Genomic DNA, 68,391 nt, shown 5'->3' on the forward strand with positions numbered 1-68,391 from the left:
GAACTCTTAGGTCTGGTACATTCTGATGTATGTGGACCCATGAGCTCAAGTGCAAGAGGTGGATTTTTCTACTTCATAACCTTCACAGACGACCTATCTAGGTATGGGTATGTCTATTTAATGAAGCATAAGTCGGAATCATTTGAAATGTTCAAACTATTCCGAAATGAGGTAGAAAAATAAACTGGGAAGTGTATTAAAACTCTTCGATCTGATCGAGGAGGTGAATACCTTTCCAATGAGTTTCTGACGTATCTAGGGAGAATGGGATTCTCTCTCAGTGGACTCCTCCTGGAACACCACAGCATAATGGTGTGTCTGAAAGGAGGAATCGGACCCTGTTAGACATGGTTCGATCCATGATGGGGTTTGCTGGTCTGCCGATCTCCCTCTGGGGATATGCGCTCGAATCGGCTTGTTACCTTCTAAATAGAGTTCCGAGTAAGTCTGTAGCCAAAACGCCATATGAGATATGGATAGGACGTAAGCCAGTACTCTCGCACCTTAGGGTTTGGGGGTGTCCGGCTTATGTTAAACGTTTAATTACAGACAAGCTTGGACCTAGGTCTGACAAGTGTAATTTTATAGGGTACCCAAAAGAGACCAAAGGGTATTATTTCTACCTTGCTGATGAGCAAAAGGTGTTTGTCAGCCTTAAGGCAATCTTTTTAGAAAAGGAGTTCCTTAGTGAAGGAACTGTTGTCTCTAAAGTCGAACTTGACGAAGTTCGACAGGTGGAAAAACCGACACATGTTACTGAACCTGAATCGGATTTGATTAGATCAGATCCGGAGCCCATTGATTATGCACCCTTAAGGCGGTCTGGTAGAGTACCACATCAACCGGACAGATATTATGGTTTCTTGGTCCGGGATGGTGATCCTATCGAACTTGATGAAAACGATGAGGATCCGATCACCTACATGGATGCAATGCAGAGACCTGACTCTGAGAAATGGCTAGAGGCCATGAAATCCGAAATGGAGTCCATGAAGGTCAACGATGTGTGGACATTGGTTGACCCACCCGAAGGAGTAAAACCCATAGGGTGTAAGTGGGTCTTCAAAAGGAAGAGGGGCGCAGACGGAAAGGTGGAGACCTATAAAGCCCGTCTGGTTGCCAAGGGATATCGTCAACGTTATGGTATAGACTATGACGAGACGTTTTCTCCTGTGGCAATGCTCAAATCCATTCGGATTATGCTTGCGATAGCTGCCCATCTGGACTATGAAATCTGGCAGATGGATGTGAAGACAGCTTTCCTAAACGGAGAGCTGGACGAAGAGATGTATATGATACAACCTGAAGGGTTCACATCCACAGATGAGTCTAAGGTGTGCAAGCTACAGAGGTCCATTTATGGACTTAAGCAGGCATCTCGGAGTTGGAACATACGTTTTGATAGGACGATCAAAACGTATGGCTTCGTTAAGAACGGAGAAGAACCCTGCATTTATAAGTGGGCTAATGGTCCAGCAGTAGTATTTTTGTATTGTATGTGGATGACATTCTCTTAATCGAGAATGATGTCCCTGCATTACAGGGAATAAAGATTTGGCTATCGTCACAGTTCTCCATGAAGGATCTGAGAGAAGCTTCCTACATCCTAGGGATGAGGATCTATAGGGATAGATCCAAAAAGTTGCTTGGCTTATCCCAGTCCACGTACATTGATACTATGCTGAAAAGGTTCAGCATGGAAAATTTCAAGAAAGGCTATCTACCGATAGGCCATGAAATTTCTCTCTCGAAGAGGGATTGTCCGACAACACCTCAAGAGAGAGAGCGTATGGGTAGGATTCCATATGCTTCGGCAGTGGGATCTATCATGTACGCCATGACATGTACACGACCAGATGTGGCATACTCACTAGGGTAGTGAGTAGATACCAATCTGATCCAGGAGAGAATCACTGGAAGTTGTTAAAACCATCTTGAAGTATTTGAGAAATACTAAGGACCAGTGGCTTATATATGGTGAATCGGACTTGAGACTTATAGGGTTTACAGACTCTAGTTTCCAGTCTGATCGAGATGATAGCAAGAGTGTGTCAGGATTTATTTTTACCCTTAATGGTGGGGCTGTCTGCTGGAAGAGTTCCAAGCAGCACACTGTGGCTGATTCAGTATGCGGGCGGAGTATATTGCTGCATCAGATGCTGCCAAAGAAGCGGTGTGGCTGAGAAATTCATCACCGAGCTCGGAGTAGCACCCTCCCTTGTTGGTCCAGTTCTGCTCTACTGCGACAGCTCTGGAGCCATTGCTCAGGCGAAGGAACCAAAGGCACACCAGCGGACGAAGCATATTCTGCGCCGCTACCATCTCATCCGGAGATCATGGATCGAGGTGACGTCGACCTTCAGAAGATCGACGGGAAGGAGAACCTGGCCAACCCATTCACTAAAGCCATTGCGGTGAAGGAGTTCAACGACTACAAGTCGAAGATGGGTATTAGATACTGCACCGATAGGCTTTAGGCCAAGTGGGAGATTGTTGGAATAGTGTCCCAAAGCCAATCGTCAGCCTGTTGACGGTTGTGCTCCTTTTGTATTAGTACATGAATTATAAATAAATAAAAGTTATTTTGATATTTTTTCATCACAAATGTTTCATCTTCTAATGAACTCCTGTGTTGTGGTGAAGTCCTTAGGACTATTTAGACTCGACAAAGGAGGATTTGTCGTTTAGTCCTTAAACATGTTCGCGACCAAATGATACGTTGTTACCAAGGACGACAACGTTTATCGAGCATAGGTCGTTGTGTGCCATATGGGTTGGTTGTCCTCATAACCAAAGAGTGTGGAGACACTGGTATGGCATACAGGTGAGATGTAATGGTACATCTGCACTGAACGTGACCAACTCCGGAGCTATTTCTGCTGTCAAGATTTGCTCCGATGGGATATGGGTATAAATGTCCCTCGATCTGAGACCGCCACGGTGACTTGCAAGCAACTCACTGCACTTAGGCACTGGACTACCTGAATTTTAATTCAGTGACGGAAGGTTGCTGGGTGTAGTCAAGTACTTGACTTGTCGGTGCGTGTGTCAAGATGGGATTGACCACTCCAGTTTAGGAGCTGTGTACAGTCGTGTTTCAATTTAGCAAAACCTTGGCCAGGGTAGTCCTAGTGAGGAGTCACAGGACTAATTGAGTTGAGCACGATTCGGATGATATCATCAGGGTTGACAGTTTAACCCTGAGTCGTCCTAAACACAGGGGTCAAAAGGGATGAATTATACGGTAACCATATTCACGTAGGTTCTGAATGTTGCGATTGCGATTATTCGACCTATCCGGTCGTCGGGTACCATTGCTAGATGGTCATTCGATTAGTACAGAATTGGTTCCTGTGCTACCGGTTTAGGTTCGAACCTGCGGGGTCACACACATTAGAGGTTCTTTCTGATCTGATGGCTGATTATGAGTCTTATCTATCTGGAACTCTATGATTGAGAATTAGGATTTTTAATCATGAGTTCCACACATTTTGGGTACCGGGTCAAAATTTTGAATTTCGAATTTTGAATTTGAAATTTGAACTCTTTGATCAGGGTTTCATATCGATGGTCTCTGATGCCTGATTGCCCATCGGATTTGGACTCAACATTTATGAGAGGTTTAATTAGTAATTTAATCACTAATTAACTCAATTTGATTGAGTAATTATTTTTGGATCAAGTCCAATTGAATTGGATTCAGTTTGGATTGACCCGATTAGGTTAAATGTTGACCTAATCGCTAAGGTGGTTTAGTCCCTGATTTGATCAGGGTTAGGTTTAGTTAATTCCTGATTTGATTAGGATTTTATTAGCCTAATTAAGCCTAATTATGTTAGGTTTAATTGGTCTAATTGTGCTCAACCTATTTTAAACTAGGTTGGCTCAATTTGAATCAAACCACCTTGTTTTAAATTCCCTGCGTCACCCAACTTCCTTGCACCCATTTGAATTCACGAGAAGAAACTTCTCGTAAATTTTTCTCACCAAAACCCTTCCCCACGCCTCATTTGTGCGCCATATGGATGGATAAAATAATTAGTTAGCCATTCAAATTCAAAGCATGTTTGAATTTGAATGGATAACTTATCACTTGCCCTTTCATCCTTATCCATTTTGTGCGCCACATTACTTACACGAGAAAAGGTTTCTCGTAAACTTTTTCATGCACAAAGAGCCACGCCCTTCTCTTCTCATCCCAAAAGGATAGGGATAAGTTGGTTTTCGTTTGAATCAAATTTGATTTGAATTCAAATGTGTAACCTCTTGTCTTTATCCTCTCACGCGGATAAGACACGTTCGACGTTGTTTTAAAAAGAGGAGAAAGGTGGGACGTGCGTAAAAAATTAGGAGAGAAACTTTGGGGCATGAGGAAGGCTTCTGCGCAAGGTGAAGGTCCAAAACTTCCGAGAGAAAAAGAAAGAAAAGAGAGAAAATTGGCGCAGGGTTTTTGGTGTGTACCCTAGGGTTTCTACCTAGGGTTCGGGAAGTGAGATTGGTGTGCCACGATGTCGTGAGTCCACCAAATTTCAGGAGAGATCCATCAGCCTCTCAAGTAATTGTGCAGACGATCCAGAGCATCCAAGAAGTCGGCACACATCGATCGAAGGAGTTCGATCAACATCTGCCATCAAAGGGTGAAATCACGAACTAGCATTCGTGAGGAGCTGATCAGACGGGAGCTTCGTGTGGATGATCCGCAGAGGCCAGACATTGGTGGCTGTGACTGACGATCAGAGCCCCCGACGGTGATCAGATTGTGGTGATCGACTACCCGCAAAAGGTGATGTGTTCTGAACACAGTACTGTAAACGTTTACTGATTCAAATTTGAATTTAAATTTAAATGCATGCTGTTGTATATATTTAGATCCTAGTGTAGGATTAATTAGTATTAATTAATGAGATTAATTAATAATTCCGCTGTAAAATAGTAATTTTGAAAAAGTTAAAATTACCATTTTGCCCCTGCACTAAATTTTCACTTCACATCCACATAGAGGGCCCAAAAGCGATCAGCGGGGTCGGCCTCTTTTCGGGGGAGTTCGGTTGGGATTTCAGTCGTCACCTTCGCTTTGTTCAAGTTCAGCCTCCTCTGGGATGGTACACTCTACTATGAAATCTGCCAGTATTTGGGCCCTCACTGCTGGCCTGGGTCGGTAATTGATGTCGAATTTCGTGAGCTCGATCGCCCATTTCGCCATCCTCCCGGAGGTGTCCGCCCGGTGCAAGACTACCTTGATTGGTTGGTCGGTGAGCAGTGTCACGGTGTGCCCTTGAAAGTAGGGTCGGAGTCTCCGAGCTGCAATCAACAAGGCATAAGTTAATTTCTCTAATTTGGTATACCTGGTCTCGACGTCCCTCAATGTGGCTAACGTAGTAGATCGGCCGCTGGACTTTCATCTCTTCTTTGACAAGGATGGCCGCGAGGGCCATGGGAGAGACCGCAGGTATAAAAACAGCTCCTCCCCAGGCTCAGGCTTTGCTAACAGCGGGGGTGATCCAAGGTAGCTCTTAATTCTTCGAACGCCTGTTGGCACTCAGGGGTCCAATAGAAGTTCTTCGACTGCTTGAGGGTTTGAAAGAAGGGCAAGCACCGTTCGGCCGACCTTGCGACGAAGCGATTAAGGGCCGCTATCCTCCCTGTGAGGCGCTGAACCTCTTTTATCGACTTTGGAGCGGCCATCTCCTGGATGGCGCGAACTTTCTCTGGATTGGCCTCGATTCCGCGTCTTGATACCATGAAGCCCAGGAACTTCCCTGAGGTTATGCCGAAAGTGCATTTAGTTGGGTTCAGCTTCATTCTATATTTTCGAAGGGCGTCGAAGGTCTCCTCGAGGTCGGCAACATGATCTCTGGAAGATTTGCTTTTTACGAGCATGTCGTCCACGTAGACCTCCATGTTACGTCCGATCTGCTCCTTGAAGATTTTGTTTACCAACCGTTGATAGGTTGCGCCCGCTTCTTGAGACCGAAAGGCAGACCTGTAACAGTAAAGGCCACGATTAGTGAGAAAGCTGTCTTTTCTTCGTCTTCCGGTGCCATTCTAATTTGATTATAGCCAGAGAACGCATCCATGAAGGTGAGGAGCTCATGGCCCGAGGTCGCGTCCACCAGTTGATCGATTCTGGAAGGGGGTAGCTGTCCTTCGGACAGGTCTTATTCAGCTTTTTGAAGTCTATGCACATCCTCACTTGCCGTTTGACTTTTTGACGAGGACAACGTTGGAAATCCAATCAGGATAATTGGCCTCCTTAATGAATCCGGCCTTAAGGAGCTTATCCACTTCTCGCTATCGCCTTCTGCCTCTTCGGAGCATGACTTCGGATTTTCTCTTTATCGGTCGATGTTTTGGATCGACGGCCAGATGATGCTCCATGACTTCCGTGTCAATCCCGGCATGTCTGCTGGAACCCAAGCGAAAACGTCCGCATTCTTTTGTAGAAAATCAATGAGACGCGCCCGCACCTCCTCCCCTAGGTTGGAGCCGATCATTGCTACATGCTCGAGTTCCCGTCGTTCAAAGGGATTGGTACCAGATCTTCGATGGGGGCACTCCTCTCTTCGGTGAGGTCATCGCGAGCATCCAGTCCATTGACGGGGCAGGAATTAGATTGACCGCCTCTTTGCAAGGCTATATTGTAACAGTGTTTGGCCAGGGCTTGATCTCCCCGGACCTCTCGATCTCCTGGTTGGTGGGGAACTTCAATTTCAAATGGTAGGTCGATACGACGGCTCGGAGAGCATTGAGGCCAGATCGGCCGAGGATTGCGTTGTAGGCGGACGGCGCCTTCACCACCAAAAAATTCACCAGAGCCCTGGATTGCCTTGGATATTGACCTGCGGCCACAGTCAAGGTTATTATCCCTTCGTCGAACGGCGTCACCGGTAAACCCTACCAAGGGGAGCTAATCGGCCTCAGATGACTGTCAAGAGTGGTCATTCTTGAAAAGGCGTCGTAGAACAAGATGTCGGCCGAACTTCCATTGTCGACAAGAATGCGACGGACGTCATAGTTTGCTATATTCAAGGAAACTACAACCGCATCGTTATGAGGGAATTGGACTCCTTGAGTATCTTTTTGATAAAAGTTATGGGCTCTTCAGTCTTTTGTCGCTTGGGGGATACAGCCGGTATGTTGGTCGTTTTCTGTCGGGATCCTCCCGAGATGGTGTTGGCAGAATCCGTCGGAGGCCGATTGTCCGGCCACTCCATGCTGGCGACCATAGCTGGAGGATGTGGGGCCTGGGAAACCAAAGGCGTGACCGGGGTCCGGGATATGGCTGCGAAGGCCGTGGGTATTTGTGTGGACCTTCGCGAGAAGGCATCAGGCGAGGATCCCGCGGGGAAACAAGGAGTGGGCGCCGGAGGAGGCAATCGGAGGGGTTCCGTTGAGCGCTCCTTTAAGAATAAGGGTACTGCAGAGGTTCGCGGCCCCTTCCTCTAGCGCCAATCTGTTGGTGCAAAAATTCGCTTGCGTCGGAGAAGCTGGAGTCGAGGGAGTCCGGTCGCCGTCGGGACCTGCAAAGGAAGTCTAAACCGGAGGTGGGGTTGCTCCGCAAGACCCTCCGACACTCAAATCAGTTCTCTGCCTCAACAAGAATGGAGTGCTCGAACGGAGAATTTAGCAGAGTTTTGAGGTAAAAAATAAGGCTTATCGAATAACGTATCTGGGGTTCCCTTTTTATAGATGGAGAGGGCAACAGATTGATAGCGACGCCTGTAACCGTCCGGTAGTGGGCCGCTAGAGTCAGGAGGATTTTATTGCGGAGGGTAGTGGAGTGGGATCGTGGCTATCCCGTGACTCGCCACGTGGAATCAGTTACGGGGAGTGGAGCGGCATCCGCTGTCATGACTCGTCAGGGGGTGGTGGAATCGCACGGGATCCACCGCAGGGAGTGGAGCAGAATCGTGGCCGTTAATACGGCCTGTCAAGGAATAATGGAGTTGCGTATGGTCCACCGCAGGGGTGGAACAGTGTTGTCCGTTACTGTGGCCTGCCAGGGGGTCCAGACTTGTCAGCCGAAGTTCGGTTGGAGTTGGTAGCGAGGTCCGGTACCCGTAGGAGTTTGGGCGAGGTCTTCTCGCAGTCGGAATGGAAGACGGAGTCTGGCTTCCGTAGGAGTCCGGACGAAGTCTACTTGCAGTCGGGGTCGTGGGCGGAGTCCGGCTCCCATAGGAGTCCGGGCGGAGTCTCCCTTGCGGTAGAAGTCGTGGACGGAGCTCGGCTCCCGTAGGAGTCCGGACGAAGTCTTCCTGCAATTAAAGTTAAAGGTGAAGTCCGGCTCCCGTAGGAGTCCGGACAAGGCTTACCAGCAGTTGAGGTTGAGGACGGAGCCCGGCTCCCGTAGGAGTCCGGGCGAAGTCTTCCTCGTGGCAGAAGTCGTGGACGGAGCTCGGCTCCCGTAGGAGTCCGGGCGAAGTCTACTTGCAGTCGGGGTCGTGGGCGGAGTCCGGCTCCCGTAGGAGTCCGAGCAGAGTCTCCCTTGCGGCAGAAGTCATGGACGGAGCTCGGCTCCCGTAGGAGTCGGACGAAGTCTTCCTGCAATTAAAGTTAAAGGTGAAGTCCGGCTCCCGTAGGAGTCCGGACAAGGCTTACCAGCAGTTGAGGTTGAGGATGGAGCCCGGCTCCCGTAGGAGTCCGAGCGGAGTCTACTTGCGTTTGAAGTCGTGGACGGAGCTCGGCTCCCGTAGGAGTCCGGGCGAAGTCTTCCTGCAATTAAAGTTAAAGGTGAAGTCCGGCTCCCGTAGGAGTCCGGACAAGGCTTACCGCAGTTGAGGTTGAGGACGGAGCCCGGCTCCCGTAGGAGTCCGGGCGGAGTCTACTTGCGGTTGAAGTCGCGGATGGAGCTCGGCTCCCGTAGGAGTCCGGGCGAAGTCTTCCTCGTGGCAGAAGTCGTGGATGGAGCTCGGCTCCCGTAGGAGTCCGGGCGAAGTCTTCCTGCAATTAAAGTTAAAGGTGAAGTCCGGCTCCCGTAGGAGTCCGGACAAGGCTTACCAGCAGTTGAAGTTGAGGACGGAGCCCGGCTCCCGTAGGAGTCCGGCGGAGTCTACTTGCGGTTGAAGTCGTGGACGGAGCCCGGCTCCCGTAGGAGTCCGGGCAAGCTTCCTCCGGCAGAAGTCGTGGACGGAGCTCGGCTCCCGTAGGAGTCCAGGCGAAGTCTACTTGCAGTCGGGGTCGTGGCGGAGTCGGCTCCCGTAGAGTCCGGGCGGAGTCTCCCTTGCGGCAGAAGTCGTGGACGGAGCTCGGCTCCCGTAGGAGTCCGGCGAAGTCTTCCTACAATTAAAGTTAAAGGTGAAGTTCGGCTTCGTAGGAGTCCGGACAAGGCTTACCAGCAGTTGAGGTTGAGGACGGAGCCCGGCTCCCGTAGGAGTCCGGGCGGAGTCTACTTGCGGTTGAAGTCATGGACGGAGCTCGGCTCCCGTAGGAGTCCGGGCGAAGTCTTCCTGCAATTAAAGTTAAAGGTGAATCCGACTCCCGTAGGAGTCCGGACAAGGCTTACCAGCAGTTGAGGTTGAGGACGGAGCCCGGCTTCCGTAGGAGTCCGGGCGGAGTCTACTTGCGGTTGAAGTCGCGGACGGAACCCGGCTCCCATAGGAGTCCGGGTGAAGTCTTCCTCGCGGCAGAAGTCATGGACGGAGCTCGGCTCCCGTAGGAGTCCGGGCGAAGTCTTCCTGCAATTAAAGTTAAAGGTGAAGTCCGGACAAGGCTTACCAGCAGTTGAGGTTGAGGACGGAGCCCGGCTCCCGTAGGAGTCCGGCGGAGTGACGGGGGTTCACCAACAGTTGTCGAAAGTCGGAAGAGACTCGCGAGGGTCGACCCTGCCAAGAACTTCGGCCGAGGCATTTTATGCCCAACATCTATTTTATTTTTTAAAATTAAAATTTTAAATTTGTTTGATAGTTTTTAAGTTATATTAGTGTCAATAATATATGATGGTAGTGTCAGCGATATAGCTGGAATAGCCAACGGTGATAAGATTAATAATAATGATAATGATAGAAATGATGATAATAGTCACATAAATTTTTTAAAAACTTAAATTTTCTAAATTTTTTCATAATTTTAGAAATAATGAATTTTTTTTAAAAAAAAACTAAAAACAAGACTAAATGGAAAGTATTGCGATCTTGATTTTTATATTTAAGAAATGAGTGGAGAGGAAGAAAGAAAATCTCAACCTTGTCTAAGAATGTTTTAGATATATAGATTTTTTATATTTTTCAAGTAAAATAATGGTATAATTATTCTATTTTATTTCCCAATGCTATCCTATACTGTAAATAGGATGATGAAATAGCATCACTTGCAATATACCAGCCTTCATAAGGCCATCCTACAATACATTAAGAGATGTGATTGTGAAATAAGACACTCTAATTTGCTTACAAACTGGAGGACAATATAACCAGGTTAAGGTTGGATAGGATCTATAAAAATCAAATTCATATCCTAATTGAGCCGGATTAGATTTGGTTCAAATAATTTTTGAGAAATTCTTTGTGCATCATGATGCATGAACATGTGCACCACAGACAGTGATTGGGTCACGTGCAGGCCCAATAAAAAAAAAAAAAATTCATATGCTGTCCAGGCCGTGCGTGAGTCAAATTACCATGCGCGTGGTGCACAAAAAAAATTTTATAATTTTTTTTGGCTCATGAACGATTACATGGTTCTTCTCTTGGACCCATGCATGGCCCACAAACATCCAGAATTTGTTGGTCTAATATTTCACACACACACACACACACACACATCAAAAAAAAAAAAAGAAAAAGAAAAAATCCATTTTGGCATCTAAGGGGAACCCACCCTCAAAGGGATTAACTTCTTGCCTGATAGGGGAGGAGGAATGGAATTGTCGGAAGACCATCAAAAAATCAGTTTCATCGAAGACCATCCAGGGTGAGAGACATGATTGTAAAACAAGACTCTGTAATTTGCTCCTGGAGGAGAATCTAACTCGGTTCAGGTTGTGGAGGAGAATCTAATTAACTCGGTTCAGGGTGGATAGGAGTCTTAAAAATCAAATCCATATCCTGATTGAGTCAAGTTAGATTCGGGTCGAATAATTTTTAGACTCATGAACAATTACATGGTTCTTCTCTTGGATCCATGCATGACCCACAAACAAACAGGTCTGGATCAGGTACAACCTTACAAATTTGCTGGTCTTACAAATCACACACACACATACAAATTTGGCGTCCATCTGGGATACACGTACCATATGCGTCGCATTACACAAAAGAAATTATAAATTGCATTTGAATCTGAAGAGAAGTTTTAGAATATAGGCTTTTGAAATAATTTTGGAGAAACTCCTCCAAATTTAAATTTGCTAACATACCAGGGTCCCTGTCCCCACATAAAAACATCACACCTTTCACTTCCCTCCAAAAGGAGCTGCCATCCAAAGTTTCCTCATGCTCATGCCAACATTTGGTCCATATTACAACAAACAATAATTCCATATACTTATATTTATAAATCTAGATTTACATCCAGACTGCGGTAAAACCAACAATGCATCCAGTTCCAGTCCAAACCATCCTTCCTACTTCCCATATCCCCACAACTCCATCTCACCACCAGGTTGGCCGGAAATCTGATTCATCTGCTGCACCGCCGCACCTCCGGCGCCTCCGAACCTCCCATCAATTCCGTCGAGCACCGCCCAATCATTCGAGCTCTGATCCCTTCCCTCACCCACCTGCTGCATCCCCTCGCAGGCGCCGACCTCGAGCCCTCCTTCATATGGCTTGACCATCGCCGACGACTCGGTCGGGAGCACCGAGAAGTCGTAGCCCGCCGGCCGATGGTTGGTTAGCAGATCCTGCACCTGGACAGGAGAGTAGGACTGTGGAGGCAATTGAGAGTAGTATAAGTTAGAGACTGGATGGTGGTGGTGGTGGTGGTGGTGGTGGAAGCCATGGTGTGGATGGATGTATTGAGAGCTCAGTGGCCTGGGCTGGTGGTCATGGCTCGCCGGGCCACCCATGTGGTTCTCCGAGGCTTGGCTCGTGCCGCCGCCGGTCCCGACCTTAAAGAAGCACTTCTTCTTGAACACCCGGCACACCACCCATCCATCCTCCTGTCGGAAGGCCATTAATCACATGAGCATGTTTACATCCATGGTGCATGTGGACATGCATGCAGTTAGAATCGGGGAGGAGGAGGAGCTTACAGCGCCGCTGCCGTTGGCGTCGTCGGAGTCTTCGAGGCGGTACTCGTGCATGATCCAGTCGGTCTTCTGGCCGTGGGGGGCGCGGCCGCGGTAGAAGACGAGGGTCTTCCGCATGCCGATCTTCTTGAAGGTGGTCCTGATGCACTTGTCCCGGCCGGTGGCCTTCCAGAAGCCGGCGTTGGTGGCACGGTTGGTCCTCGACCCGGTGGGGTACTTGCGGTCCTTGTGGCTGAAGAAGTACCATTCGTTTTGAGGTGTGGATCCTATTCTGCATCTCTCTGGAACCGAGAGCATGTCACAAATTGCAGTAAGAACACTAGATGGTCTATTATTTTTACACTTATACCAAAAAACTCTGTAACTCTGCGGTGTAACTCATCCCCACACGTGCGTGAGGGTTTGATACCCACGTGCACGAGTAAAGTTTATATCACTTTCGGCATGATGTGATCTAAAATTGTTACACTTTGTGACAGGATAACTGTTGGTAACTCATTTTGGCAGGTATACCTTAGCCTCCAATCAGAATAATAAATATTTTAAAGAGAATAACCATCAGGAGTTGGAAACGATGACGTTTTTTCCGGGCTTTATTGCGCTAAACCCAGAAAAAATTTACAAATAAATAGAACTGTTCGGAAGAAATATCCTGACTTCTATTTTTTCCTTTGGGAAAGCCATCCAAGTGGGGATTGGGGTGGGGAAGAATCCTCCTAGTCCATTACTCCAAGGAGTGAGTCATGCCACAAGAAGAAGCATAAAATTCAACTACAAACGAAATTGTTAAGATCTTATCCTAAAATCGGTCCTCCAAAGTTTCTATGATAAAAAGAATCGATGGACTCCGATACCATGTTAAGATCCTATCTAAAGACTTAGATATTTAGATAGATGGCCGAAGAGTATATAAGCATCATAAGAATTCTTAATCTATGAGATGTAGGACTATTATTTCTCAACAACAGCTATAAATATTTGTATGTCTTTTGCCCTTTATTTACTAATTCAAGTCAATTACATAAATTTAATGGCAGAAAATGATTCACCAAGGGATGATACATTCATAACCTAAATGACGAAGGCTCTCACTGCATGATAAACTATTCTACATTGTATTGAGTGGGAGATGACATCAAAAGCACAAAGTATTCCATAATTAAAGATTGCTTCTTTGTTGCACGTAAAGAGTACATAAAAAACATGATCTGCAATTTAAACCGTGAAGTAGAAACTACAGCAAAAAATGATGTGGAAGAGAATATTACGAGAAACAGTAGACTGGCAACATCATCTACAATCCTTATCATGGTTACAACATATTACATACTCCCTCAGAAAATAACATATTACATGTGCTTTTTGAAGGAAAAAAAATTCATATCTGAAAACAGAGAAACCATACCATGTTCCATATAAACCGAATTTTATGTCACCTACTAAAGCATATAGGGCTAGTTATGGTGGTGATTTACAATTATCATAATTTAACTTATTTAACCAAACACGGTTCAGATAATCAGAATTTAAATAATCTTAAACATCTGGGGAAAATTGTTTATTCTTCTAAACATTTTGTTGCAACTTGCATAAAACAGAATATCTGAAATATTTGAATAAAAAAAATGCCTCATAATTCATATAAAATATTACATGATGCAATTTAAACCATTGGAATATAAGCACAGAAATTCAGTGACTAAAAATTCACATCATCTTTTCTTTCAAAGAAAAGGAATTTTAAATCATTTCACCAGTGCAGCTAACAAGACATCAGTTACCAGTTTCAGGTCTTCGAAAAGGCATGGTTTAGAGGAGCTCCAAAATCACAATTCATTTATTACTACGTATATATATGATGCTTACATAAAGCGCTCTTTATAGATAAAGCTAGACTTCGAGTATATTACCTTGCAAGTCCCATGGCTCTACCTTGTTCAAATCAATCTCTCTGATCACCTCCATATCAAACTTCTCGAACGAGATCTTCTTCTTTAGATAGAAAAGGAGGAGCTCCTCATCGGTCGGGTGAAACCGAAACCCTGGTGGAACTCCAGAGTTTGATGAAGAAGATGACGCCATACTCTGTCCAAGCCCTCAAAAACCTTAGAACAAGATTTTAGAGGTGGGGTGGCGCCAGTGCAGTTATATATGTGATAGGTGTCAAAAAGTTGACGCCGGAAGCTACGCCGGTGGGTTGGGATAAAGCTAGTATCGTAGAAAAGAAGTCAAGAGCATGAGACTCGAGGGAATTTAAGGTTATTATACTAGCTGCTGATTATTCTAGTCTGTTAACGATCCCGAGGAATAGAATAGTAACTCAATTATGGGATTATTTGATTGTTCCCAAAGCAAGTGTGGTATAGACTTCAGAGCTATTATCCCTAGAGTTTAGCGTAGGAACGTTGAAAAATATGAAGGAGTAATGTGATTGGCTTGGGAGTTGAGAACAGGCGGACGGCTAGTGGAATAAGAATGAAATTATGAAATCTCTAATGCTCAACCCATGCATCGAAAAAAGCTCTACACTGGTGGCATGCCACATGGTGGAAGGAGGTTGTTATGATTCAAAGGTCAGTAGAATATACAGTGAGAATGTGGTATGAAGCACCAATTTTCTTGTAATATACATGGCAGTCTACTAAAGGAATATTTTTTTGATAGCAGATTTTTTTTTCAAGAGAGAGAGAGAGAAGTGGAGGAAAATCTATCGGTTATAATTACCAAGATTGCAATATTTTGGATCATAGTAGAAGTCTAAACTATAATTTCTCTTTTTCATAATAAAATTACAAGTGGCATTTGCCTTCCCTCAAATCAAAAAAAAAAAAAAAAAATAGAAGAAGATTGGATACTTCATTATGCACATCGAAGATTAGATTCAAAATCTCTGATTGCTAGGTAGAAGGTATAACTAATGGGGCAAGCCCCAAGTAATCTTTCATGTTTTAGCTGAATTGAGAGTATATTATTAGGATATTATGCTATCTTAGACAATTTGTGCATCTTATATAAAATTCTATATTCTAGTATTCTCACTTTGGCCATAAATTTTGTACAAATCCATAATATGTAAACTCGTATTTTCTATAAATTCCCTCAAAGCATACTTCATAATATAATTTCTCTCACCAAAATCAAACAGATAAAAATGTAAATCCCATGATCATCATCATGGTCATAACTATATCATTGTGATTGTCACTGTTTATCACTACAATCTAACTAAATGTTAAAGGAGCAAATGTCTGGTTGAGTTTGGATCCTCTCCAGCCAAAGACCCATCCTGTTCAATCAACCACTCTTGAATTTATGTGTGTCTCGGACTTACCTGCATTCAACCATAAAAATAGAAAGACCAAGAATCTCATATATTCTTCAAGCATTAATAAAGATAGCAGGCCGAGCAGCAGATTTCAATTTACTTCTGAAGTTGTGATAATTGGTGTGATTGATAATTACCAAAATTATACATACATACATACATACATATATATACATACATACACACACATAAACACGCACGGAGAGAGAGGGAGAAGTTATAGGCATGTTAAGATTGAACATCCTGCAATCCTTATAATTTGAGTCACTAATTTTAAATGTGTAGTTTAGATATGTTACATGATGGAATGCAAGTCCAACTGTCATTTATTCTGTGCCATTTCTTTTTGTTTTTCTGGAAGAATAATGATCTTGCTTCATAAGCCAAGGTATATTTAATGTGTAGAACGATGAATTGGACGGTGATCATTGGGCCATGCATGAATCCTTGAGTTTGTCATGTACTACTGCACTTTGGCAAAAGCGGCTAAAGATGAGATTGAAGAACTACAATCCAAGTAGAAATTGATTGCCGGCCCTGTAGGCATATCCTGAGATAGCATAATCATCCTTTTATGCATGCAAGGGCATCCCTCCTCACAACTTTTATCAGGTTTCATTGGATAAGTGTGAGAAACTAACCACATTGGCAAATTTTCCCTCAAATATTGGTTTAGCTTTTCTTGAGCCAACCAATTGCCTGTTAATATCCTCTCCAATGCATAGTTGTTTGGTAATTTCTGTAACCAATTCCTATCACTACAGACCACTCTTAGCTGCCATTACAGTTTACAGGTATGCAGATGGGAGTAGTGAGAACTGAGAACCAACTCATCATCACTCTTATCTGAATTGTCATCTGAACAAAGAGATACATACATTGGCCCAGGAATAGTCAGTGCCATCCTAATTAAGCAAGCAGTAGTTCTTATTATATGGTCTTATAGAGATGTTATCTTCCCTAAATAGTTTGAGATGAAGCCGCCATAGCTTGGGGTATGGCATGTGCAGTAGACTTCTGGGAAATTTATGGAGCACAGCCTGCTTGATTGAAATGCACTCTTCCAACGCTTCTGTGACGTCGATTTCTCGTTAAGCGAGTGCGTGCACACTTGTGCATGTCTGATTATATATTGGTTATTGATTCCGGGATCGGTGCAGATCGATGAAGGTTTGAGTGAAAACCATATGCAACAAATGATTAGAAGTGGAAATTTAGGTTTACCGCAACGAATCAGTGATTCCTACCTGATTCTCTCAGTCACTGGTGTCATTCCATGCAGCTTCTTGGGGTTATTCCAACACTGTAAGGCCGCTGAGCTGGAGTTCTTAGTTATAGTAAATGTCAATGCTTAAGGGATGAGATTGCAGGGGAATTGGGAATGAACACCTAAGCAATCACATTTTTCATGGGAAACTCGTTCTAGAAAACGGGATTGGCTTGGTTCATTCATTGAAAATTTGTTGAAAAAATCCTAATGAAATATATATGAAAACCCAAAGCCATTCACCAATGATTTTTTTTATTTTTTATTTTTTGCTTTTTTTTTTCAGTTATATATGGGTAGTTTTTCATGAGCCTACCATATCCAGTACAATAGCAGCTGTCTTAATGTCATGCTTGTGTGAGTTCATGCAGTCTGCTTAAAGGCAGAACTGCTGAGGCTTAATCTGTGGAAAAAATTTCTTACAAGTTGGGTATATGGTAAAATTTGACAGAAACAAAAAGCCCTAAGTGTTCTTTTTGACAAATAAATTTGCGTGAATTTTTTAAAAGGGACTAATGGTGCAAAGCCCCGAGAAAAAAAATAAAAACAGAAAATATTGAAACTACAAAGTAGACAAAATTAAGAAGAAAAGAAAAAGGATTTTACAGCCACCCTAATTCCTCAGATTTTTCATAACAGACATTAGCTCCTGCTTCTTTGCTAAGAGAGAGCAGCCTTTCAGCAAATTTTTAAAATCTTCCAACTGTTTTGAGCCCAGAGTGCTTCTCATCTCTGAATATACTTCCATTCCTTTCGGTCAAGCTCAACGTTATAACCAGCCTTAAAAATCTTTTCTTTTGCATTTATAACCAGTCTATAAGCTCAATGTTATGGAGCCAATGTACAGAACTTCACCACGTAGCTCACTTGTAGGAATTCCTTAACGATTAGAGTTATAAAGGATTTGCATTTGGTTTGCACTTTCTATCCAAGTATTGGAAAAATTAATGCCTAACATACATTAACTTTACAAATTTTGTAAAGCTGATATTATACTTCAAGGCTTGAAGTTGTAGAGCCAACAAAACTTTGTCGTACAACTCACATGTCGGAACTTTTGGCACGTAGTTTGCTCTTATTCCAACCAGGTATTGATGTAAATTTTGTAACATTGGCACCCCTCTTCTGGGCAAATAGGTCTTCGGCCCAACTGGTATGCTCACTGTCTTTTTTTTTTTAATTTTTTTTGGGTGAAAGAGAAGTAGAAGATCTGCCACCCGATTATTATTGATTGAATATATACAAAGATAAGAAGAGGTTCAAAGAGGACCACTGTAAGAAAATAACTAAGCTAACAAAAATTAGACACACAAACAGTCCAGATATAGTTTTAGAGAAATGAACAAAGATAATGTTGGCTCTTCAACTAACAAGTGATGTTAAAGGCTTCCGACCTCAAAGCTCGATCTCTCACAAATCCTATCTTTAACATCTTCAATCAAGAACCACTGAGGTGGGAGCCAGCCTTGATCCATTCCTCCATAAGGTGTCATGAGCTACGATGTCAACATTGGAGCACAGATTTCTCCACAGATGAAACTTAGATAAGATTCTTTGCAAGACTGAATAAACTGATGCCCTCTTATTGAGGAAGATTCTATTGTTCCTCTTTAACCACACCTCCCAATATAAGATAGCAGTCAATTAGTCAGCTAGCTTCCTTGACGATGCTGAGAATTTTTTTCCTCTCAATGTGATCTCATAGATCAGTATAAGTCGATGGCCATCCTTTAATTCTCAATTAGATCTTCAAGGCATTCCACAGCTTTTATATACGGGCACTTGATGAAAGATGAGAAATCATTTCTTTATTTGCTCCACGGAGTAAACAAACTTGACTAATCATCCAACCCTTCTTGGTGGATTACCCCCATGGCCCATGTGGATTTTATTTGTAATAGCCAACCACAAGAAAACCTTGACTTTTATTGGTATGGCAGCTTTCGAGATAATTTTTTGGTGTGGACAGAGTAATCCACTATGATTTAAGAAATTATAAATGGAGTCCACTGTGTAAGTATCAGTCTAAGACAGCTTTCAAGAAAAACCTTCTCCAACCCTCAAAGATCTGATGTTGCGAAAATAGCATTCAAAGCATCCTGATCTGATTGGTTCAAGATGAGAAGCCCTCCGAGATGGATTTTTCAAGAAAATGATCAAACTGACCTTTGGGATTTAACAGTGTAATCAAGAGAAGTCACCTTTGTGTGAAGGTCTTAGGACATAAAGAAAATTGATCCAGCACATTAGTCTTCCCAAACTGGTATGCTCACTGTCATTCCTGGTGAAACATTATATTGAAGTATGTGTCATGTAGTATTTAGCTTACCACAAATTTTTGTGCTGCCCAGCTACCACTTGATAACTTGCTGATAACTTGGTCTAGCAGTTAGGGTGGAAAGTGATCATTCATTGTCATCACTTTCTTAATTTGCAAGTTTCTTAGCCTGGCCTTGGTTGAAAAGTACCGAGACAATTATATAATAAGTCTCGGGAAAGTCAATCATGGAAAGGTCAAAGGGGAAAATATAATAGTGCTTCACCATGCTAAACCAACCTCTATTCCCTCCTCCGGAGCGGAGGGGGAACCCCACCAACAATAAAATATGGGAGGGAATGGAAATGAAAGAGAGAAAAGGAAGGGCCTGCGTCAAAAATATTGATTAGTTTTCACGAATACATTTCTATAATAAAGTTATAGACACACTACAGTGGTGACTAAGAGAAGGTAAGCTAATCTCATAACCTCAACCTCTAGTAAATTTAAATTTTGTTTTTCTTTTTTTTGAAAAAAAAATTCCTTGATGAGTTCCTCAACTTTAACTTCATGGCATTTTGACTCCCTTCTTTAGAAATTATCAACTAAAGCCATAGATTTCTAAATTGAATTAGTGTGAGTTTTGCCCTATTTCGCTTGATAAGTGACGCATCTAAGGACCTGTTTGGATGTCCGTAGAAGTATCTTGCAGGAATTGGACCTATTGACCTGCCAACCCATAGTCTTCCGGATGGATGGCCGGTGCAATGTTTGCATTGCTTTTGTTGGAAGAAAATCGAATGGAGAGGAAGAAACGGAATTGTATATAGATTAACAAAAAAAGGGATGGGGGAGGCAATTACAGTTTTGCGTTGCTTTCAAGCCTTGGATAAGTCAACGAGAGTTTGTTTATGACCAAAATAAATCCGAGTCTCCAATGTAGTATATGGGCTAAACCCAGCTCCAATACCATAAGCCCACTTGTGATTTGCCGAGCCTTAAGTTGGCTGTGGCCCATCGAAAGGCTAACAAGTGTGCTTCTACTCCTGAACAAGAGACGTGTCTCCAAGCCTCTATCGATCTGTTAGGTCTAGAAAAGGAAGAACCCCTCTCTCCTCTGCAATTGATGTCAATAAAACAGATTGAAGTTTACAAATATGTTTTGAACTAATCCATACTTGAATCAAACTTACACTCATTGAGAACTGATTGGGTCCAAAAGTAGGACCCATATGGTTGGAAATACAGATCGAAATCTGCAAAATGACAACTTCTGAAAATAAACTAAGGGCATGTTTGGTTGGGGATAATCTAGCATTGAAAAATAAATCCTATGTTACATTACTATATTTGGTATAAAACATAGAAGAGAGATGGTAAAATAATTAGTGGACTCTATGTTTATTTTGCGGAGAGAGAAGGCAAAACAAATACTATAGGAAGTTAATATTTAGTAAATTTTCGAATGGTAATAATTTATACTTGACAAAAATATCCTCAATAAAACTGCATGTGTAATCATTGAACTTGTTTTGATGATTTTTTAAATTTATTCAATAAAGAGTTTTTGCAAAAAAATTAAGATAGAGATGACATTATGTAAAGAACTATGTGATTATAGTTATTAATAAAAATTAATTGGAGATGATAATGCTATCCGAGTATTAAAAAATTATTTTATATTGAAAGATATATTTGTAACCTTGACCATATTCTTATATAGATTTATCTTTAATCAAATATAAAAATCTCTATTTAGTACCATTTTTTGAAATAATTTTTTCACCAACTAAACATAATAAAAATTATTTTCTTCTATAATCATTTTTTCAAACCAACGATTCTTAAAAATTATTAGATTATCTCATAATCTGATATATCCCAATTAAACGAGTCCTAAGTAAATTTAATAAAGCTCGATATCATAGATATTGATCAAGTAGTACCATGGAGCCCAACGAGGACCAGGAGCATGATATAAATCATCAAAATCCTTCCTTCTCATATGGCTTGCAAACTATGTATAGAGTTCTTCCGATAATGAGGTTGTGCTTCATAAAATTTCCAGGGAAGAACACTTGAGGGGCCGGGGGGCGGGGCGGGCCGGGTGATAAGGAAAATCATATTTCAGACTAAACCCCACCATGCATCACGCCGACACTGTAGGTTGCATCAACCTTGTTGTACCATATCGTATGACACAGTTTTCTTGGTACTGCGATTGGTCCCCTCACTGTTTCTCTTTCACAATGGCCAAGCCACCTCCCTTCTACTTCAACAAAAATGAAATAAAAAAAAATAAAAGAGGGAGAGAGACCAAACCCAAATAGAACCCATTTAATCCCATAGTTGGCACTAGATCCAAACCCATTAAATAACGACTGCGAGTACACCACCTAAATTAGATAAAACCCACGTGCACCTGCATTCAAGTCAATAAGACGTGGTAAACAAAGCTCAGCTACCCACATTCCATGACAACAAACCATGGCCTTGGAACAAATCAAACAAGCAAGATCAAAATCCATGGTTCGACTGGAGAGGATCAGTCCACCGATCACAATCATGTGATGACTAATGAGCTCTAATAATACATGATTCAGTACAGTGATCAGCTTCAGATGAATTCATACCACAGTATCTTATTACCCTCTAGTATATATCATCAATCGGATCCACTCTAATATTATTTATCATAATTTAAAATATTATCTAAAAAATTTAATAAAATATTATATTTATATTTTTTTATTTTATATAAATATTTAAATTTTATTTAGTACATAGCTAATGTGATGCTAAACATACTTAAGATCCTCACGGCATCCAAACTAAAGCATTTAATTCATTCAAAAAACTTAAATTAATTAACGGGTCTCTCTCTCTCTCTCTCTCTTTCCATACAAGGAGGTGCATTGAACGGTATGCCAACCCAAGCTTAAGGTGGGCCCCACCCACCTCCTTCCGCTCTAATCTCTACATCTTTCCTGGATTTCCATATCAGCTGAGCTCTTCTCTTCCGCCGCTTTCTTCTGTGCTTCCAACAGGATCCTAGAAAGCCATAGCGACCGGAGAGGCAATGGATGACAGGATCCCTCCCAGCAACACTTACTTCCACTACTTCCCCTCAGGGATCCCTCCCAACTCCTCTCCCCACCACCACCCCAACCGCCCTCCCCCTCCCCCAACCCCTCTAGATAGAGAAAGGTCTCCATGTCAGCTTCCTTTAGACTTGTGATCTTCTATTAAAATTGGTTTCGGTGTGCAAGTTCTTGTTGTCTTTGTGCTTGTATCAGCTTTTTTTTTTATTGGATTTTCTTATTGTTTTTGAGTGAATTTTGAGCTGTTCATGGAAACGTCTTGGCTAGATTTCTTCGGATGTTCATGTTTTCTTTAGTAATTTGTTGCTTTTATGGCATGGATGCTTGGATCGCTGGGGTTTCTGTTTTAGGCAATATCTTATATATACCCGCCTTTTCTGAGTCATCGCTGTCGTCTTTGCCAATGTTTCGCTGTTGTGATCGGGTTATGTTGGTTGATGTTTCTAAGGGACTGTGTTTGCTACAACTAATCATAGTTTCTTTGGTTCTCGATAATATTTGAACAGAAGAAAAGACAGAAAGTCCTTAATTCTCTATAGTCTATTTGATGTATGCACATGTTGTGTGTGTTTGAAGAGAAGCAAACATTTACTGTTTGATATCTTGTTGGATTTTTATTTTTTTTTTTTGGAATACGCACAGAATTTTGAAAGTATATTGATTGTTGATCGTCTGATCTCCCGTTAGAATGTTTAATCTTTGTTCTTTTTTTTTTTTCCATCAGTCCTTCATTGAGTACTATCTGTGATGAGAGAATTACTGTTGGTTTGGCAGGTATTTAGCTGAGCTGATAGCTGAGAGACAAAAATTGGGACCTTTCATGCAAGTTCTTCCATTTTGTAGCAGGCTTCTAAACCAAGGCATGTTGTAATTGTCTTTGGCTATCATGTGGTCAGCTTGTTCAATTTGACAAACCTTGAATTTGGGATCATACTTATATGCTTTTTGGGAATGCCTGATATACAGTCACTGAAGAGTTTAACACAACATCGCCTAATTGGTTGAGTTTAAATGTAATGGTAATATTTTGAGCATCTTACTATGTTCTATTTAAGCACTCTGATGGACATTTAGGATGCATATCAACTCCAGTTGCAGAAGCAGCATTAGCGTTTTGTACCATCAACCATATTAAAATCAGAGACTGAAAAAGAAAGAGCCAATAAGTTTGCTTCTTCATTAGGACCTATGCAATATAAGGCAAGTTTTTCATTGCATAGCCAAATAAATGTATGGCCGATTACATTATCAAATTCCTATAAAACAGCACATGGGCCATCTGATTCCCATTAGGTTTCAGTATCTTGAGGGGGAATAGGTTGTGAAGATGTCTCAGTACACCGCAGTAAGAAAATATCTCTACAACACCTTTGTTTTATCGGCCCAAACATGGCGAATAGACAAGAAATCATATGGACTCCAGCTTATTAGATATTGGATAACTGAAGAACACTTGAGAAGCCTACCTGCTTTGATATTTTGCATTTTATAGATTAGAAACCCACTGAAATTGTGCATATTACTTTTGTTAATCGAACACTTAGTTTACTTTATATGCATAGTTATACTGTGAGAAAAAATCTTTTTCTTCCTATTGTAACATCATTATTATTAATAGGCTGCAGGTCAAGAAGCCAAGATTACCCTGTATTCTGTAAAGTGATTTATATGGTCTACACTAGTATGAAACATGGGCTTTTGATTATTATCAGATTCTTTGTTTGTATGGCTATAGCCTCTAGTAATAAATTCTAGTCTTTGAGGTAAAATGTTCATTGTTCAAAATCATCCACTTGATTCTCCTTATTTATATCATACTGGAATACATTTTCCAGATTTATTGTGCTTACTAACATATCTTGATATTGGATGTAGACTCATCCATATTGTTTCTTCTGGTCTGTTAAATGTGGTTGTCGTTGCTGCATTGTTTCTCTTGCAATCACCGATTTCAATAATTAAGAACTGACTTTAAATAATATGATTAATCTTTGCTTTCATAAATGTTACTTGGATTAGCATCTAACTTTTGTTAATTGAAACTAACTGGCCCCACTCAAGTTTATGGCAATGACATTACATAGATTCATTCTTGTAACAAATATTGTGATAACCACATGCAATACAGAAATTTTAAGAGCATCAGTTTTGGCACCTAATCAAAACTTCATTCCTGAAAGAATGGAGCATGGCAGTCCACTGAGGTTAGCTGGCCACTCTACCAATGGTGGACCAATGGATCTGGAGGGATGGTCAGCAATGCAAGTAGAGGTAGTGTTGCTACCTATCACCCTTGTTTATATACTCAGATTGTTGATTTTCTCTGTGATTAGCTTTTTATAGACCTATATCTATTTTTTCAATTTTTTTATACATGGTTTTCATCCATGATTCCTTCTTCGGAAGCAGGTGGGATTTGATTCTTTGTGGTGTGGACTTATAGCTCTCTCACATTTTACATTGACATAATTTATGATTGAATGGTCCTTTGTGAGACGCTTTTTTTTTTTTTTTGCTTTATTAACATTCTAGCACTTCTGTGTTAGTGCAAAATAGGTCAGCTTATTATAATAAATTCTTACTCCTGGCTTACTTCTGTGTATAGTTTTTTTCCATAAATGTATTCCAGCTCCTCTGTATATGCTTTAGATCTGAGACACCTGGATTCGGATATGATTAATATAAATTCCAAATTTTGATTGCAAGAGCTGGACTTGCATGAATGATGACAGTTAGATATGATTTATCAATGCAAACTGAAAGTATAAATTTGAAAGTGAGGCACAATCTTGGGAATTTGATGCATAATTTTCATGATTACTTGCCTAGCTTTGGGTGGTGTGCTGTGGGAGATAATAGCTAATCTTTTATCCAAAATGTGAATAATCTTGGTGGGATATAACTGTTAATATTTAAACTCTTGGCTTTAAAACTTGTCCAAGTGCAGGCTTTAAAGTTATTTAAGCCTCAAGGCACACCAAGGAACCCGGGTCTCTTGGAGCCTGGGCGAGACCTTGGTGCAAGGTGCCAAGCGACAAATGTGTGCCTTCATGGAGTAAATGATCTTGGACAGAGTACAGAAACATCATCATATTTTCCACTTAGCATGATGAGTTCAGAGTACCTTGACACTTGCCTCGCTCAATGAGCACAATGAGGATATTTCTGGTTGCTGGATATATATAATTAGATCTTGTGGGTGGTATGGAGCACCTCGACATATATCTCTCCTCATAAGTCTAGATGTTTCCTGGCATTCCCATTTCTGACAGTGATATATTTCTGGTTTCCTGATATATGATTGGATCTTGTGGGGTGGCATGGATCCCCTTGATACCCATCCAACCCAACATCATGCTGCTTCAGGTAGGTACGCCCTGAACTGAGTGTCGGGGCAGTTCAGCGTACCTTACTTGGTTTTAAGTCTCCTGCATAGTCAAAGCTCTGCATCAAGAATTGCATAGCTAGTAGAAGTTCCATGAATGAAAAGCATTCATTATTAGATGTATCTGGTTCTTTTACCTATTGGCAACTTCTTTACGTACAATTAAATGGTGTTATGGATGTATCTTATCTGCTTTATTAATTTAGTTTCTTTACTTGATTGATAAATAATAAGGTATAATCCTCTAATTTTTAAAAGCTTGTGCTATCACTATCTCTTATTGCCACTCCCACCTGTAACATGATTTACAAAGTAAGCATACTTCCTGGTATTCTGTTTACAGGAAAATGGTTATCTTCAAAGAATGGGGGCCTTTCATGCACCAGCAGTGGGTTGGAATGGGGCTCCTGGAGTTGCTATCGGCCCTGTTGTAAAGAAAGTTGTGAGATTAGATGTTCCTGCTGACAAGTTTCCTAATGTATGCAAATTGTTCTAAAATGTTAGTTGACTCAAAAGGAAGTTCACATTTGATTTTATAGTGGCTGATCTATGGCATGTTTCAGTACAACTTTGTTGGCCGTTTGTTGGGACCACGTGGTAACTCTTTGAAAAGGGTTGAGGCTACAACACAATGCAGAGTTTACATAAGAGGTCAAGGTTCGGTCAAGGATTCTCTCAAGGTATTATGATATCTTGTGACTTACATTATTTGAAAATGTTTTGGCTCTTCACGTAGTGCCATTACTAATGTGCCCCTCATTCTACATGTTCAGTATTTTTCACTGTCCAAGGATTCAACTATTAAACACTAATCAGGGAATACAATTTCAGAGGCCCTCAGGTCTGGCTTGATCTCTATAGCAAAGACAACAGGCACTCATCAAAATTACATAATGGTTGTGAGGCCTGGCCCAAGCAACGAATCCAAAGCCCAAAACAAAAAAAAAAAAAAAAGAAGGAAAACAGGAGAGAAGACTCCCGAACGGAGTCTTCTTCCTCCCCTCGCCGGCTCCCAATCGGAGTCGGAATCGATCTCCCTCCAGTCCTATTTAAGGAGGAGATCCCTCCTCTCTCCTTTCCACCGAAAATCCTAAGCTCAAACGGCGGCAATCGCCGGAGATTCCTCACGGAGACCCGTCGCTGTGCCGTCCAATTTCTCATCGGAAAAACCTCGCCGGCGTCGGAGGTAAGCTTCCTCCCTTCCTCTCTCCTCCCCCTTCCTTTCCGTGCCGATGTGCACGCTTGCCGGCGACCGAAGTCGCCGGATTTTATTGCGGAAAAATCTTCTTTTTTTGCCGTTTTTTCGTTGCGGTGGTCACCGTCGACCACCGGTTTGGCCTCCTCTTACCGCGGATCGCCTCTCCTCCTGCCGACGGCAGTCTCACGCCGACCACGCCGCCGGCCGGCCGCCCAACGAGGGGACCTTAAGGTCCCCTGTTTCAGCCCAAAAGAAGCCCACGGGAGAAGAAGAAAAGAAGAAGAAGAAGAAGGAAAAGAAAAGAAAAAGAAAAGAAGAAGGAAAAGAAAGAAAAGAAAAGAAAGAAAAAAGAAGAAAAGAAAAGAAAAAGAAAAGGGAAAAGGAAAAAAAAAGAAAGAAAAAAAATAAAATAATAATAATATAATAATAATAAATAGGATTTTCTCTCCTCTCTCTTCCATGAAGAAAAAGAAAAAAAAAAAAGAGAGAAAGAAAGAAAAGAAGAAAGAGAAAAATTAAATTAATTAATAAATAATGATATAAATAATAAAATATGAGAAAGAGAGTTTCTCTCTCTCTTCAGCCTGAACTAGTATTTTCTCTCTCTAGAATTGGACTTTCTCTCTCTACTTTCTCTCTCTAGAATCCTCTCTCTAGATTATTTCTCTCTCCTAAGATTTTTAGAATTTTGAGAAGAATGATGATGAATTTAAATGATTCTCGTAATGGATTTTTGATCTGTGATCGTCGGACGATACACCGACATCCACTTTGATCAGATCAGATATTTTTAGATTTTATTTCTCATGATCTTATTTAATTATCCACATGATAATTTTAGCATGATTTGATCTGATCGATCAGAATTTGTTAAATCATATTGTCTGAAGAATTCAAGATGAGTTTTCTCTCTCTAGAATTTTCTCTCTCTAGAATTTTCTCTCTCTAAAATATTCTCTCTCTTGATTGATTCTCTCTCTAAAAAAGGTTAGTGAATGAAGAAATTTTTTTAATAAGTCTGATCTGATTCTAATGAAGAATCCTGATCCATGATTGTCAGACAGCGTACTGGCACCCACCTTAATCAGACCATGAATCTTTAGATTTTATTATCCATGATTCCGATCTAGCCATGATTTGATTTGATCATGTTGGTTTCACCAATTGAGATATTGGACCAATCGTAATGTTGGATTGTGTCACCTGATCAATTTGAATTGTACCTCATGAATTTTCTCTCCTCTGATTTTCTCTCTCCACTTGATTTTATGAAATCGATGAAGAAACCTCGATCCTATCACTTCGAATCTGATTTGATCTGATAGTCAAACTTTGGATCATTTAGGTCCTAATTAGATTTTGATTAGATAAAATTAGATGATCGGACCCAATCTAAACCGTTGAAATATGGTATTCGTATTCTTTCTAATTATTGAAATTGATTCTGTATAGGATTGTGGATGTTTGATCATGGGATATCGCGATATGATCTACGAACAGAATTTTTGAAAAAAATTTATAGAATTATATGGATTTATTGGAATACGTTTGAGGTAAGTAGTGTTTACTTTTACTGAATTTATCTGGTAAATTATGAATTAAATAAATTTATGCATGCTTGTGATTGAAATTATTTATTGAAATAATTGTTGGAATTATTTATGATGAAAGTTAATTGTAGAAAATTATTTATGATTGAAGTTATTTGCTGAACAATTATTATGATGATATATGATCTCAAAGAATGTTATAATTGATTTGACTTGAATATCAAATAATTTTATTATTTTGAAAATAATAAGTGAATTGGAAGACAATATGAAATTGACAACCTGACTGTGTTGAGGACCCCGCCAACGGGGGCATATACGTTGGCAATTGACTGTCCTGAGGATTTATGTCGCCAGTAAGACCAGCGACATGTCGCCAGATAGACCAGCGACAAAACCGCCAGTTAGACCAGCGGTTCCAAAGGACTTGGCTGCCAGATGATTCGCAGCCCACCGCAAGCAGATACGCGGTATTATGACCCTGCCACAGGGATAATGTGGTCATAGTCATGGTTGGTAAGAAGAATTTAAGAAATTGATGAATTTAAGAAGAAAAGTATAATTAGAAATTATGATGAATTGACTTTTATATATGATTGACAGTATGAATATGATTTCATGAAATTACATATTGATTTGTTATGCATAGTATTATTTGCCTGATTATTCAGTTAAAGGTATACACTGCTTACTGGGCTATTTAGCTCATGATAAGTTTTATGTTTTTCTTACAGATCCAGAAAATTAGCATGATGTGGGATTTCGGTTGGGAGAGCGATTAGAGATGGAGTTAACTCATTGATTTAGGATTTTTCTCAGAATTGATTCAAGACTTTTAGTTTTGTTTTAGTGTTGACTTTGTCAGACAGTTACTTTCTTTTGAACACTAAGTTTTGATTTGTTATTTGAATTAAGGTTTGATTATTGAATAAAAAAAAATTTATTTAACTGTTTGTGAAGATATCATGATGAGATGCCTTGCATGCTTATGGGAAAAGTATTCTATAAGTATGCGGCGGTTGCCATGATCCTCGATTCAAATCTCGGGTCGGGGGCATGACAATTAATATGGTATCAGAGCATAAATGGATGAATTATGAAACATAGAATCAGATATAAAATGGATGTAAGTGGATAGACACCAGGGACATTATAGTGTAGATCTTTGATGATTATAGTGGGAGAAATATTTATAAATTTTGATTAAACATTGAGATTATGTACGAAAGGATCACAATAGATTATAACATATAGAATTTGAAATATGATGGATGATCTATTGATCATGATATGATTAGTTAGATCTTGATCGAAAGTAATCACAAAAGGATTGATATAAAATTGTATTGTGCATTATGGTTATTAATTTGATCATTGGTTATTCAAGTGAATCGTAAGTTCAAATTCGATGTGAGAATAATACTATGATATTACTTTTAGTTGAGAAGTTGACTATTATTGGCAAGATAAAGATTTGATAATAAAATGTTGTTCCAGAATGGGCTAAGAAAGTTTTTTTTTTTTATGATGCTTGATTGGAATATTTATTGAAATTGAACTTGGTATGTGAATCATATATATAAAGTGACATATTATGATGAATGTATATTTGGAGATATTGCAAAGAAGCCTATTTCTTATTGATGAAATCGATTATGAGGTTGTAGAATATTCATCGTACCGGAATCTTTAATCATCATCCTTAGATCTAGATAATAGATCTTATTATGTCTCTTAGAGACTACATGATGTGTATGAAATTTCAATTTAAAGATTTCGTATCTAAGTTGATCAAGAGATTTTCTGATATTATTGTTGAGGTTGTTAATAAAAAATTGATATCTTTAGATTAAGATAAAAGATATGATTTATATTTATCTCAGATTAAGAGATCCATGTGAATTTACAATTTAAAAATTTTGGATTTAAGAATTGATATGGAGTTCCTTTGCTTTTGTTAACGAGGTTCCTAATTGAATCTACTATTAAATGGAGATTTGATTTTTTTGAAGCTTGTATAATTGTTATGAAAGGATATTTGATAGATATTGAAGATCCTGATGATAGAAATTTTAGAAAAAAAAATAATGATTTAAAATTCTTATATATTCTGATTATGTCCAAATTTGATGGAGCATCAAAGAATTTTTTCGTTGATTTGACTTATCAAGATTTTTGGTTTGAAAATTATCGAATTGAATTGATATGAAAATTGAGATTTGATTCATATTGATTATAGTAAATCTATATGATGGTTTAAATATAATATTGGACTCAAGGGTTAATCAAGATTATTGTACACCAGTAAAAGTATGAATGAGAATCGAAAGTTAATCTTTGACTTCAATTGAAATTTAAAATTTTAGATCTTTTCTATTGATAAGATAAAGAAATAATTTGATCAAAATTTTTTTTGATGAACCTAAAAAATTTTGATTGTTAGATCAGAGTGCGCAGCGGAAGCATGGTAATCTGGATTACTTTAAGTAAGTCAGGAATGTTGATTCTTTGAGTCAAAGAATTATGATAGATGATATGGTTTGATACAAGAAAATTTATTGACATTAGAAAGAATAATATTTTAAAATTTAAAATTATTTTAGATATCCTAATGTGACTTTTTAAAAGTAGTGCTTCCACCTACTATGCTACAAAAATAATTAGCATCCTAATTCTAGGATGAGTGGACCTTTGATTTTAGATTTAGAATATTTAGAGATAAATTTTTTCTATCCTAGAATTAAATTTTATAATTTTCTAATTACTAGGAAGAACTTGAGATTGTTTATCGAATGATGATTTTGATCTTAGATTATTATACTCAAATATTTATCTCCAGGGTATAATGAAATTTGAAGTTAGAATTCTTTTGATCATTATTATTTCTCTGACTGAATGGAAAAGATTGAGGTTATCTATTGATATTGACGATTGTTCTACAAAAGATGGATTGGAGTTATTTATAATTTAATTTGATAATGAATCGATTAATTAAGAGTTGTTAATGTTTAGATAAAGAAAATTGATATACTTACTTAGAATAGAGATATTGAAAAATATAGTTTTGATTTAGATCAAATTTTGAGTTATTGATTTTTATTATGGAATGACTTAATGATAAATTTGCTTCAAGAATTAGAATATTTAAGAGTTTGAGGATTTGAGTAAGAAAATTTTGATGACTAGAAAATAGTGATAACGATTCAATCAACAATGGTGATACTGATCTTTATGAAATGACTTAATGATGAAGCTGCATCGAGAATTAAATATCAAAAGTTCAGAAATGAGATTGAAATGATAAATTTTCAATCTTTGAAAGTATGAATAAGAGGAAATATTTTTGAATTTTGATTAATTGGGATGTCATCATATGATTCATAGAAGTATGTTTTTCCTATCTTATGATGGGTTGGAATTAAGAGTGGTTAATATTTTGAAATAAATAAATAAATAAATGAATGATGATGAATGAAGTTCTTATGCAAGAATAGAGATATTGACCTTCTTCTATTCACAAGAGATAGATTTGATTTGAGTCATGAGATATTGAACATTATTTTACAGAAAATGAGATCATAATTTTGAAATTTTGAAATATTGAAAATCTTTGAGATGTTGATCTTGATAAATAAGAAAATGGATGGTTCCGTTCAGATAGATATTTGATGTACCGACTTTTTCTTATGAAATGATTTAAGAATGAAATTATATCAAGAATTAGAATATTTATGGATGAGATTCAAATAAGAAACTATGAAGACTCAAGCAAGGAAAAATTTCGAGGACGAAATTTCTTTAGAGGGGAAGAATGTGAGGCCTGGCCCAAGCAACGAATCCAAAGCCCAAAACAAAAAAAAAAAAAAAGGAAGGAAAACAGGGGAGAAGACTCCCGAACGGAGTCTTCTTCCTCCTCTCGCCGGCTCCCAATCGGAGTCGGAATCGATCTCCCTCCGGTCCTATTTAAGGAGGAGATCCCTCCTCTCTCCTTTCCACCGAAAATCCTAAGCTCAAACGGCGGCAATCGCCGGAGATTCCTCATGGAGACCCGTCGCTGTGCCGTCCAATTTCTCGTCGGAAAAACCTCGCCGGCGTCGGAGGTAAGCTTCCTCCCCTTCCTCTCTCCTCCCCCTTCCTTCCCGTGCCGATGTGCACGCTCGCCGGCGACCGAAGTCGCCGGATTTTATTGCGGAAAAATCTTCTTTTTTTACCGTTTTTTCGTTGCCGGTGGTCACCGTCGACCACCGGTTTGGCCTCCTCTTACCGCGGATCGCCTCTCCTCCTGTCGATGGCAGTCTCACGCCGACCACGCCGCCGGCCGACCGCCCAACGAGGGGACCTTAAGGTCCCCTGTTTCAGCCCAAAAGAAGCCCACGGGAGAAGAAGAAAAGAAGAAGAAGAAGAAGGAAAAGAAAAAGAAAAAGAAAAGAAGAAGGAAAAGAAAAGAAAAGAAAAGAAAAGAAAAAGAAGAAAAAGAAAAGAAAAAGAAAAGGGAAAAGGAAAAAAAAGAAAGAAGAAAAATAAAATAATAATAATATAATAATAATAAATAGGATTTTCTCTCCTCTCTCTTCCATGAAGAAAAAGAAAAAAAAAGAGAGAAAGAAAGAAAAGAAGAAAGAGAAAAATTAAATTAATTAATAAATAATGATATAAATAATAAAATATGAGAAAGAGAGTTTCTCTCTCTCTTCAGCCTGAACTAGTATTTTCTCTCTCTAGAATTAGACTTTCTCTCTCTACTTTCTCTCTCTAGAATCCTCTCTCTAGATTATTTCTCTCTCCTAAGATTTTTAGAATTTTGAGAAGAATGATGATGAATTTAAATGATTCTCGTAATGGATTTTTGATCTGTGATCGTCGGACGATACACCGACATCCACTTTGATCAGATCAGATATTTTTAGATTTTATTTCTCATGATCTTATTTAATTATCCACATGATAATTTTAGCATGATTTGATCTGATCGATCAGAATTTGTTAAATCATATTGTCTGAAGAATTCAAGATGAGTTTTCTCTCTCTAGAATTTTCTCTCTCTAGAATTTTCTCTCTCTAAAATATTCTCTCTCTTGATTGATTCTCTCTCTAAAAAAGGTTAGTGAATGAAGAAATTTTTTTTAATAAGTCTGATCTGATTCTAATGAAGAATCCTGATCCATGATTGTCAGACAGCGTACTGGCACCCACCTTAATCAGACCATGAATCTTTAGATTTTATTATCCATGATTCCGATCTAGCCATGATTTGATTTGATCATGTTGGTTTCACCAATTGAGATATTGGACCAATCGTAATGTTGGATTGTGTCACCTGATCAATTTGAATTGTACCTCATGAATTTTCTCTCCTCTGATTTTCTCTCTCCACTTGATTTTATGAAATCGATGAAGAAATCTCGATCCTATCACTTCGAATCTGATTTGATCTGATAGTCAAACTTTGGATCATTTAGGTCATAATTAGATTTTGATTAGATAAAATTAGATGATCGGACCCAATCTAAACCGTTGAAATATGGTATTCGTATTCTTTCTAATTATTGAAATTGATTCTGTATAGGATTGTGGATGTTTGATCATGGGATATCGCGATATGATCTACGAACAGAATTTTTGAAAAAAAATTTATAGAATTATGTGGATTTATTGGAATACGTTTGAGGTAAGTAGTGTTTACTTTTACTGAATTTATCTGGTAAATTATGAATTAAATAAATTTATGCATGCTTGTGATTGAAATTATTTATTGAAATAATTGTTGGAATTATTTATGATGAAAGTTAATTGTAGAAAATTATTTATGATTGAAGTTATTTGCTGAACAATTATTATGATGATATATGATCTCAAAGAATGTTATAATTGATTTGACTTGAATATCAAATAATTTTATTATTTTGAAAATAATAAGTGAATTGGAAGACAATATGAAATTGACAACCTGACTGTGTTGAGGACCCCGCCAACGGGGGCATATACGTTGGCAATTGACTGTCCTGAGGATTTATGTCGCCAGTAAGACCAGCGACATGTCGCCAGATAGACCAGCGACAAAACCGCCAGTTAGACCAGCGGTTCCAAAGGACTTGGCTGCCAGATGATTCGCAGCCCACCGCAAGCAGATACGCGGTATTATGACCCTGCCACAGGGATAATGTGGTCATAGTCATGGTTGGTAAGAAGAATTTAAGAAATTGATGAATTTAAGAAGAAAAGTATAATTAGAAATTATGATGAATTGACTTTTATATATGATTGACAGTATGAATATGATTTCATGAAATTACATATTGATTTGTTATGCATAGTATTATTTGCCTGATTATTCAGTTAAAGGTATACACTGCTTACTGGGCTATTTAGCTCATGATAAGTTTTATGTTTTTCTTACAGATCCAGAAAATTAGCATGATGTGGGATTTCTGTTGGGAGAGCGATTAGAGATGGAGTTAACTCATTGATTTAGGATTTTTCTCAGAATTGATTCAAGACTTTTAGTTTTGTTTTAGTGTTGACTTTGTTAGACAGTTACTTTCTTTTGAATACTAAGTTTTGATTTGTTATTTGAATTAAGATTTGATTATTGAATAAAAAAAAAATTTATTTAACTGTTTGTGAAGATATCATGATGAGATGCCTTGCATGCTTATGGGAAAAGTATTCTATAAGTATGCGGCGGTTGCCATGACCCTCGATTCAAATCTCAGGTCGGGGGCATGACAATGGTAGAATTGATTACCTAGGCATAGAAGGTTTAGCATACAAGGCTCATGAATAAACCCATATTAATTTGATAGGATGGGCTTCTTATATCTGTTCATGACATGCACGAACAGTTTATGTTGTAAACAAAAGCATGAAAGATTTAAAGGGTAGTCCTTCTATCATATAAACTTGTTTATTGTAACTTGCAAACTCAGCTTGTGCTTTTTGGATATGATACTCCTTTAATTAAACAGTTCTGAACTGCATGGTTTCTCTAAAGTTGTTAGTTGATTTTAAGAGCAATTTTCTAATGTACCATGGATCTTTTGTATAGCTCTCCATATGTTTTTCTACTTGGAGAAAATTCTCACCTACCATGCTTGTGTCAATCAGGGGCTGATGGAGTACTATGTATTGTATGAAGTTCTAAGATATAGTAGTATGTAAATATTGGAGACATTGCCAGAAACAGTAGAACATTTTCGTTTACTCTAGGCTACTCGTGTTGGCTTTCTAGTGGCAAATAGATATGTTTTCAACATTTAAACAAGAATTTGGAGTTTCAGACTTTATAGACAAACCTTACTTCGTAAGTCATAATAAAGAAATAATATTTTGTTGCTAAGAAAATGTGATGTACTTATAATTCACCTTTTTTGAAAGAAAAGATTTAATTTCCAGGTGCAACTGTATTAGCAAGTTATAGTTGCTATAGTCATAAACTGCACTTTGCCAATGTAAACTATCTTCAAAATTTCCAATTGCAAGCTTCAATCTTTTGTAAAGGTTGCCCTCATGAATCTTCTAGTGGAATATTTTAAAAGTTATAGCATCTTGCCATCCAATTGTAGCGTTCTCATCAGGATTTCTGCATCTATTATATAAATTTGGTCAATATCCATGTACCTCCTGATAATTGAGCAAGATGTAATCAAAGAAAAATAATGCTTAAAGTGGCACAAAGGCTTGCTCTTTTCTTAAATAGCAGCAGAGCTATGAACTGGTTCACATGACATTTGTTTCATGTATATTCTTCCATAATCCTGGGTCTTTTGTCACAAAGACATATATTTAGCCAAACACTTTTGCCACATACAGGGAGTTTATGCTTGTGTATATCCAGCTGGTTTCTCCTGCCAATATATTGAGATTGCATGAACTAAGCTCCTGTAATTTTCATTTTTGAGAGGGTTGACTTATTTCCACCAAAAAAGAGAGGGCTCACCTATAACATGTGCAGTGTGTTTCCCCAAAATATCTGGTTAACCCTAATATCTTAGCAAAATGCCAAGGGAAAAGTTGGAATTTTGGCCTCCAATCCTAATTCCTTTCGAATCAGGCCACCCCTAGCCTCCATGAATCATAGCAAAAACTGGGTTTGCACCCTTTCTGGAGGCATTTTGGTTTGAAATAGCAGCACTGGTATACATACATACATGCACAGACATGGTGTGGACACCCATTCATATGAATGTAATGTGGAACATTTTTTGTGTATCAAATGATTATCCATTTATTTGCATGTTTCATGCAATTCTAATTCAAGCAATGTATAGCCTCAACTGATTGCTACTTAACTGCTCCTGAAACCCATCCTTCTTTATAGGAAGAGAAGCTAAGAGATAAACCTGGATATGAGCACCTTAATGAGCCATTGCATCTGCTTGTGGAGGCCGAGTTTCCAGCAGATATGATTGATGCCCGATTGAGCCAAGCTGTGGGGATTTTGGAAGATCTTTTGAAGCCAGTGGTACATAAAAGGAACTCCAACACCCTGAGCTCTCTCTCTCTCTCTCTAGCACATGCATGCACTTCAACTGCTAATGAGATTTTATTTCAGGACGAGTCCAAAGATTACTACAAGAAACAACAGTTGAGAGAATTGGCCATGCTGAATGGTACCCTAAGAGAGGAGAGCCCTCAGATGAGCCCCAGTGCATCGCCATTTAACAGCACAGGAATGAAACGAGCAAAAACAGGACGATAGATCGAAGTCATAGCCGTTGATTCTTGACCTCTAAATTAGGACAGTTTTACCCAATGGCAGAGTGCCATTCTCACCTTTGCATAATTTACATTATTCTTAATGATAAATATCAGGAGGAGATTGTGAGAAAGTAAATGCATCCATCAGTGGTACACTAAGATGTGTCCTTTGATCTAGATGTTTCTTGGTTCCTGGTTACAAATGCCTGAATATTACTCCTAGCTTGCTCATCATCTGTGTAACCTTATCTGAATGTTATGTATGATATCATGAGCATGGGACTGCTTTATACGAATTTCCCATGATAAGATGTTAGATAGTATGACCTCTGTAGTTAGCCTAAGTTATGTACTTGACACAGCTTGTAATTTGTGATCCATATTCTCATAACTTTGGTGTGGTTGTCACTCAAGCACCATAATGCATTAGAATTTTTGCCCTATCTTTTGTTTTTGCAGACCAATATCATATTTACCCGCACTTCCTATTCTCTTTATGCTTGTTTCTAAACCCGGGAAATTGGATAATTTGTTGTTTGAGAGACCATGGCTTTGCAGATTATCTGCAGATGGAGTTGAAGGGCAAGATACTTCTTATGATGTATTTGTTGGATTCTCCTTTCATATGAAAAAAATAAAAAAACTGTGTCAGAATAAGTTCAAGATTTTGCTGTTATATGTACTGTTCAGCAAAAAATGGGATCGTGTATTTTGTCTCTACGCTTCTTTCAAACCATTTGGATCGTCTTTCATAGGTAATATATTATTTTGCTCATGAGATGGAGATACTTGTTTAACAGAAGTGATGAAGGCAATCCTTCTCAAGGGTTTTGCTTAAATAACTACAAGAACATATTTTGTAGTCTCGGTTTAGATGTGTTTGTTTTCATTTGATAGCACCAAAAGTGCCTTCTAGTTTTGCAACAAGTTTCTGACACTCTACTTTGAACGTAATGCTTTTGAATTCACCAGTTGTTTGGCAAAAGGATGCGCAGATTGTTTATATAATTATACAAACTAATGGCTTTGTATCAAGGTTTCGAATATCAGTACCGGAGGTTGTTTGCTGGAATGGAATGTTGACGGGTGTGCATGGCATAAGACTACCAAAACAATGTGCATTGGTGCTAAAAACTATGCCACTCACACTGGCTCTGTTCCGGCAAAATCATGTTTAGAACGAATGGGGGAGATCTAAAAGACAGGTCCATTAAAGTAAGATTGAATTGACAAAATATTAAATGTTTTTTTCAACGTTCCTAATTATTATTGTTAAAAATATAGATTAAGAAGTGTGTGATGTGAGTTTTTTTTTTTTTTTGGTTTTCAAGTGGGGTGCTGAATCAAGTTTTAAAAGGGTAACCAAGGTCAGACATGCGAATTTTAAAAAAAAAAAAAAAAGTCTGATTACTGCATCTGGGACTTTTTGTTTGGATTTGAATCTTAGAAACTCACTGGCACTTTATCAGGTCTGGTGTAATTTACCTAAAAATAACATATATTCGCCGACCGAGCATTTGCTTCACATGCCAGTCATCCATTCACAAAAGTAAGTAATTTATGGTCCATGTCAATAAATTCTCTTGGGACCCTAACTCTTCTATTTAGCCAATGAAAAATGAGGTTTACCTGATAATCTTAGAATTTTGTATGAATACTCAGCATTTATTATTTAATTGTGATCAATGGAATTATCTGCTTCAAACTTCAAACATGATGAAATTGTTAGAACAGAGTCCTTCTATAAGGAGTGTTCTATTAAAGTGATGATTGTTTTAAACTTCAAATGTATCAAAATGATATGATAAGGATAAAAGTAAAAAATTTAACTTACCGAGAGCTTGCTTGGATTGGCTCATTAATTTATGATAAAGAAACAGAAATAAAATCCAAAAGTGTGTAAACTATCTTTAGGCAAATTTCTAACCTTCGTGCCGGTGTTGACCGAGATACTCTCTTTTAGAACATGATCGTAAGGTTGACAATTCTTTCCTAATACTAAGCAACAAAATGAAAAAAAAAAAAGAGTGATGGAAAAAAAAAAAAAAATTCTCAGAATATTAAACTTTTGGAGAAAGAATTGAAAAGATTGTTAATTCTTTTTCAGATACCCTATAAACTAGGACTCGTAATCTTTTATGGGCTGCGAGCAGATGCTTACAGAAAATCATTTAACTGACGAATCCAAAGGAAGGTGATCGATCAAAAAAAAATACAGCATATGGGATAAACGATCATTTGACCATTTGACCATGAAGAGAAGCGATCTATCAACAAAGAAATACGCTAAAAATTAAAATATAAAAAATAAAATATAATACAATTTAAAAAATAATTAAACACCATCCTGTACGTATAAGCCGAGACGATGTGTAGATGTGAAATATAAAACTCACATCCCCCTGAGGCCCCCCAAGCAAGAGTGGATAAGAAAAGATAGTATATAAGCATTAAAAGAAAATTATCCTTTTGCAATGTGGGACTAAACCCAAGAGAAAACTTTTAGATGCTTTTGAGGAAAGAAAATTTAAGAGCTTTCCCTCCAAAACTCTAACAGAAATTTCATCAGTTTCAAGATCTATGGAGAATTTCTAGGATCATGATGCTTGAGTCCCATTGCAACTAAGTATTCAAGCTTTACACATCAATACATCTGATCAGATAAACTAATTAACGTGTAACAAACATGCATAATGCGAGTATGTTCTTGCAAAAGGCATACTCTGCACTCTGCTATGCTATCTCTATGTGAAGTCAGAACAGTTGCGCTGCTCTGCTAGCCTTTTTGGCTTAAAATTAGAGAGGAAAGAAAAAAAAACTTTGTAAAGAACTTTCCTTCACAAAGAGGGAAAAGAAGAGAGGATCAAAAAGATGATCCACGGGAGAAGGCAGAATATGGCCAGTCAACCCACAATATTGTTCTTCAAAAGCAACATATAACAGATGAAAGCTACAGAGAATGAGCTTTTTTAACCATACAAATGGACATTCAAATGCAAAAGCGACATATTTCATCATGTATGTTCCCCATGCAAATTTGGACTCCATTAGTGGTGAGTTTTTGCCAGTCAAATACCTCAATCATTTATATACATCTACCTCGACAAATATTGTAAACAGCATTCCACTTAATAAATTCACAGATTTCTGACTTATAATCATCAAATAGTCGCAAAAATGTTATGCTTATACATTGATAGAGAATTAATTTTACCATCAGACGGACTAAATCCTAAGCAGCAAAGATGCAAAGCAACAGAGAGCACCCTCAACCCACAATCGGTTAATAAGTGAACTTGTACATTAGACATCTCTCATGTATAGAGATTACATCAAGCGCTGCTCATTCCTGTACAAGCACAGCAGACTGCATGTGCCAAACAAGTTGACTTGAACATTTGTGTCCAATAACCAAGTACACAACTTGATGAAAAGGACACAATATCGGTTCTTTCAAGAGACCAAGAAAATAGAGGAGACTCAAAGTTCTATATATCAAAAAAAGTGATGTTTCTCAACAATTGTGTTAGGTAGTTTACAGCATAATATCATATTTGCAGGTGAGTCATTCTCCCATATTTAGCATCAATCCATACTTCAGACATTCTTTGTTTTCTTTTTGATGTAGAGATTCTTTGCTTTCAGTAATCCTAAGCTGCCTGAAATGTCCTGAGAAAGAAAAGTAAATTTCATTTCCACGGATTAGACAAGTGGAACCAATGGCACAACAAAAAGAGTAATTTTTCTATAGGGAAGAAATGTTTTACCACCAATATATAACTCCTAATTATAGGCATGCATATTTCTCACTGTTTTCATCTGCATATCAAAGAGCAGAAGTTTGAGATCAGAAAGAAACTTTGAAAAGCATTAATTTCTCAGTTATGGGCTTATGTTAGTGAGTATACTGTGTGAGTAGAAAAGCTGTTGTTTAATTGGCATTTGTTAATCTAAAAAACATTGCATATATAAATTTTATGGTAAGAAGACTCTGCATGCTTTCCAAAAGCTTCACCCATATAAATTGAACTATAGAACTATGTCATAACAATGACCATCCAGCTTTATCCCAGCAATTTGGCATGGGCTCCATCAATCCCATTTGCCAAAAATGAGAATAGGACTATAACATAAAAACAGAATAAGAACTATAGTCTATATACTATATAATACTTACTGCTCTGAAGGACCAGCTAGAAAACTGCTCGTAACCTGTGATTGGGAGTACATAATACAAGCAGACTCATTCTGATATGCTTGATTGGTAATGCAAAATGGTGGTTGTGGTGAACTCGAAACCAATGGTTCCTGCAAAGAAAAATTCCAACATTACCATCCAGTGAATGATATATAGATTCAAGGCTCATTCTTACTTTAGCAAGGTATGGAGCAATTAAAAACCAACTGGACCATTGCCAGCAGTTGATAGCCTGCTTTCCCCTTGAAAGAGGTTCCTGGTCTGAATCTCATCAAGGGGGCTTCAAATGCCTTTACCAAGCACAGTGTGGCGCATGCAACATGGAGATTGCAGAGCACACTGCTTCGAAGTGGGAACAAAGATGTAAGATTAAGTAGACATTTGATATGTGATCTTGGTTCGGTGGTCCCTTGGAACTACCCAACAAGAAAAACTATAAAGTGATAAAAAATCTGACTGAACATCAGTAGGCCATGAGATCTTGATAGATGCATAGACACGGTGCAGAATGCATGGAGCCCAAAAGATCAGAGTGATATATATTTGGACTATTAGCCAATAAGAAATATCACAACTACCATACCAAGTACCAACAATATTCAGAAACTATTCCCTTTTCAATATCTACACTTCATAGAAAAGCACCAACCTTTCCATTGATAGCTTGGTCATTCAAATTAGATTCTTAAATTATTCAATCCAGTCAATCTTGTCCCCAATTCCACCAGGTGGATCCACCCAGATCCACAATCTCATCTTTCTTTCTCCTCAATTATAAATCATTAGGATTTTCGGATCTTATAGAGCGCAAGAGTTTAAAAAGAAAAAACAAAAAAAAAGGGCATTGAATTTACTTAATGATGATTGCTAACATCCCATGAGGTTGCCACTAACCCACTATACACTTTTCCTCCCTGATAGATCACCTCCATCCACTTCCAACATATTACGCATATGGCCTCATTCCATATCTCTCTCTTAATACCCAGTCATCCATCAATTGTCTCGACCTTCGACACATGCTCCATGCTACATTGAGGCCACACCTCCTAAATTTTAACATTGCATCTTACTGATGGATATGGCCTTATGTGTATCCTCCAAATATTCACACATCTGTCACTTGCCTCAAATATTGGCATGCCCCATGCTGTCTTAGCTAAAGTCATTCATACAAGTGTCAATAGGACCCTCAATTTTGTGCCAGCATTGCAACACTATACTGTTGGCAACTGAATCAAATGATTTGGCAACACCATACCCCCTTGGGAACCATCAACCTTTACATGCTCTCTGTCTGGCTTATGATGCTAGGTTGTTTGAATGACACCATTTGAATCTTTCTGGGGACAAGAAAACTAAATCTACTTCATGAGGGCATAGATTATCAAAAGGTGAAGAAATATATGCCTATAATTGTTCCTCAAACCCTGCATCATCCCACTAAACCAACAAAGATCCCATTTAATATATCGCTTGACTAAAATGTACAAAAATTATCTAATAGTTTGACAACAATGAGCACATCAGATCATTTAACATCTCTTGAACCTTTTGCACCCTCTAGGAAAAGCTACAAATTCCAAATGAAGTGTACTCCAAATTTTGAATAAGAAACTTGAGCAACTTTATAGTCTTGTCTCAGTCCTTTAATATAGTTTAGCTAGAGATAGAGACCAACTGGGTTTTATTGATTATTATTAGAAAGTTTTAAATAACTTAATCAAAGCCTCCTGCTAGTGAATAAATGTAGGTTATGACAAATCCTCTTCCTTACACTCTTTTCATCACATTTGGGCTGTCTCTTTCAAGCTACTTGTGGTTCATTTCATTTCCTTGCACATGTTGTTTTTTCAAAGCATGTTTGAATGGGTTTACCTTTCATAAATGTTATAGCAATTAATATTAAATTATTAACCAATACATATATTGTTTAAGATCATGTTTCTATTTCTCACTTTGTGATACTTGTAGCAAAAATGACTTATAAATAGTATCATCTCTTTTTATTTTTTAAATTAACTTATACCAAAGCAATCACTTTTCTATTTGATAGGTACCAAACCTATACTACAACTAACCTCAAGCCACATAAATTTTGGAGTTTGAACACAAATGAGCCCTTCTAGTGTAATCCACAGATAAAAATTCCAAAAATTTACAAATCTTCTGGTTTCTTCATCTGTCACAGTTAGGATTCATCCCATCCTCCTTGTCACGAAGCTTTTAGTCAGTTCTTCCATGAAATAGACTCTACAGATCTAAAGGCAATAGCACTAGTCCTTTCTAAAGGTCATCAGCCATTGGATGATCCCCTCTCAGAAAATGCATCAAGGGCTTATTTTCCTCTGCAAATTTATATGTCAGATTTTGTCATCTTGGGATTAGATCTTAATTTGTTTCAAACCAGCAGTACTATAACAGTCATAGTGACATATATGATGATTCTGCCTTACCTCCATGATACATGAACATATATGAGCATGAGTCCCAGCTGTTTTCTATTTTTAAGGACTGTTATAGCCACATCATCATACGGCATTCATCAATGAAGCCTATTTGCATAATTATTGTTTTAAATTAAGATTTTAATGCCAGTACTCATCTTCCAGATAACGACATTCATCTTAACACTAAGTATAAATTCAATTATTCATTGTATTTTGAAAGGTAAGTAATCCAAACTGTCTAGGTATAAAAGAGCAATGAAATCTAAAAAGGTTTACTTGATAGACAGACTTCCTTATTTTCATAATCTGTCGCTGGTTATCTATCTCTCGAAGACAATAGGAACAAAGAAGATGATTGTGTTCAAGTAAATGATGAATTTTTCTTTGAAAAAAAAGAGAGAAAACAACAAGGATATTAACAAAAGAAACCGAAAAAAGAAGGTAAAGGTGATATATACAGATTAAGGTAAAAGGCTTTGATCCACTTCAATTACATTATTAAAATGCATAATGCTTTCTAATGTAAAAAGTTACAGTCTACTTCTAAAGGTTTTAAATCCCATGGAACGGGGCTGTCTCAGTTTTCTCATAGAATGGGATACGCTGCCATCCCACCCTATCCCGACACCTGGGATAGTGGACGTCCCAAGACATCCTGGTCGGGATACTAGCGGAATGGCCCTGTCTCGACATATTGGATAGTACCCCATCCCGATGTCTCGCGAGATATCCTGCTGGCAATCTTCTATTACATTTTAACATGTGTAATGTCATTTAAGTTACAGGCATTAATATCTAAGAATTGTTAAATGCACTATAACAATATACAGAAATCTCATTTTCTTTTTCCTCCAATGTATTTGATAATTGACAATAGAAGTTCACATTTTCTAAATGTGGAGAAGCCCTGCAACAGACACTAAGGTGCACCTATAAATTGGTTTCATCATAGAGTATGGACATCAACAAGTTTTCCCATAAAGCCAAAGCAATATTTATATCACCATTCACATGCTGACAAAACATGCTAGCAAAATACCATCTTATATCGTTGTAAGAATCACCAATTTGGTAGACTTAAATCATTATCTATATTTCTATTCATAATAAATGCTTTACATATGTTAAAACAACTATAATTGATTGGCATAGAATTACTCTCCATGATGCCTTCTAGTTACATACTTAAAATTATTCTTCAGACGAACAAAAAAGATGTTAGAGTATTAGATATGTGATCAGACATCTAATATATACCTGTCTAATTTCTACTTGATATAAACAATTATGTCCACTTTCAACAATTTTATTTGGCAATTGAAAAAACACTTGGTACACCAATATGTATGTGGATTACTAAATTGCTACCTGACCACCCATTGTAGGAAATTGCAGTGATAAGTATCTCGCAGAAGGCCATTGTTGATACTCATTGCTAGAGGCTGCCAACTGGGAGTCAATCCTTATCAGTGCACCAGTTCCAGATCCAACTGCTGCATCAGTAGACAGACCTGTAACCAATCAACATAAATAATTAAAAAACAATAACGAATGCCTAATACCATGCACGCACACACAAATGGACATGTGCATGCACACATAAGAGTTTCACAAACCTTTTCTTGCTTTTTTCTCTGTACTCCTCTCTAGTGCACATTTAACCCTATAACGACGGCGTTCTTTATCCTTTTTAAAGCTAGTTGCCTTCTGATTCGCAAACCTTCCAATTTCCTTGTTTCCCACAATGATATTTTCAACTTGATCATCAGATGACTCTGATGATATTGTATCATGAGCTCTATTCTGCAAAGCAAGATCCAATTTTTTCATAAGCTTTTCAGCTTCCTCTATGGCAACAGCATATGCTTCTTGGCACTTTGAGCCCTTTGCCATAATCTGCCCATAAACATGTCCTAAAGAGGTATACCGACCAGCAATAGCAACTGTAGGATCAATTTCAGATGAACCATCATAATAGTTTATTGATAGCCCAACCTTCACATCCTTCCTCCACCTCTTCAAGATGTACTTTTCTGGAATTTCCTTGATATTCTTATGGTCAAGAACTTTCAGTGCATGTGAACAGAGAATACCAACAAATTCAAACTTCTTGCAACTACAAGAAACTGTGTCATTTGATAGGTCATATCTAACATAGGTTGTCCTTTGTTTCTCCACATTGGTAACCTCATATACAGAAGCTGACCCTTCATCCCCACAATTTTTTATGACACAATCCACATACAACTGGAACTCCTTCATAAACATCTCATAGATCTTAGGTGTATAAATGGATGCTGCTTGCTTCAACAACCGTGAAAGAGGCACCTCAGGGGTTGACTGAATAGCATGAAAGTCGGCTTCTAACTCATTATAACGCCGATCCTCAACGAGCCTCTCATAGCGCTGGAAAAAAGAGAGAAGGTCCCTGTCAGGATTTAAGCATGTTTTTATGACACCATTCATGTGTTCGGTTCTCTGGGTACTTCTCATGTCAGCACAAAATATTTCCCTTCCATACACCACTGCCCACTTTTTCCGGTCTTCAAACATTTTGGACAACCATGCATTATCTGTGAGATTGTATTCTTCTAACATTTTTTGCCATGCTGATATGAACTCATCTTCGTACTCATAGTCATAAACACATCTGCTGAAGTCAGTTTCAAAACTTGGGGAGGATTGAAAGACATGATTTAGATTCTTAACTGCATTTTGGTACACAAGCCAGACACACAGCCGATATGTTGTGTTTGGCCAGACTTCTTGTATGGCTTCTATGACTGCTGCATCTTCATCTGTTAAGATTACCCGTGGAGCTTTTCCATTCATTGCCTCTTGGAAAGTTGTGAATAACCATTTGAAAGTTTCCATAGTATCATCATACAATAGTGCAGCACCCAAAATGACAGTTTGCTTATGATTGTTCACCCCCATGAACTGTGCAAATGGTCTGCCATAATCATTTATCTTATAGGATGTGTCAAAACATACTACATCACCAAAGTGTTCATAGTCGAACTTCGATCTAGCATCTGTCCAGAATACATTTGTTATTTGATCTTTCATATCAAGTTGTATGGCCGAGTAAAACTGTTGATCCTCAGCAGCCTTCTTTTGTAAGTAATGTGTTATTGCTCCAGCATCACCCAACTTCATTTCATGCTGACGAAGCCCATGCAAATAATTTTGGAAACCACTAGGAGTAAAAGGAAGTGTCTTATGACCTTCACTAGTATTGAAAAGAAAGTCGGATGTTGACAGAGAATTTACCCCCGCAGTCATTACATGCGCACGTGATCTTTGGGAGTCATTCCACTCTCTTTGTGATCTTAGCAAATGCACCTTCTTTGATGATGCAAGTTTATGATTGTGTTCTGGCTGAAATCGATGCACACAAAATTTACCATTTTTTAACCGTTTAATGCCTATGTGTGCATTGCAACCAGTCCTCACATCTGTCCTTAAAAACTTTGCATCCTTATCAAATGGACTACCTTTATAATAACCTTCCTTGTAACAAACAAATCTTCTTAATTTAATCTCTCCAGATTTGCTTCGAGTCATATTCTGCTTTCTTATACTGAAGCCAATTCTTCTTGCATATTCGTTGTAGAACTGATACGCTTGCTCATCACTGTCAAACAACATTCCGACCTTTGGCTCGAAATTCTCTTTTAGAATGTCATTTAGTGATTGCTCCTTTTCCTTTCCATTCTCATCATGTTGTGGATCAGCATTTTCCACTTGATTCTGATCATCAACCTTTTCACCTCTGTCTTTTTGATGCTCGTTTTCCACATCTTTTGCTTCTCCAGCATTGCCAGCCTGTTCTGTATCATCCATGCTTCAAAAGCAACTCAATTATGTCAAAGCCAACCTCTCTGTACAATAAACATATGAGGATTAAAAGATATAGCATAAATAGGGAATAGATAATTTACGAGATGCTGTTACCCGAAATTTCAATGAAGATGGTAATAATTTAGTAAGATTGAATTTTCGACTATCATTCCATAATTTACCGAGTAATAGCTTGCTTTATTTGTCAAAATGCATGGTCGTTGCAAAGATTAAATTTAGAATCACCCTAACAAATGTGAAATAAAAGAAAGACCACAGTTCAAACACTACTACTCCCAATACGTTAAAAAAAAAAAATACAGCTTATACTAACGGCATAAAGAACGCGCTAGCACAGGACAACAAGGATAGAAAACAATTGGAGATTTCATAAAAAAATCCCATCACATTTCATCAAAAAAAAAAAAAAAGGAATTGCTTAACACAAGCAATCACAGTAGCAAAATTTCCAGAAAATATTTAAAACCAGACCTGTGGAGTGTTTTTACTTCATTTTTTCTAGCCGCGTAAAAAACGATCTCATAAGAATTATAACACTGAGGAGTCCTTGCGAAAGTGAAGGGTGGAGCGCGGGAGAGAAGTTGTCGATCAGAAAAACGCGGATGCGGAGGCCGACTGGGAAACGGCGACCGACGCCGCGACCGCAGGCGCCTGCGATCGCCTCACCTTCGACCGCAGCCTGGAGCAGGCGATGGCGGCAGATAGAGGGGAGTTTATTGGCGTTCCTCGCGGAGGATCGGCGGGGAGGCGGCGAGGAGAGGAAGGGGAAGGTGGGGGGTGAAGGGCGAATGGTGAGGACACGGTTCACAACGGGAGAAGGGAACGGTGGTTCCTGAATTTTTAGGACGTCGCGCTTAGACGCGACCGCGCCACGTGCCGGGGAGAAATGGCTTCTACGTGTGACAGATGGGCTCGTCAATTTCACGGGATCGATTGAACCTGGGTCACGGCCGGATGCGACCGCAGATCCCTGCGGATGAACCCACAGCCTTCATTACCATCGTTTGGACGCTGCTTAAGCTGCGACCGCCTACATTTCTACTCACCAGTCTACGTTACTTCGAAGGCTGTTCTTTTACGAATAAAAAATCTAAAAATCTATATTTTTTTAGTCAGATAATATTTAAATAAAAAATAATTTATTTATATTTTTTAATATATAAAAAAATAATTTCAAAATTTATTATCTATATTTTTTCTATTACTATTTTTCTATCTGCATAAATTATTAAAATTTTTAGATTTAGAGAAAATGGATGGCTGTATTATTGGATGAAGAGACCAAAAATAAAGATGAAATATTTTAAAAATAATATTAAATATTTACGTTGCTGACTGATGAAAAAATAATTTAATCATCTCGAGAGGGATAAGATTTTCTCTTCGTTTCATTAATAAATACTACTTATAAAAATAATTGATTCATCTTAAAAAGTATGAAAATATGGATAAATTATTTAATAAAAAATTTTATCAATTTTTTTATAATATTTATTTATAAAAAAATATGATAATTTTTAATTTTAACAGTTGTATAAAATCAGTCCACCACAAATACATGGGAGAATTTGAAATTGGCTGAGCACGAGTCATTTGGATTGCTTACACTCTGATTTGGGGAGGAAACACATTTATACGTTATCTTCTTTGTTACGGGTACTCCTGCAGGAGCGAGGCTGTTGCACCACCCAATTTGCAATCTTGCCCAAGTCATAGCCTGTGGGTCTGTTGGTAACAATAATAAGGATCCAAAGATTCCCTCCCCTATCCCGGGTCCCATGGGATTTGAGTGGGGAGTGTTAGATCAATATAGGTCATGCCTAATGGGCTACCCAATTCGCAAATTCAGTAAGAAATTAGTCTAATCCTACTAGATTATCTAAACAAGTATTTAATTTGCTTTTTATAAAAATTAAAATTATAGGATAATAAAATGAGATATATATTGATCGCTCAAACTTTAAAAATTAAGAATTTGATTGTATGAAAATATCGGATACCTAATTAAATTTTAGTACATAGTATCAATTTGAACTAGCCTATACTTAATCACCAAAAAGGAAACAAAAAAGTAGCTTGTACTTAGGTATAGTAATTTACTTATTCTAATATTAGGGCCGGAACTTATAGACTTCGTTATATAGTGTATATTGAGCTTTCAATTTATCGAAAATATTTTTCATCCAAATCAGCATTTATGCACATAAACTCATAGTAAAGATATAGATACATACTCAACAGGCTCATCAAATCCGATATGAAAAAATGATAAAGGGTTTGAAAACAAACATGCATGGTCAAATTGGATCGAGCGCAATTGGATGGATTGTAATAAATAGGACCAACTCAAAGAGGCTTTTGATAATTGATTAAAAAAAATGATCCAATGAATGTTAGACTCAATTTTATACAAGTCTACAATCAAATATGGATGATGCACAAATACAAAAGGAAAAAATAAGTGAAAAAGAGAGATTTATGGCAGTTTGATAAATACACGTTCATGTTATACCGATAATATGCTGAACAAAACTTTTGTTTGTTAGATGCTTTTGCAATTGATTGGTAGATGAATTGATACTCTATTAGTAATAATTTATCTTAAGCTAAACATATGAATGATTTACCCTTTTAGTAGTAACTCTTTTTTCTTGTGCAATATACAATTTTTTCCTAATAGCATTTATATGCCTTCTAAACTTTTCCCTTTTTTCTTGTTGAGCTAGGGCAAGAGATAAATATTTGATATATAAATATTTGAAATAAATTTTTGAGGCATAATAATTCAAATTATAGTATTCACATATACCATATGAATATTTAATATTGTTAAAATTTTAAATTTTTATTGTATTCATATTCAAGCCATGTCTCTAAAATGTCATACGATAGAAGGAGATCTAATTTACTTTTAGATATGATTTAAAATATTAACCACTTTGATCATGTTTTTAGATAATATGTTAAGTAAGAAGTTTAAAACATCCGAATTATTAACTATTTATTTATTATGATGGTATTATGCTAAATTTTGATTCAAGTTATTTCGAATAAACATAAAAATCAAATAGGAATAATAATTTGACAAATTATTCCTATTTCACAATTAGAGTCTTATTTGAAAATAATAAAATTATTCTAATACTCTTTTAAAATAGTTAAAACATAAGATATGACTAAAATAACAGTTCATTGCTTGTTTCAAAGCTATAAATCTCTTCTACAAAGAGTTATAGCATATGTTTTCCAACCAATTTCTTAACAAAAAATTTGAAAAAGTGAACCATTTTCTATGTTGCTATGAACTATGATCTAATTTTCATTACATATATCAAGTAGTGACTCAAAAATCATGATGCTAAAAATATAAAAGTATACTTAAATATAATTAAAAATGATAAACTATAAGAAAATTAATATCTTTTTCACATGTCATTTTCACATCCATCCATCGTATATAATTTTAGACATTTTTGCTCCTCTGATCATACTCCAATAGAAATATTGATAAGAAAGTTTGCATGTCATGTTAAGATATTGTTAGGTATCTACTATGTGTCCCTATCCAAGTATATTGGCATCACACTCTCACATTCTTTTGTAGATGAGATTTACCTAAAATCTAATGCCTATCCTCTTCCAAATAAAAAAGATAAAAATTCTCTCAAAGATCATAGTTAATCAAATTGCCTCTTCCCCTACATATGCTCCTCTCATTTGCTACTCCTTTATCACCAATCTCTCACTATTACAACCATTGTCATCTTGGTTGTGATGGCTTAGAGTATGTCACCATCTTCAAAGATAGCATTGCTATCCTTGTCACTCTCTACTCTCTCATGAAGTTCGAGATCCACCAATGATGAAGCTTCTAGAGTTCTCAATATATAACCACAATCTAAATATAGATTTTCAATGAGATCAACTAACTATTCCAACCCTCATCATTGATAATGTTAGCAAGGATCACTCCTCACCAAGTACTTTCACCTCAAGGTCCTTCATGACATCCTCCATGTCTTTATTGACTACATTACAAAGAAACTCCACCATCTCACCAATGGCTCTAACCTCTCCTCCTCCATATTTTAAGATGTTGGCATCGTCCTTTTGCACCAACCATCCACTTAAAATTGAGGATCGAGAGATCCACCTAAAGCACATGATAAGCCTCTTAGTGCATGTGGTGATCTCTTTTTTTTTGAAAGAATATTTGCTTAACAACGTAGTGTGAGATAGAAATAAAGAACTCATAAACTCAAGGACAATGTGTCAAAAAAAATGAGGATGGCGATTGACAAAGGCAAAGCAAGGGTTTCTATGGACTCATCCCAGGATAGAAAATCGATCAAGATTGACCTCAATCGCTCACCTTCGGTGAAGGCTTCTTCATCAGAGGCATCTCAAAGGTCAGATATGATAAAAAAAGGGGTGGCTACCTCACCTCCTTAGAGTTCTACATAGCTTGCAGGCTCAAAGGCTCTTGGAGCATTGAACCAGGAAAATAAGACGGTCGATGATGATCTCAATCGACCATCTTTGGTGAAGGTACCTTCATCAGAGGCATCTCAATGGTCATATTTAAAAATCAAAGGGGTAGCTACTTCACCCCCAAGGAGCTCTCCACAGCATGGTGGTTCAAGGCTTTTTGGTGCTATAATTTTTTGGCTCAGATTATGCAAAGAGTTTATAGATTTCAGTGGAAAACATCTAAGATAACCGAAGCTAAGATTGAGGCTCTTGAAGCTCGCTTTAATTAGATGGTGGTCTTCTTTATGGATGAAGTGCAACAAGCCACACAAAAATGGAAGAATACTCTCATAGGTAAATTTCTATGTGGAAGCTTTCCACTTGATTTTGTTCATAAGAAAATGCAAGCAAGGCATAATATGGAGGTCAGTTCCATATTTCACCACTCTCAGAAGGGTTGCTCTTGTTTTAGTTCCCATTTGAGGCAGTTAAGAATCAGATGATGCTTGAGAAGAGACCATAGTCCCTCATCGAATAGATTCTAGCACTTAAAAGCTGTTCACACAACTTTCGATCTGGGAAAGACTCTATTCATCATGTTCGAATTTAGATACATCTCTTTGACCTTCCATTGAAACTATGAAAAGTTGAGAAGATCCTCAAGCTGATCTCCGTTGCTAGTACCCTATTGTTTGCAGACTAATAATGAAATTAGTTAAGCATGTGTAGCATGCTAGGTATGAAGATTTTGTAATAACACTTGCGTCTGCATACGATGGTTATAAATTCTATTTGCTTGCCTTTATGGACTTCTTTGGCTATCCGAATGGGATTTGCCAGCGTTGCAGTGCTCGTGGACTTTATAAAATCTATTTATCTAGAAGCCAAGGTTAGACTGGCTGATTACATTATTTGGCAACAATTTATTTATAAGCAACTTTTGGAACTCCTTTATCCTTGTAGAAAAATTGCTATTTTGGTACCTTCTTGTGGGTGCTTGGAGGCTACTATAATTGATGCTAAACCCTTATATGTGCTTTGGATCATAGCAGCAAGAATCCATATTCAAAGTTCTTACTGCAATGTCGATAATTTTCCACATCATCAGTGGCTCAAGAACAACATCTAACGGGTTGGACATAGCTGAAGAAGGCATCTAAGAAGTCCTCATCTCCATGAGGACAAAATTCACAATTCTCTTCATTGGTGAAGGGGATCTCGATTTGGGCTTTTGGCAACAAATCCTATAGATCAAATTTCAAAGAGCCAAAGTATGGAGATTACTATTGTGCCATTGATAGCAACTTCAAAAGAGAAATATAAAAGATCTCCTATCAAATCACAAAAGAACTTATCATCACTGAGTTCAGAATTGCTACCACAATAGAAGGTTATTATCATGAAAAATACAAAGTCCAGACTGGCAAATAATCAAAATCCAATGCTATGGTTATATACACTCGACAGAAGGTAGCAATGGTGAACACTCAGAAGGGGATGTGGAGGCCTGTTGATTAGATAATGGGAGGTTTTGGTGTCAAGCAGCTGATAGCTTTAGAGAGAAATTACCTCATTCTAGTTCAGATATTACATCTAATTCTTACCTCACTTATATTGCCCAACTAAAGTCTAAGCTTAACCCTATTTCTAATAGGGGTGCAAATGGGTCGGGTCGGACTGGATTATGAGTGATCCCTACCTGATCTAATTCTTTGATGAGGTCCTAATAGTAGACTCAAACCCAATCCAACAAAATATTGGATCAGATCCATGGATAAAAAACTTTTTCTAATGGACCATTCGGGTCGGGTTGGGTCCATGCACAATCTGGCTCTAACTTAAAAAATTTGGATCTGGATCGAGTCTTATTCATATCCAGATCTATAATCCCAAAACACTACTGCATCCATTTCTTAACCACATTAATGATCTATTCAATCTAGTTCTTTCCACTGAACTTTATTTTTTCCTCTCTTTAAGTTTTTTTGTTTAACTAGGAGAAGATTTCTTCATAAATGCCTTCTCTCTCTCTTCCTCTATCCAACTTCAATTTGCAACTTTTATTATAGATCTGCTACCAAAGCCATATGAAGATGGGAATCTTGTAAGCAAAGTTTTTTATGTTTTAATATTGAATAGTTGACAACACTGTTCTAACTTGTTGCATTTAACATCTTCACAATATTCATTAGTAATTCAATCACATGCAGCTTATCTATGTCCAAGCATTTGATCATCTAGAAACTTTTATGACCTTTGAGATCATTTTGCTTACATGAGTTATTGGCTCTCCAAATCATTGTTAGCAACTAGTTAGTTGTGGGAATTTTACTCTATCCAGCTTGATATCCTTCAGTTGGAAGGGCAAATGCCGTAAGATATAATAAATTAGAGACCATCAAAAGCTTTTCAAATATGATTTACCGGAAGCTTATAGACAATAAAGTTATTGCTACTAATTGATTATTGATTGAACCTATTCACTAAGGCATAAAAATGAAATATCGAGAGAGCAACAATATTTTATTACTTTCAGATCTTCATTTGGCCATTTTCTTTTGAGATCAAGGAGAGATAATGATGTAAAAATACAGAAGTTGGATCTAATATTGAGCTCGGATCGGATTGGATCATTAAGCATAAGATCCAAATCAACCTATAAAACTAAATAGATCAATTCGGATCGGATCGGATCTGAATTCAGTAAACCTAAACTTGACTCAAAAAATGAAACAATTCAATTTTAGAATCCGACCCGACCTCACAGGTGCTTTAATATAGGTTGAATTGGATCTAAAAGGATCAAGTCGAGTTAGATCATAGGTCAACCCAATCTATTTGCAACCTTAGTTTCTAGTCAATATAGAGATACCAAGTGTCCTTCAAAGATCCCAGAAAATTATGCTAGACTCAGCTCACCTTTAGGGAGTATGATCATTAGTGGGAAGGGGTTGGAGGAATCATCTCACTCACGAAGATTCTTACTTGAAATTGCCGAGGAGTGAACAAGTCTTTTTTTTGTCGGTTATATAAAATGCTTAATCTACCAATGTAGTCCTTCTGCTGTCTATTTTCTAAAAATCAGATTATCTACAAATATCTTGGGGTGTATTAAAAGAATAATGGGGCCAAAATGAGAAGTGTACATGATCTTGTCATTGGATTTATCTGGGGGCATTGCAATTATCTGGTTGGAAGAGATCAACATTGTTATCTTCTTATGTTATGATCGTAAGATAGCTTTTGGTCTTTTTACCATTGTATCTGGTGCTACATGGTTGCTAGGCATTGTTCATGTTAGTACTTGTTTGTATGAGTATAGATAACTGCGAGAGCAAGTTGCTTTAGCCATGTCCTTGAGTGGACCTATAATTTATATAGAGGATTTCAATTATATTCTCTCATTCAAGGATAAAGTTGGAGGCAGATCTTTTAAACCTAATAGAGAAGTCCAAGAATTCTGCACCTTTTTATGCCAAGTTGGGTTGATGAATTTGGGCTTTCAAGGGCCTAAATATACTTTGTGTAATAATTGCTAGGGGTGCACAAGGGTTTGAGAGAGGTTGGATAGAGTTTTGGTGAATAATAAATAGATGGATCTTATTTCTGATTTATTTGTTCGACACTTAATCAGGTATGGATAGATCATTGCCTAATCTTTTTATCTGTTCTTCTTAATACACCTCCAACTAATCTTTCTTTTGGATTCAAGAAGTTTTAGCTAATATATGCTAGCATCTAACAAGTTATCAGGTGTGTCAGATCCTATCCTAATCACTATTCTTTAGATGTTAGGTTGACCAAACTTCTTTCTAATACTAAAAAGACTTTAAAAAATAGAAATGAAGCATTGACAATCTCTTCTCAAATGACTCTAAATTAAACGATCGTATTTACTACCTACAAACCTTAGAGGCTTAACAAGGAGATCTTAATGTCCTCCAATATCAGTAATTGTTAGCTCTTTTGCAAGAGTATCACCATAATCTCCATTGTCAGGAAATATTGTGGTGCCAAAAATCAAGAATTTCATGGATCAAAAGGATAGAGATTTTAATACTAAATTATTCCATCATTCTATAATTCTTAGATAATAGAGGAATAAAATTCTGTACCTCCATTCATCTTATGGAGATTTTATTGATGATCCTGAGTAGGTGCTTCATATATTTTTAGATTCATTCCAATATTGTTGGCCAGCCTAGATGCTAAGCCAACAAATAGCATTATTTGTGATGTCATCAATTGTTACTACTGAACAAAATTATGACCTCATCCTGCAGTTTATGGAGAAGGAGATTGATCGAGCTCTCAAGAGTATGGATCCAGATAAGGCCCCTAAGCTTAATGGATTCCAATTTTTTTGCTTCAAATAATTCTTGCACATAATTAAGAATGATGCCATTCAAGCTATATATCATTTATTTGATATGGTTATTTTGCTGCTAGATTGTCAAAAGACCTATATCAGCTTAATCCCAAAGATCATCAACCTTAAGTATGTTACTGATTATCGATTCATCAGTCTATGCAATGCAACCTACAAGATTATTGCCAAAATTCTTGTTCATCAACTTTAGTCAATCTTGCCTCATATAATTTTTTAAGAACAAGGTGCTTTCCTCCAAGGCCAATCTATCATGGACTAGATTTTACTTAGTCAAGAGCTCATACACTTTTTATCAAGAGCTCTTCCTTCTTGTAGTTTGATAATGATTAAACTTAATATGGAAAAGACTTATTGGTGCAGACATCAGAGCCATCAAAAATCGACAATATGATTTAAATTCGATTTGGATGGAAGAAGCCTCATTAGATTGATTTTACTTCAGTTATTTATTTTCAGTCAATAAATTTTTAATGCATTTAGCTTTGGGTCCATAGGGCCATACTTGGATTTGTCCACGTCACCTTTGGAGCCACCACTCTCCACATATCAAGAGAAGAAATATGCATGCCAGCATGTGCCGTGCTCATGCTAAGTTGTGTCAAGCATCAAGCACCCACATGGAGTTTCATTTCTTTCTTAGAATTTCTTAAGAGTTTTTGACTACTTATTTTATTGAAAGCTGATTTCTTTCCTTTTATCACATATAATGCTTTACTTTTTTGTGGAAGGCTGATTTCTTCCTTGTAAAAGATAAGAGATTCTTAAAGAAATAGGATCTTTAGAGTCCTATATAAATCTTTGTATCTTTCATGAAGAGAACAATGAATAATTTTACAAACTCCATAAATACTTGTGTCAATCGCTCCAAAAGGAAGAGGGTGTGAGATCTAAAATCGCCCCATAAGGGGAGGGTGTGACGTCCACTTTCTATCCTACTCTTTCTACTTAAGATCCAGTGTTTCTGCAACTCTGATTCGACTCCACCATCTACCCACGCAAGTCTTTTCCGTCAAAAAAAAATCTATCTCCTCCAGAATTTTTATCTATCGTACTGAGAGAAGGAGTGATTACTTATTCTACAGATCATATACTGTTAAGGACCTTCATTCCTTATCAGTTGATCTTTAATTTTTTTTTAATCCGATGTTGGTAAAGACCTAGTTCTTTATCGATGGATCTGTTTGATTAAAAGATTAAGAGCCCTAAGCAGAGTAGTTTCTTAACTATCACGATTCGGATTCTTATCATCTTCTTAGATTTTTCTCATGGGTTTAATGTTTTATTTTCTCTCATTCCATTCATATTTTTTTTGTATTTACTTGTGAGCATATTTAATTTTTGCTATCTGTTTATGAAATTCTCTATTGCTAGTTATTTACTGATCTCTCGAATGGCATTCGTCTGTATCATTTAGATTGATCTCGCTTTAGTCTCATATCAATCAATCATGCATCCTAAGCATAGTATAGGCAACTATACTGTCTGTCCTGAGAATAATGAGCCCCTGGCTGGATGTAATTTGTTGTTGATAAACAGAAGAGAGCTTGATCATTAGGATTGATTTTCTTTTCTCTCTTCTTTAGGATTGTCCCGCATCAATATGGTATCAGAGCTGGTTCATTAGGGCTTTAGTTTAAATTCAGTAATTTAAATTTTCACAAGTTAAATTTTCGCACTCTAAATTTTGTATTTTACTTTCAAATATTTTAATTTTTATTACACCTTATTTCTGCATCCTAGAGTTGCATGACCACTAGATCAGGTATCTGATACCAACATCCTACTTTTCCACCCAATACCAATATGGATCCCAATATAGCAGCCATCATTAATGCTCTGACTGAAAAGTTTGATGACATGAAGAATTTTATGAAAGTCATGGATTAGAGAATAGTGGTATTAGAAGAAGCTAGACAGAAACAATCTGAACCTGAGTCTCTCCGACTACCTATAGGACAAAGAGGTAGGAATCTAGAACTTAATCGACCTATAGGGACATGCCTGCACCATAACCAGTTCGATCAAGATGAGCATATTCTTAGGAATATGAAGGTCGAAGCTCTAAATTTTGATGGTTGTCTAGATCCAAGAGAGTACCTAGATTGAGAATCAGGTATGGACCACTATTTTGGATGGTACGAAATGTCTGAAGTAAGGAGAGTTAGGTTTGCTAAGATAAAATTAGTTAGGCAAGTCCGACTTTATTGGGAAAGTGTTAAGCATCTTCTCAATCAGAGAAGATAAGATCTGATACAAATCTGAGATGAGATGAAAGAAAAACTCTGAGAGAAGTACCTCCCCACCTCTTACCAACAAAAACTTTTAGATCAATGATAGAGGCTTACTCAAGGGAATAGATCAGTCACCGAGTATATCACGAGATTTGATGAATACCTCGAGATGTGAAGTAGCAGAAGATAGGATTGTTATCTTATCTAGATTTAGAGCTGGATTACGAGAAGATATTCAGCGTGAGCTCTTTCTACGAGAGGTAACCATGTTGGAACAAGCTTATCAACTTGCCTTAGACTTTGTGAGATTTTCTAAATATTCGACTCTTCGTCATCCTGAACCTAGCCGAGTAACCCTTCTGGATCGAGACCTAATATTAATCAAACTCTTAGTAATGGACCTCCACTTACAAATCCTATTGAGAGAAAAGAAGATAAAAAAAGGAGCTATAGGAGAGTTATCAAAAGGAAGTAGTTCTCGATCCCATTGCTTCAAGTGCCATGGTTACGGTCACTTTACTGCACAATGCCCTAACCGATCATTATTTGTAGAAAAATTAGAATGAAAAACTCTAAAAAATATTGAGGAAGAAGTTTATGAAGCTGATCCAGATTTAGCCGAGCAATTTGAGAGTACTGAGGACATCCTAGGTTATGCTGCACCTGAGTCAGACCTTAGACTTGGAGTCGTTAGGTATGTCCTAGCACAAACTAAGGAAAGTGAAGACTGGCGTAGGACCTCTATTTTCTATACCTTCATAAAATTTGATGATAAAATTTATAAGGTGATTATTGATAGCGGTAGCTGTATCAACGCCATCTCTACCGACACGGTTAAGCGATTAGGATTAACTCCTGTGGATCATCCCAGTCTATACCATGTATCTTAGATTGATTCCTCCTCTATTCCTATCAAATTTTGATGCCGTGTGCCCATCCAGCTTCATTCCTACCAGGATCATATGTGGTGCGATGTCTTACTCATAGAAGTCGGAAGTATCATATTAGGTCGACCTTGGCTATTCGACAATGATGTTACGATTTATGACCGAACCAACTCCTGTAGCTTTACTCATCAGGGTAAGAATATCATGATTAATCCTTCCCACCTAAGGCTACTAATAGAAAGATAGGCGATGGACCAAAAGAAAACCTCAAGAAGAAAAGCCTCCATCTGATAGGTACTAAAGAATTAGAGATGACCATGAGTGAGGATCACCAGTTTGGATGCTTGCTGCTAGAGAAGTTCATGAGGATTCTAAGGTAGATTATCCTAAGAAAGTAGCTAGCCTTCTTAGTGAGTTTCATGATGTCTTTCCTAAGGATCTTTCAAATTACTTACCTCCTATGAAAAACATTCAACATGCCATTGATTTAGTTTCTGGATCTACCTTATCCAACTTGCCCCACTATAGGTTGAACCCTAATGAGCATGCCGAGCGACAAAGACAAGTTGGAGAGCCGATAAAAAAAAGATTTGTGAGGGAGAGTTTGAGTCCTTGCGCAGTTCCTGTACTACTGACTCCAAAGAAAGATGGTACATAGAGGATGTGCATAAATAGCCGTGTCATTAACAAGATCACCATTAAGTACCGCTTCCCCATCCCTAGGTTAGATGACATGTTAGATATGATGGCCAGATCCACTATCTTTTTTAAGATTGATCTTAAGAGTGGTTACCATCAAGTAAGGATTAGACCGAGAAATGAGTGAAAAACTACTTTCAAGACAAAAAATAGTTTATATGAGTGGATGGTGATGTCATTTCGATTATCTAATGCTCTTAATACCTTCATGAGGTTGATGACCCAAATACTACGATTATTTATAGGAGTATTTGTAGTCGTATATTTTGATGACATTTTGATCTATAGTCGAACTAGGGAAGACCATCTAGATCATCTCCAAAGAGTGTGTCAAGTTCTTAAAACAGAAAGCTTGCATGCTAATTCTAAGAAGTATGCTTTTATGATAGATCATATCATCTTTTTAGGTTTTGTTGTTACCCCCAATGGTGTATCTGCTGATCCTGAAAAGATTAGAGCAATAGTTGAGTGGCCGGTGCTCAAGAGTGTGCATGACGTGCGGAGTTTTCATGGATTAGCAATCTTTTATTGTAAGTTCATAAAAGAATTTAGCACCATAGTCACTCCCATCAATGACTGCATTAGAAAGAAAAAATTTGAATGGACTAGGACAGCCAATAGAGCCTTTGTAGACATTAAGGACAAAATGATCCATGCACCAATCTTATGTCTCCTTGATTTTTTTAAGATTTTTGAAGTAGCGTATAATGCATCAGGAGTTGGGATTGGTGGTATCCTTAGTCAAGAAGGTCATCCGGTAGCATACTTTAGCGAGAGAAATTTAATGATTCTAAACTCAAGTATTATACCTACGATAAGGAGTTTTATGCGATAATCCAAACTTTTAAGATATTGAAGGCATTATCTACTATCGCAAGAATTTGTTTTGTACTCTGACAATGAGATCCCTAGATTCTTGAATTTCTAAAAGAAATTGAATCATAGACACGGTAGGTGGATTGAGTTTTTGCAAGCCTATACTTTTATTTTGAAACACCGTGCAGGTGTAGAGAATCATGCTGCTGATGTCCTGAGTCATCGTCATACTTTGCTGTCCACCGTTAGTATAGAAGTTGTTGGTTTTGATAAGGTTAAAGAAAATTATAAGGAGTATCCAGATTTTGATGACATACTTACCGCTTTACGTAAGGGGCTATCTAGAAAATGTAGTGAATATACCTTCAGGATGGTTATCTATTTAGAGAAACTAGGCTGTGTATCCCCCGTACATCTTTAAGAGATTTTTTAGTTTAGAAATTACATGCTGGAGGATTAGCTGGACACTTTGGTAGGAATAAAACTATAGAGTTGGTAGAAGTTCAGTTCTTTTGGCCAAGCTTGAAAAGAGATATCCAAATTATTGCCCAATATAGAACATGTGCCGTGGCCAAGCAGAGAAAATAAAATACAGACCTATATACACCCTTACCTATACCAGACTGTCCTTGGCAAGATATTAGTATGGATTTTGTTTTGGGATTACCTAGGACAGCTAGAAAGCATGATTCTATTCTAGTGGTTGTAGATAGATTTTCAAAAATGGCCCATTTCTTGTCCTGTTGCCAAACGTCTGATGCGTCGAAAGTTGCAAGGATATACTTTGATGAGATTGTTAGACTACATGAATTGTCTAAAACCATTACTTCTGATAGGGATGTTAGATTTATGAGCTACTTTTGAAAAATCCTATGGCACCTTTTAGGCATAAAACTAAAGTTTTCTTCTGCCTATCATCTGCAAACCGACGGTCAGACCGAAGTGGTTAATAGGAGTCTTAAAAATCTTTTGCATTGCTTGATTGGAGAACATATGGGTAACTGAGGTTTTTTGCTACCCCGAGCCGAATTTGCATATAATAGCTCTGTTAATAGGTCCATTGGCATGAGTCCTTTTGAAGTAGTTCATGGATATCAACCTAGAAAACCAATAGACCTCATCCCACTACCCATGCATGCTAGGATTTCTGAATCTGCAGAGTCATTTGCACAGCATGCCAAGAGTCTACATAAAAAGATCATAAAAAAATTAGTATGAGCAATAAAATTTATAAACAGAATGTAGATTCTCATCGACGTGTCCAAGAGTTTGCAGAGGAAGACTAGGTGATGGTTCGATTGAGGCTTGAACGGTTTTCATCCGGAACCGTGAAGAAGTTACATGCCCGAGGAACAGATCCGTTTAAGATCATAAAGAAAATCGGATCAAATGCGTATATTATGGACCTACCTTCTGATTTTTGGATTAGCTCTACTTTTAACATTACAGATCTTGTCACCTATAAAGAACCAACTCGGATACCTAGTGAGCCATTTAAGCCTGAACCAATCTTTGAGAGCGAACCTGTCCCTGAGTGTCCACCAGCCAAAATATCAGCAAAACACGATCAGATTGAGAGAATTTTGGATGAGCAGATCCTCTCCACCCGGAGTCGAGGCTATCAGCGGTATCTGATCAGATGGCGAGGTCGATCAGAGTCTGAAGATACCTGGATCACTCAAGAAGAGCTCCAATGCATTGATCCCGATCTACTTGAGCGTCATCAGAGCAGAATCGACCCACACTCGACAGGATCGAGTTTTTCCCACCTCGGAAGAATTGGTGCAGACACCAAAGCCATCAAAAATCGACAACATGATTTAAATTTGATTTGATCGAAGAAGCCTCATTAGATTGATTCTACTTCAGTTATTTATTTTCAATCAATAAATTTTTAGTGCATTTAGCTTTGGGTCCATAGGACCATACTTGGATTTGTCCACGTCACTTTTGGAGCCACCACTCTCCACATGCCAAGAGAAGAAATATGCATGCCCGCATGTGCCGTGCTCATGCCAAGTTGTGTCAAGCATCAAGCACCCACATGGAGTTTCATTTTTTTTCTAGAATTCCTTAAGAGTTCTTGGCTACTTACTTATTTTGTTGAAGGCTGATTTCTTTTTCATGGTAGATTATTTTATCACATATAATGCTTTACTTTTTTGTGGAGAGTTGATTTTTTTCTTGTAAAAGATAAGAGATTCCTAAAGAAACAGGACCCTTAGAGTCCTATATAAATCTTTGTATCTTCCATGAAGAGGACAATGAATGATTTTACAAACTCCACAAATACTTGTGTTAATCGCTCCGAGAAGAAAAGGGTGTGAGACCCAAAATCGTCCCACAAAGGGAGGGTGTGAGGTCTACTTTCTATCCTACTCCTACTTAAGATCCAATATTTCTGTGACTCTAATTTGACTCTACCATTTATCCACACAAGCCTTTTCCGCCAAGAGAAGATCTGTCTCCTCCAGAATTTTCATCTATCGTGCTGAGAGAAGGAGTGATTTCTTATTCTACAGATCATATGCTGTCAAAGACCTTCGTTCCTTATCAGTTGATCTTTAATTTTTTTTTTAATCCGATGTTGGTAAAGACCTAGTTCTTTATCGATGGATCTATTTGGTTAAAAAATTAAGAACCCTAATCAGAGTAGTTTCTTAACTATTACGATCCGAATTTTTATCATCTTCTTGAATTTTTCTCACGGATTTAATATTTTATTTTCTCTCATTCCATTTATATATTTTTTTATATTTACTCGTGAGTATGTTTAATTTCTGCTATCTGTTTATGAAATTCTCTATTACTAGTTGTTTACTGATCTCTCGAATAGCATTCGTCTATATCATTTAGATTGATCTCGTTTTAGTCTCGTATCAATCAATCACACCTCTTGAGCAGAGTATAGACAACTATATTGTCTGTCCTGAGAATAATGAGCCCCTGGCTGGACGTGATTTGTTGTTGATGAACAGAAGAGAGCTTGATCATTAGGATTGATTTTTTTTTTCTTTTCTTTAGTGTTGTCCCGCATCACTTATGATTGGGTCTCTTGGATGTTTCTTTTTCCTATATTGTAGCAGTTTGACTTCCACAGTAAATTCATATCTTTCATTCATCAATGTATTACTCAATCTCCCTTTGTGTTACTTATTAATGGTTTGCCTATACCTTGGTTTATACCAACAAGGGAATTGTGTCAAGGATGCCCTTTGTCACTATATATGTTTATTTTCTGTTCAAAAGTGTTCTTTCGGTTCTTACAATCTGCGATGCATCAGCAGCTTCTTCAGACTTTTCAACCTAATCGAAGGGGACCCTCTATATCTCATTTGTTCTTTGCGGATGATTTGTTTCTCGTATGCAAGGATATTATGAAGGACAGTGTTTGTTTACTTTTCATTATTGATGCTTATTATTTTTTTAAGACAAGCTATCAATGTGCAAAAGTCCTATGTTATGTTTAGTCTAACTATTTCTATGGTATTGAAACATTAAATTATGAACTTACCTAATATGCATGAGAAGTAGGGTGCTTGAAAGTACTTGGGAGTGCCAATTTCAAAGAATAAGTTGCATGCATCTGATTTTAATTTTATAGAGGAAAAGCTGCTATCATGAATTGAGTCTTGGAAGTGGAAGACTCTTGCACTTGTGGGTGGAGCAACTCTTCTCCAATTTGTGTTGGCATCAATTCTTTTATTTTCGTTATCTTCAGTTCTTGTGCTTCAATTTTTTCTACACAAATTAGAAAAGAAATTCAAAACTTTCCTATGAAGATATATTTATAATCGGAAGGCTCTTCATCCTATAGCTTGGCCTTTGGTATGCATGGCTAAGGATCAGCAGGGTATTGGTCTAATTAATTTGTGATCCAGATAAAAAGCCTATTTATGCAATCTAGTTGTCCAAATTGTGCTTCATCCTAATTCTTTGTGGGCCAAGTCTATCCATGCATACACTACTTTATGGGTACTTAGAAAGACTACCAAAAGCTCTGGCACAATTCTTGAATATGGTCAAAAATTTGTAATTTGGTTCTCCGGTGCAACCTCACTTCATTTATACAATTGGATCAGATGATTCTATTGATATCTTTCAAGGCACATGATTTTCTGTGACTCTTATTTATAGGTGGCCTATATTTATTAATATTGACATTGATAATATCTAACTTAAGCTATTGGCTTCGATTAGCCACTATTTTCTCTATTGAAATGATGATCCAAATTGGTTGTATACAATTGCTTCTCGGAATGGGCTAATCATCTATATTGTGGTTCTTGTGGGCATCAACAGATGACTCTTATTGATATGTATCCATTAATCAATCCTTCTAAGGATAATGGATATTTAAACAATTGTGCTGGAATCTAGAAGATCCATGTGCCAATGAGAGTCATTTTTTTGTGGCAATTACTTTGGGATCAACTACCAAGTAAGCAATTCTCATGTCAGAAGGATGTACTAGATGCAAAGCAGTATTTTTGTGATTTATCTAATACTATTCAGGAAGATACCCATCATATTATTATATCTTGCTCATTTGCCAAGAGCTACTGGACAGCATCGCAGTATATTGGTGGGTAGAGTTTCTGTCCTTCATCCTTGCGAGCTTTGATCTAGTTTCTCACCACAAGTTAGGTAGAGCCTGTAAGGCGAGCTCTATTTGCCTATGTTACATGTCGGTTATGGTTAGCTCGTAATAAAAGAATCTTACAATAAAATCATCGACCTCCACATTATTTGGTGCAGAAGGTTCTCACTGATTATATATTTTTAACTCAATCTTTATTTTCTATAGCTCCATCATGACACTAGGGTTGTTCTTCTTCATTTTCATCCCTTAACGCTTCTATATTGGTCTCTTGGCAAACCCCTCCCACTGAAGCGATTAAGGTTAATTTTGTGTAAAAGCAAATTAATCTAAGGTGGTAGTTAGGTTTGTCATTAGGGACTCATCTGGTGCTTTATTGAAAGCTAAAGGCAAGTTATTACTCCCAACAACTATGCCATATGCTTAATTAACTATTGTGTGGGTGGGTTTATATGTTGCCCATACTGAATTTTTTGAAACTAATATTAATTTTGAAGAAGATTCAGTTACAATAGTTAACTGGCTAAAATATTCTGATGCTTTTAAGTATAAACATTCTCCTTTATTAGCTGATCTTCTTCAATGGCTAAAAGATACTCTCTTATGTAAAATTTCTCATACTTTGTGTGAACGTAATCGAGTAGTTGATTATGTGGCTGCTCTAGCTTTGAACATGGATTATAATATCTTTCAAAATGATTCTTTATCTCCACAATTTAATGTATTATTTTACAGACTGATTATCGGAGAGTGGCTTATTTCATCATCCTTAATGTCACTCAAGCTATGGGTTGTTATCTTAAATTTTATTGCTGTGATCTAAAACATAGTACTTGGTTTGGAATTAGATACTTGTTGTGGTTTTGGTTGTGCTTCATTTGTTTCACTAGCTTCTAAATACAATTTGGGTAATTGGGGCTTGTGGGTGCATAAATAATGGTTACTTAGTTGAAGATTTACATATTCCATTCTTTATGGTGTGTTATCATCTGCATTACTTTGTTTAGCATGGTGATTCCGATATTAGTTTCTATTTGATGTGGATATCTCAACTATATTTTATCGCAACAATATACTTACTATGTTACAAGAGCTGTGCCAAACTAAAAGGATTCAGTAGAGGAGAAGAATTGTAGTATATGCTGGTTCTATCACCCATTTTGGCTCATCTTCGTATATCATTATAGAAAGACCTCATCTTTAGGTGTTGCTGGTTATGATTGCTACTGTGAAGTCTTAAAACAACAGAAGTTGATGCCCAATCAGCAGATTGGGTGGCTAGACATCTTAATCAATGAGTAATTATATATCCTAGATCTCAATTACAGCAGCAACTTTCACTCAGCAATGTATATATTGTATATAGCTTATAGCATACTTATTTTGTGTAGCTTTTACTTAACAGTGTGTATGCTTCTATTGATGTTATATTTTAGCTTTTTCTTCACTTTCATTTTAATTGTCTAGCTGCTGGCTGTCATCATTTTTAGTTCAGTAGTGCTGGGCATATGTTTTGTAATGCAGATATTTTATATATAAAGTCTCCCGGCAATCTTCTATCAAAAAAAAAAAAAAAAAAACTTACAAAATAGTGAATAAAATAATTAAAATTTTTACTGAATTCAAGATGCTCTTTATAATGACAGCACTCTTATTTATAATTATAGGACTTCTTAAACCTATTTATAAATATATCCACCTTCATATCTTATTGAAAGTAAAAGATTTTTATACATAAAGAAAAAAAAAAAAAGAGTGCTCTCTATAATTTGCTAAAATTTGTTTTGTTCTCCATAATTTGCTAAAATTTATTTTGATGCAATCAAATTCTAACATGCATAGTTGTAGAGGAAGCATTAGAGACTATGACTTTAATGCCAAGGACAAATTTGGCAATAGATCGAGGCTTTTAAGAGGCATAGAAGGTGGTGTAGATGGATAAAGTGAGGAAGAGGATAGAGATATAGTAGAAGATGATACTACGCATAGGGGAGAGAGGGATGCTAGCTAGGTAGGCTTGAACTGGATCGGATATGGATCGGATACCAATTTATCCATATCTATATTTGTTTTATTTGATAAATACAAATATAGGTATGGATTTTATTTGGATATAAAAATTTATATCCATATTTGTTTTAAACGGATACTGATATAATTCGCATACGAGAAGTATGGATATAATTATGAATATAAATTAAATAATTAAACTTTATAATTACAGAATCAAAGATATTTTAAAATAGATAACAAATCAAGTTAATAGCAATTTTACATGATTATATATTATCTTAAAAATTAATAAGTACTATATAAAATTATATAAGGTTATAAATAGATTTAAATATTTGGATACGGATTGGATAGTTGCCTATTCATATCCATATCTATTTTTTTTTTATGGATATGGATATGGATATTATTCAGATCATCAAATTTTTATCTAGATTCGGATTGATTTGAATATAAAAATAGATCCAGATGGATATTATTCATACCACTTTCATTTCTAAAATTAGGGCTAGTATTTCCATTAGAGAAAATAGAGATCTCATGGCTCTTCCTTAGACATGCAAGGGACAAGGAAGACATCAAGGCACGAGGAGAGGATGGATTGATTTAATTGATTAACTATTTTTTTATTTGTTTTGAGGTACATTCATAGGTGAAATGTGGCAAGCAATCCAGTTGCCACTGCTCAATGTGATATATATAGATTTAGCTCAATCTGGATGCGAGGTAAAGGGGCAAAATTGTTTGTATACACACATGATGAATGATATTAAAATACACTATAAAGATAGCCCAATTTTATAAAA

At 37.5% G+C, this 68,391-nt stretch overlaps 3 protein-coding genes across 5 annotated transcripts; 1 reads left to right on the forward strand and 2 right to left on the reverse strand.

Annotated features, from left to right (window-relative positions):
* Window positions 1-11,266: 11,266 nt before the first annotated feature.
* On the reverse strand, window positions 11,267-14,288 carry LOC105051584 (protein BEARSKIN1-like). Its single transcript, XM_010932107.4, has 3 exons — window positions 14,098-14,288; window positions 12,191-12,468; window positions 11,267-12,097 (listed from the first exon to the last, which is right to left on the reverse strand). Exons 1-3 carry the CDS (start codon window positions 14,267-14,269, stop codon window positions 11,561-11,563), a joined length of 987 nt encoding a protein of 328 aa, XP_010930409.4. The 5' UTR covers window positions 14,270-14,288; the 3' UTR covers window positions 11,267-11,560.
* A 7,733-nt stretch (window positions 14,289-22,021) lies between these two features.
* On the forward strand, window positions 22,022-37,410 carry LOC105051583 (KH domain-containing protein At1g09660/At1g09670). Of its 2 annotated transcripts, none has more exons than XM_010932106.3 (7): window positions 22,022-22,243; window positions 22,912-22,997; window positions 24,266-24,408; window positions 25,866-26,000; window positions 26,086-26,202; window positions 36,588-36,731; window positions 36,822-37,410. In XM_010932106.3, exons 1-7 carry the CDS (start codon window positions 22,116-22,118, stop codon window positions 36,966-36,968), a joined length of 900 nt encoding a protein of 299 aa, XP_010930408.1. In that variant the 5' UTR covers window positions 22,022-22,115; the 3' UTR covers window positions 36,969-37,410. The 2 variants fall into 2 exon arrangements, with proteins under 2 accessions (XP_010930408.1, XP_019708423.1); XM_019852864.2 differs by having other exon boundaries at window positions 22,233-22,251.
* A 3,027-nt stretch (window positions 37,411-40,437) lies between these two features.
* LOC105051582 (protein FAR1-RELATED SEQUENCE 5) lies at window positions 40,438-48,237 on the reverse strand. Of its 2 annotated transcripts, none has more exons than XM_010932104.3 (6): window positions 47,951-48,237; window positions 45,232-47,499; window positions 44,984-45,126; window positions 41,145-41,275; window positions 40,735-40,786; window positions 40,438-40,636 (listed from the first exon to the last, which is right to left on the reverse strand). In XM_010932104.3, exons 2-5 carry the CDS (start codon window positions 47,459-47,461, stop codon window positions 40,783-40,785), a joined length of 2,508 nt encoding a protein of 835 aa, XP_010930406.2. In that variant the 5' UTR covers window positions 47,462-47,499; window positions 47,951-48,237; the 3' UTR covers window positions 40,438-40,636; window positions 40,735-40,782. The 2 variants fall into 2 exon arrangements, with proteins under 2 accessions (XP_010930406.2, XP_073099303.1); XM_073243202.1 differs by having other exon boundaries at window positions 45,232-47,462; window positions 47,951-48,164.
* Between the last annotated feature and the right edge of the window lie 20,154 nt (window positions 48,238-68,391).

Source organism: Elaeis guineensis, chromosome 9 (assembly GCF_000442705.2).
Source record: "Elaeis guineensis isolate ETL-2024a chromosome 9, EG11, whole genome shotgun sequence".
NCBI lineage: Eukaryota > Viridiplantae > Streptophyta > Magnoliopsida > Arecales > Arecaceae > Elaeis > Elaeis guineensis.

Coding starts and splice junctions, on each gene's coding strand:
- LOC105051582 (XM_010932104.3), bottom strand. CDS start 47,461: ATGGATGATACAGAACAGGCTGGCAATGCTGGAGAAGCAAAAGATGTG. Junction 45,127..45,231: donor AGAGAAAAAAGCAAGAAAAG/GTTTGTGAAACT, acceptor GATTGGTTACAG/GTCTGTCTACTGATGCAGCA. Junction 41,276..44,983: donor TTCCTACAATGGGTGGTCAG/GTAGCAATTTAG, acceptor TTTTCTTTGCAG/GAACCATTGGTTTCGAGTTC.
- LOC105051583 (XM_010932106.3), top strand. CDS start 22,116: ATGGATGACAGGATCCCTCCCAGCAACACTTACTTCCACTACTTCCCC. Junction 26,001..26,085: donor CTGCTGACAAGTTTCCTAAT/GTATGCAAATTG, acceptor GGCATGTTTCAG/TACAACTTTGTTGGCCGTTT. Junction 36,732..36,821: donor AAGATCTTTTGAAGCCAGTG/GTACATAAAAGG, acceptor ATTTTATTTCAG/GACGAGTCCAAAGATTACTA.
- LOC105051584 (XM_010932107.4), bottom strand. CDS start 14,269: ATGGCGTCATCTTCTTCATCAAACTCTGGAGTTCCACCAGGGTTTCGG. Junction 12,469..14,097: donor AGAGCCATGGGACTTGCAAG/GTAATATACTCG, acceptor TCTCGGTTCCAG/AGAGATGCAGAATAGGATCC. Junction 12,098..12,190: donor ACGCCAACGGCAGCGGCGCT/GTAAGCTCCTCC, acceptor GCCTTCCGACAG/GAGGATGGATGGGTGGTGTG.